Here is a 72,089-nt window from a genome sequence, read left to right as displayed (position 1 = left end):
AACTTGAGTGTAGGCTCAGGGATCGTTTGCTTTTGCCTGAAGTCTGTCGTGCTCTGATGACGCAGTGTTGTGATGCTAACTAAGCTAACTAAAGCACTTGTCAAAATGCACAGACAGTAGAACAATTTGTAGTGGGCTAACCAATTCCTCATGGTTTTGATATAGATCCAGGTGAATTCTGATAACAGCAAGACTGCAGGGCAGCCATTTCAGGCTGACCATGTCACTACTGGTGACAGACTTGCTGCACTGGAGGAGGTGAGGAGAATTTGGCAAACTTATAGTATAATATTTAAGGCAATAGAGGAAATAATGGTAGAAAATAAGAATTGGACTTTTACTGTAAAAGTCAATTTTACTAAAGTAAAACTAGTAGCTACTAAGCACTAACCCAATGCACTGACCGTAGAACAAATTGTAGTGGGCTAACTGCATTTTTAAAGATTATTTTCCCCATGGTTTATGTCCAGGTACAACAACAACAGCAAGACGGCAGCTGGGCAGGCACACCATGTCACTGCCACTGGTCACAGACTTGCTGCACTGGAGGAGGTGAGGAGAATTTGACACATTTATAGTATTTTAGGGGGGGAGGGAATCACTTTTGTCATGGACTGTTTTTTCCCCCATTAATGGCCCCCTTTATTTTTTTCATTAGTCATTAGTCCTACATCTACAACCTATCTCAAACCCTCACCCTAAACCTAACCTCCCACGGGGCAGCACACCTAAACCTAACCTTAACCCATGTCTAACCAATGACTAGTCTAAACTAAGTATGCATCCCGTGGCTAAACATTAACATGGATTTTAATTCCTCATCATTGTCAGACCATTTCTGGTGATGATGGCAACCAGCTGGCCATCATCCAGACGCTCACAGAGAGAAACACAGACTAACGGTACAAGAGGTGAGGAGAAATGTGTAGTTTTCGGTCACAATTCATTACTTTTTCAATTATTAATTAGATAATTCTTGTTGTTTATATTTACATTGCCCTCAATGCCCTGACTGGGTAGAGAAAGACATTTCCTTGAATTCCTTCTCATTTTCAGGAGATTTCTGATGATGCAGAGAGTGAAACGGCAGACAGTAGACACAGCCTTGTTGGAGTGGAGGTGAGGAAAAGCCTTATAAATCATAGAATGTTCTGATGGTCTCCTGCACCTAGATTGGCTAACAAAAAAACTGTTTGAATCTATTGCAGGATTAGTCTTTGGCACAGGGCATGAGTTAATTGTTTTTTTATATTTCCTTGTGTCGCGAACCACCATTTCCTTATGTTTTCAGGACATTTCTGATCATGACAGCGAGTCAGAGGATACTGGAGGCCCAAGCTGGGTGAATGAAGCCAGATGCCACAGACTTGGACTGCAGGTGAGAATCCTTTGTGAGTCATGAATTATTAGACACTTGCTGAGTACTGACTGATATTTGTCTGACCCGAAAACACATTTCTTACACTCTACAATCTGGGATCCGGAATACAACTACTCAAACAGTGCACAGAACAGACAGAACACATAACTCCCTGCTGTACACACTATTGGAGCAGAGCTGCTCTGTGAAACCCAGGGACTCCTATTGAAAATTAATTGCGAGTCTCCCCCCCCCCCCCCCCCCCCCCCCCCGGAACAGAGAGCACTGGTAACACTGGACAGTAGCTGGGCATAGGCTCGCACTTGTTTCCACTCATTACAATATATATGAGTGTGTGTGTGTCTGTCTATATATCTATCTACAAATGGAATTCAGTTCCCAGTGGATTACTTGCGACTAGCCTTTTAGACTTGCAATTTCCCAGAATGGCACCTTTCTAGTTATTGTAATTATTACCAGTAAGAAGCCTGAGGTCGCGTGCACGCATCCGCCTGGGTGACAGCAGACTACTGGGCGAGCGCTGGCGCTTTGGCATGGTTGGTCAGATCAACATATGGAATGAATTCTGTACTGGCCATATAATATGTCTTCAGTGTACAGGGTTTGATGAGGTCAGATCAATGTATGGAATGTCAGAACAAATCAGCTCCATATATGGAGATCTAAGGGTTTGATGAGGGCCTAGTTAAGGCCGGGCCTTAATTTTCGTGCCTGTTGAGAACTCTAGTTTTTGCCGGCTGCTGGGCGTGGCTGCACTAATAACTTTGGTGCTGGCCCGTCTAGAGTTTAAATGGACAGGTATCAGTCAAAAGGGAGACATCGAAGATTCCCATATGGGCTTAATATTGATGAGGGAATGGGATGTCCATCCCTGATGATGGCATGTGATGTCAAGAGGCATGACCATATATGGTCATGCCTGGGGGTGACTGACTGACTGACAGGAAATTCACGATTTCATAGTAAATGCGACTTGCAGTCGCAACAAAACAAAACCTTGGAAATGTCCTTATGGACCCTTTTCATATGGCAGCCATGTAACCGTAAACACAGCTGAAGCTAATAATATTAATTGTAGGTGTCTTTCATTTCAGTGTAAACTGTATAGTACAGGAGCTGCTGTCCATGATGACACGCTAAGTGCCTAAACGAGTCACACCCACAATTCATGTTCATTTCCTTCAGCTGTGTTTAGGCTATACCTGTCAAATGGTTGCTGTTAAAAAGGGTCTAATGGAAGCAGTCCCCTAGGATTCAGGAGAGCCGCCATGTTTCTGGCTGCCTTTCTGTTCTCATGATGCAGTGTGAACTAGGTTCCATAAGTACCCCCTGCCAGTGTGTGAAGTCTGGGGTTGAGAGATGGTGATTAGATAGTGTGTAGGACTGGGCTGGGAGGTTCCAGTGTTGTCATCGTGGCTGTCTTCCGCTGTCTTGTTGTTGCAGTCTACGGCATTGGTTCTCAAAGAATAGCAGATGTACATGCAAGCTCGCAGCTCGGCATGAAGTGACGTGCTCTGAGCTTTTGAACAGCCAACATATGCGTGGATGAAGTGGTTATAAGATGATGCTAGATCAACACATTTTGCTTGGGACCCCTTTGAACCACCCCAAGGACCCTTGGGTGTCCTCGGACCCCACTTTGAATACGGGCCAATACTGTAGCATTGAAGTACGTGCAGTGTGAGTTTGTCATGGCTCTTGTCAGAAAGGTGTTTTACTTCTGAAGTTATATGCTTGCTGGATTGGCATTTGGCACGATTAGCTTTTGTTTTCCCCTAGGTGTTTCTTCTCCTCTGGTCTAGTGATTCTTTCTCCTCATACACTGCCTTAGGATACCATGGTTACAGTTCATTACTGTAAAAGGACACTATCTGACATGGTTACTGCATGTGCATTGTTATTTCTTTTGTCCAGCATAATACAATCTTTGTTGACGGTGTATTATTGTATACGTAGGCCTACTGTCGTTGCTGTCGAGAGGAAACCACTAACTCAATTTTTTTCTCCATAAATCGGTGCTATTGAACTGTCTGACGTGTGTTGTTTCGAAAGTATTTAACCAATGAAAAGTAGTAAAAAGTGCTTGGGGAAAAACGCTAAACTCCATTGGACCCTCAAACTATCTGCTAAAGTAACTAACTAGCTTAGACTCATTTCCTGTAAAATGAACATTTTGGATTTTAGTGGTTTCTTCCCGACAACAGATATTTTGTATTTTGTTACAGCATCACACAAAAGGATCAAAAGTAGCAGATCTGAACGCTTGAAACGCTTGAATTTTGAGCTTGTCAATCTGCTACTTTTGATGTTTGAATTTGAATCCTGAAAAGTACGTTTTGGACTCGTGAAAATTCCACCCGACAGACTATTTCTGGTAGCCTAGGCCTACGTGGAAAACGGGGCATGACAACACCACTCGGATACTAAGATTGTAATTATGTGCTTGCTGTAACAGTCAGATAATACCTAAGCAATGTTAGTAATTACTTTCATTTAAAGGTTTTACATACAGATGTGCTTAATCTATAAAGAAACGTTGAAGCAATCAGAGCAAGCATAATTGGACCACAAAACCTCTTTAGCTTAAACCACAAGGTTCATATTTTAATGATTGAATGCCACCTTGCTCTGAAGTACAATTATTCATAGAACATGCGTCTTTGATTGTGATACCCTTATGCTTAACGAGAAAATACTGTACGTTTTACGTTTCATCGGGCGTCCCATAGTAGCCTAGAGGTCAGACCGTCTCAGACTGGCAGGAAGGAGTTCAAATCCCCAAAACAAGGACAGGGAAATGCTGAATGAGTAATGTTCTCCCTTCCCTAATGTAAAGAAATCCTTGACACTTAAAAAGCCACAACATTGCTCCAGCGGTTCATTTTCCACATGCAGGCAGAGGAGGAGACTGGAGTTGCTATGGTGAGCTGCAGCTCCCTGGAGTGAACGTGTGAAACTCTATGAGTGTGAAACCGTGAGCTGACGAGCAGAGAAATGCTGGGTTCAGCAAAACAAAAAAGAACCTTACCCGGGAAAAGAAAAAACACAGCTGTGCTGCCTCTGCTTTTCCCTGAGTAAAGGATCTGTGTTCTTCTCCCATGTCAACTGACCACTGATCAGAACCTCAAAAACAGCTATAGTCCTCCTGCACGCTTATGAGTGGTGGAAAAAGTACTCAATTGTTTTACTTAAAAGTATCAATACCGCAATGTAGAAATACTCTTACATGACTGTTACATGTAAACGTCCAGAATTGAAATTGTAGGCCTACTTGAGTAAGTACTAAAGTATTATTATCAAAAATGTACTTAAATTACCGAAAGCAGAATGTCCCATTTCACAAGTTTTCAAATGTAGCCTATAAAATGTGTAAACATCTTTTGAAAATAGCAGCTCTACAAGTTAACCCATTTAGGCCTGACATCGAAAAAAATAAATAAATAGCAGCTTATAGATCTGCTATTTTTCAATAGCTAAAGTGTAACATAATGCTTAAAACACCAAGGGGTTCCTGCCCAAAATGGGTTAATGTGTCGCGACGCATTGTGAGTTTGTAGATTGTCTATTTTCAAAAGGCCGAAATGAATAAAGGACTGAAGTGGTTAATGTACAGGTTTTTGATGTTTGGTAAGAAATAATCAAAATCTACAAAGTAACTAGTCTTAATAATTGTATTGGAGTAAAAGTACAATATTTGCCTCTGAGATGTACAGTAGTGGAGTAGAAGTAAAAAGTACTCCAGTAAAGTACCTCAAAATTGTACTTAGGTACATGACTTGCGTAAATGTACTTTACTTACTTTTCACCATTGGAAAGACACTCGGCCAACTTACTAACTGCTCCTCCTAAGCACTCCACTCATCACAACCATCTGAGCAGCCATCCGCTGGGATAAGCTGGACTAACATAATTCTCCCTTATAGTCTGCACACCGGTATTACACAGCCAAGAATGTATTCAGTCATGGGCAGCCCTATATACAGTGTTATATATATATAATAATATATATATATAAATATATATATATATATATATATATATAGTTTCTAATCGTATGAAACTGTATCGGGCTGTGCTGCTCAAGCTGCAGGCAGAGGACAAATTATTTCGTCTCATCTTTATATCTATTGTACAATAACGGAAATGTAAACTGAAAGTGCTGTAAGCCAAGGAATACAACTATAATCATATTCTAACAGTCTGTTGTAATGTGTAGAGTTCATGGAGACATTGAGCCTGCATGTGTTTGCAGTGGTGGTGGTGGTGGGTCACAGCCTATATTAATATAGGGATGTTGATTAAAACATGTCAAAATTGTCCTGCATCGCAGTAGCAAGGCTTTAGGTTTTCAATCTAACGGGAAGAAGGAAGTGGAGAACAACTTTCCTAATTCAAATAAAGGTATTGATGCTGTAGGCATAAATTATGGAAACTTAAAGACATTGCAAAAGAAGTAGCATTCAAATTCTGCCAGGATCTCCGCTTTGTCCTACATCTCGGCTATAGCAGTAAATCAACACCATATGTTACGTCCAGTCTAAGATGGTGAAACTGTATACAGAATTTCAACAAGCTCGCTGTGTAAAAAAAATGTTGCTGGAGTAATGGAAGTTGCGTGGAAAATGGCCCCCGTGGTTGAGGGAAAGTTTCAACTTTCGGGGGAGTCTGGTCTGGTCTGCCCCCGGGAGGCCTGTAGGTATCATATTGGAGGGTTTTTTAGGGGTCAAGTTGAATTTGGGGCCCGGAGGAGGATAAGACGGTAGACGAGCAAAGATTGGGTGAAAGGATGGGCAATAGGGGTGGAATCACACCTGTGTAAAGTGAGCGGTGCAACTGTACCGTGTCGGGGTCCCACAACATCCAGACCCCCAGGAATGCACTGAGGGGGCCGGCCTGGTTCCCGTGAGCCGTCCCGCATCCAGAACGGTCGATAAATGACAGTTACCGTGTGGGGGTCCCTGGGGGGTAACCGCAACATCCAGACTCCCAGGAACGCGCCCGGGGGGGCAGCCAGGTTCCGGCGGGCCTTCCCGCGTCCAAACCGGTCGAGAAATTACGGAAATTACGGAGTTATCGTGTTTCCGTGCTGGGATGGTTACGTACGGGGACATGTACACATATACATGCATAGGGACAGTGTTGTCAAAGTTAACTCTTAAACAGTAATTTATTACTTATTACTTTAAACAAAGTTATACGACTTATTACTCCCTGCCAAACGTAACTAGTTACTTATTACTTTACTTATTCTCTCTCCCCCGGTCATTGCATCTTTTGTCCCCAAAAGTCTTACTTTGCATAATTTTCAACATTAGCAGTTTATTAAAGCAAACGAATGCTATAGCTGCTTTTAAAAAAGATATAAGTTGGTCACAAATAATAAACGAAGTGTTATAGGGCAATAATGGCCCTGCAGTGCATGTCACACATGATTGATTTTTTTGCCGTGGAATATAACTTCTTCCCTATGCACAATTTGTAGCGGACAATAATGTTATGTTCATCTCGTCTTTATCGCGGACGTACTCAAAATACTTCCAAGTATTGAATGTAATGCTTTGTTGTGCCAGTGTCTCTGTCTCCTCCACCACCTCCATGTTTAGTTGGTTTACTTGTCTTGCAGTTTAACAGCACGAGTCACACGCTAGTTTGTTGTTCTCCCTTCCGGACGGTTTAAGGCCTGCCCTTCTGCATCCGATACTTCACACATGTACAGACAAGTGCTCATCGTTTCCGTATCCGCTCTAGAGTCTTATGTCTACTCAGAGTCGACATAAGACAGAGTCTACTCAGTCTTATGTGAACACCCCGACAGTTTTGAAGTTACTTGATTCAGTAATTACTTATTGGATATTCATTTTTCAAAAACACCTGTCCTTTTTTCTTGTGACTGATACGGTTCTCCTAATACGTGAGGAGGCCGTGGTTTTTCATTTACTGTTTTCATATATTTTTAAATATTGTTTGGATTCTTTAGTCTCTTCGGTCCTGCAACAGCTTCTCTCTCCTCATTATTTTCAAAACTATTTAAATTAAAATGGTAAATGAAAACAGTCAATGAAAAACCATGGCCCCTCACATATTAGGACAAAATCAATCACCAGAAAAAAGGATGGGTGTTTTTGATTAATCTATCATGTTTAAAATGAAGTTACAATGGGTTTATATAGGGAGGGGGCGGGGCAGCTAAAATTAATATCAAATATCTAATTACTGAATCAAGTAACTTAAAAACTGTCTGTGGTGTTCACATAAGACTGAGTAGACAATGAAATGACTTTTTTTAAAGTGAAATATCCCTTTAAATTACTTTACAACACTGCATAGGGACACACATAGCTCCGTAATGGAGCGAAGGCACCGCTCAATAAAATCAATGCCATAACATATGGTGATATAATGGTTTGAATGATACACATACCAAAAAAGAGAACTCAAATACGTAGGATAATGTGCAATAATGAACCCACAGAGAAGTTTAACTGTACATGAAGAGGAGCATGCTTAAGGGATGGATAATATATGCCACTATATATGTATTTTCACAAATGCAAGCATACTGTACGAGTGTACGCACACAAGTGATCCGAAGTAGGGGGAAATATTATGCAGATACCAGTGGTGTAAAGTAACTAAGAACATTTACTCAAGTACTGTACTTGAAATACGAGATTCCAGGGCAACCCGGAAGTGTAGCCCCCCTAATATTGTATTCATGGGACACCATTAGGCTGCGGTGGAACAACAGTGGAAAACACTGGATTTTTTTAGCAGAAAAAGGACAAATATGCGAGCGTGCATGTCTGATCCGAATGTCTAACGTGAGTAAAAATAAATAAATACAAATAAATAATAATAGGATAATAAGAAAGGCCGGGGGTGGATAATAAAATGGAATTCCATGTTCTTGGCATACATTCGCTTAAGTACATTTTGATGCCAATACTTTAGTACTTTTACACCACTCCACAGAACACAGACCACACCATCTGTTGCCAGGACCAAGGAGTGGCACAACCAGTGGAACAGCATGGGTAGCCAGACAACCCAACGGACAGAGAGAGGCATCACCCCAGATGAATGTCTTGCAACTGGCCATGACCAATCTTGGGCCGTTTGGAAAACCATGAACCATGAACAGGTCGTCGAAGGACGCTGCAAGGCATCCATGCAAAAATGGAAACTAACATTTTCTGATGCATGTGTGTCCGGCGAACCACAAACAATATGGACCACATCATGCGATCTATCTCTGCTCCACAATGTACTGGAGATGACCTGCCAAGCCAAATGCCTCTGCACTCGCCTGTGCCAACCACTGAAAAGACATGATATACATGTAGATAAGATAAGAAGTACTTTTACTTACAAGTACATGTTGAATTCTGAACTTTTACTTTCTACATTGTATTTTGTGGCAAAGCAGGGGAAACTGTCAGTCAAGCGCAGGCTGCGGTAGGTGATGGAGGGAGTATACTACCCTGTCTATAGGTTCTACTCTACAGTCACTTGGTAAGTGGCATTGGTCACACCTGGAGCCCATCCACAAATCAGCCAGCTGAATCCTATATAAGCAGCTCCAAACACTCAGCGTGGTCAGTTGATGCCAGGCAGCAAAGAGGCAAGACCTTTCTCTTCTAGAAAGAGGCTGGTAAGAAGGACCTTACAATTGAGTGGATGTTTTTAAACAGAGCTTGTAGATCTGCTATTTTCGGATGAACCCTGGATGTCCTCATGTTATTGTTTGTAGATCGGCTATTTTTGGATAAACCCTGGATGTCCATGTTATTGTTAAACAGCGCTTGTAGATCGGCTATTTTCGGATGAACCTTGGATGTCCTCATGTTGGATGAAATACCTTTACCTTATGTGACCTACAGAAGAGAGTACAAATACTTATATCAGAGACTGAGCAGTTCTAAATACTTACCAAGGAATTACCTATGCCTCGTTCCTCATGATCACAGAAACCGACAGCTAAAGATGATCCTTCAACCTCATTTAGACTTGCATCGGGGACACGGTTCTGCCAAAGTTCAACATCGGTGTTAAAACATGCAACAAAGGTTCTTAGAATAGTGGCCAAATACTAAACGAAGCTCTTCACCCATGCTCATTTCTTCCATTGCAGTAAGTTCTAATAGAGGCCACTGTGTAGTGTGTTATCGAATGGAACATAATACATAAATTCAAAGACGGTGCATCATCGCAAGCCTACTTGACAGATGAAAGAGAGCAACATAAATACTCCCTCACATCCATTAAAGCTCCTGATCACAGGTGCGACGCTTCTACGATTGCATGTCCACAACTCCGCACAGTGCACACCCATGTGCACGTATAACTCTCATAAATGGAACCAATCATTTGGACGGGGACGTACCCCACTTTTTGCTCTTATGTGCGATAGCGTTAACTTGAATAACCAATCATTTTTTAAATCAAATAGCTGATCTGCAAGCTCGCATTGCTTCGCAACGAGACACGCTGAGAGCTTTCGCAATCTTTTGCATGACACCGTTGTGCGATGAAAATATGTTTTAAGTAGTTAAGTTGTTCCTTATATAAACCTAAGCATATATATATATATATATGCTTAGGTTTATATATATATATATATATATATATATATATATATATATATATATATATATATAAGAAATCACACTCGTGTGAAGTGAGGGGTGTCCACTGTGGCTCCCAGATGATGTTAGGGGGCCTGAGGTTGGAGTGGCTAGCACCCCGTGTGAAGTGAGGGGCACTCTTAACATCGTACATAATCATCGACGACTTCTTACTGACAGTTGAGAGTTGAAAGCCTATATATTGTGACCAAGCTGGTCACAACCCAGGGCACGGAAGGCCTTGACACAGGCGGCAGTTCTCAAGTAGGCTGTTTATTCCTCTTAAGTCAGGGAATTGGTCATCAAACAAACTATCTCAGTCATCAACAGGAGCCAAAACAAAAATGTAACAAGTCACAGATGCTAGAAGGCTTTCTTACCTTTATTTGTAGCCAATAGGCCTAAGGAGGTTTTGCACAAAAAACACCTGGACCTCTTTGGTGGGGACGTAACTACTACAAAGAAAGCCTTCTAGCATGGAATTCTCCTTTAACGTGAATCCTATAACATGAACTAAACAGTCACTGTGTGACATTAAACATACAACCATAACAGGCAGGAATGTGGAGTTTTGTGTGGCTCTGTCTGGACCCAGCCTCTCACTGCAACAGAGAACACAAGCACATTAGCTTCCTTATATACACAGCAGCTGTCCTTCATTTAATTGACAGTGTGCTGTGCCTTTGAGCTGGCAAAGAGCCCTGTCACCCCACTCACAAACGTGTGTGTGTGTGTGTGTGTGTGTGTGTGTGTGTGTGTGTGTGTGTGTGTGTGTGTGTGTGTGTGTGTGTGTGTGTGTGTGTGTGTGTGTGTGTGTGTGTGTGTGTGTGTGTGTGTGTGTGTGTGTGTGTGTGTGTGTGTGTGTGTGTGTGTGTGTGTGTGTGTGTGTGTGTGTGTGATCTAAAAAGTAATCAATAGAGAATTGCATAATGGCTAAGAAAATAATTCTACCCAGAGTGGATTTCTGCGTTAAACGTAGACCTATATTTTGGCATATTGTCGCTGTCGGGTGGAAATCTTTTCAGGATTAATCTAAAAGTTTGAGTTTTGCTCCTTTTGTGTGAGACTGCAGCATGAAAGCAGATTACTTTGTGGAGATAAAACTTTATCTACATATTACGTTTTTCCGTAAATAAACACCCTAAGTTTATCAGTACTACAGCGTTACACAAAATAACCAAAAGTAGCAGATCAGTGCATTGCACGCATGGCACGTTGATCCGACTTGCCGCATTAGTAACCCTGTCCTAACCCTAAGTGCACATGAAGCCACGTCGGAATTTTGAGTCTTTTGAACTTGTTACGTGTAGGCTACTTTTTTTTTTGTTTTTTGTTTATTGTGAAAAGTATACCTGTTTTGGACATATGAGGTTTCCATCCGACAGAGACATGAGACATTGTAAGGCCGGTGGGTAGTGTGCACATGTCCTGGTTCTGGCCGTGCACTCATGCACTGCACTCCATCAGTGTGGGGCAGCTGCAAGCTGTGCAGCCTGGAACAGGCAGTGGTTTTTGCCCTGAAGGGAAAAATGGCAATGTTATGGATCTGGATGTTGGCATGTTCTGTCTCTATCTGTCTTCTGTATACAGACCTCCACTGATTGCTTTTGAGCATTTTCCGCCAGTTTAGCTCCAGCTGTAGTGTAGATAATCTGGTGGTCGCAGACAGCCTGGCTCAAAAGTGGACCATCACCCAGAAATGGTACCAGCTATAATTTTGCAGGTGTCTCATTTATGTTGGACAATTATTTTCTCTACTGTTGGCTCATATTTTGCTATTGTGCTTTAAATATTATTTAAACATTATTTATCTCCCAAATTTAGTCACTGCCAATTGATTCCTCCCCTCACACAATTTGTAGGTCTACCATCGTAAATGTATACAATGTGCAGTGGATGCATTTGCAACTTCTGTATGGGGTATGGAGGTGTGCCCAGTGTTCACCGGTGGAATCTACAGTAGTATAACTAACTACAGAGAGCACTTTAACACCAAGCAGACAACGTGGGGGAGAACATGCCACCAGCGCAAACTGCGTCCCCAGCGGGAATTGAACCCAATGAGTTCCAAAGTTTGACTGATGAAGTCAAGTAGAAGGTAGAATCTTTTCTGCTGTGCTGTTTTACTATTGCTGTCAGTGTGAACCCAATTACTGGGTGGCAATGAAACTGTAACCGTTTGTGGCTCTGGAATTGAATGCAGTAGTCAGTTGTGACAGGGTACAGGACTGCGTATATATCTCTGCTGTCAGCCAGAAACCTTTTATCTACACCTTATAACGTTTTTGAGGGGGGGGGGGGGGGGGGTTGCGTAAAACACCATACTTGATCATACTGCATACAGCGTCACACAAAGACAAGTAGCAGATCCACACATGCATGTTTTGAGCTTTTCGATTTTCTACTGTTGATGCTTTTGAATTTTGAATCCTGAAAAGTAAAGTTCAAGCTAGAGGTTTCGGGCTTTGACATGACACCCATCTATTCCAACTGATTCCAATGACTTGGTGGCTGTACTGGTTCATGACTGACTTGGTGGCTGTCCTGGTTCATGACTGACTTGGTGGCTGTACTGGTTCATGACTGACTTGGTGGCTGTACTGGTTCATGACTGACTTGGTGGCTGTACTGGTTCATGACTGGCTTGGTGGCTGTCCTGGTTCATGACTGACTTGGTGGCTGTCCTGGTTCATGAGTGACTTGGTGGCTGTACTGGTTCATGACTGGCTTGGTGGCTGTACTGGTTCATGACTGGCTTGGTGGCTGTACTGGTTCATGACTGACTTGGTGGCTGTCCTGGTTCATGACTGACTTGGTGGCTGTACTGGTTCATGACTGACTTGGTGGCAACACCTCCTCTGACCTATGTACTGTAAGTAGGTCTATAGACTACCGAAGTCCTGACTCACTCATCCCCTGGTTTGCGGAAGTAATGTCTCTATGGAGAATAACATTTGGTCATCTTAAAATCCTCTCATATAAGCATTGTTGTCCAAAAATAAAGAAACTGTCGACCGTCTGCAATATTGTCGAGGAGGTGTCTGTATCGTTTACGGCAGTCAGTCAGTGATATTTGATACAGTCTGCTTCATTTAATTCTAAACTAATTTGGCGGCAATAGTTTTGTTAGTGCTGGTTTTCTCTGCCGTCATCCTGGCAATTTTATATGAAGCATCAACTAATGGTGAAAAAGTAAACTTATCCAAAGAGTACTTTTATCTTCTTCTCCAGAAACATAGGCCTACATAAAATGTAACTCGATCATAAACGACAGTTATACCTGACAAAATCGCTGGTGTAGGTTTGTTTATTTTTGGGAACACAGTTCTTGTATGACGCCATCTAAGATTTCCCTGTGGGAAATCCAATACAAAACATAACTAACCAGGGGTAGTGGGAGTGATACCAGGATATCGGTACACTATAGACTTCACTTCTTTGTTAGCAATGAGTTTTCTTTTAATCACTGTCCTCGTGGGAGCTGAAACCACGGTGCCGTTTGCTAACAAGCCATTACTCTCCAAAGGAAAACATGGGGAAAAGTACACTGACACATTTCACCAACCTCGATCTGTCGCAGTGTTTACAGCAATTAGCAGGCAAAATCCATTTCAATTACACCTCGCAGACGTTGAAGGATTGTGCGTGTGCGTGCGTGTGCGTTAAATATGAGTAGTATAACTGTTTACAGTATATCGTATTGTCACTGTCGAGTGAAAACCTCATATCTCCAAAGCAGTTACTTTTCAGGATTCAAATTTCGAACACATCAAAAGTAGCAGAGCTGCAAGCTAATACACGTCTCTTTCATCGCGCCACATTTCGAGCTTATACACAGTATGATCATGTAGGGGGTTTATTTACGGGAAGAAAGGTTAAAATATGGAGATATGAGGTTTCTGCCCGACAGCAATGATATGCAGGTAAAGAGTTACAACAGACACAACGACGCAACAGTGAATGGCAAGAGGCCTCGGCACCCCGGAGCAACCGTCGATTGCTTCGATTGATCGTCCCTGACCCCCGAGTCATGCAGGACAAAGCCATGGGTCCAAGAGGTGAAAGTGGTGGTGAAAAATGCACTACTGTACTTATCCACTTAAACCATAGATGATAACCTGCCTCAGGGCTCTATAGTAGTGTGTTATCTGTTAATGTGGGGAACACTTTTGCTGAAAATGGCAGATCGAAGTCGCAAGTTAAGTACAATCTCAAGGGACTTCTACTCTACTACAATATTAGTTGACAGCGTTACGTTAGTAAGTCACTTTGCCAATTATGGTTATGAAAGTGGGGACCCAGAAGCAGTGGTGGAAAGGTGTTTTTGTATTTTCAATTGCCAATACTTTTTCTTCTACTCCACTACATTGCCATGTCATTCACTCCTCCGTTCACTGTAGAAAGTAACAATACAGTAAAGAAATTAGGGGTCCTTATTCATTGTGAATTGAATTTTAGCCCATCTGTCATTGGACGATGCAAAAACGCTGATCCACGCCTTCGTTTTGTCTCGGCTTGATTACGGCAATGCACTTTTTTCTGGACTGCCAAAGAAAAAAACAGCTGACAGATTACAGCTTGTCCAAAATGCGGCAGCCAGAATTTGAACTAAAACTAAGATGAGAGAAGATAATTACTCCAGTTTTAGCTTCACTGCATTATTTTGCAGGTTGTTTTTAGGATTGATTTAAAAATTATTTGACTTGTTTATAAAGCTCTCAATAGTCTTCTTGTTCTGCACTCACTCAGTTCCAACACCAGTGGTGGAAAGTAACTAAGTAGTACAGAAGTATTCAGTAAATTCTTTAGGTACTGTATTTCCAATTTTCTATACTTTTACTTCTACTCAACATCTCAGAGGCAAATATTGTACACTCCACTGTAATTATTTGAAAACCTTAGTTACTATAGTTAATTAGCGCGAAATATCCCTATGCTCCTCAACTAGGGTTCAGTGTCTTACTCTTGCCCAAGGACAAAGGCCTGCTTTCCAAAAACGTCACATCAAGTCAAATACGATATTTTGGCCCGGTCATTCACACTACCGTTTGCAAGTGACCAGTTCTGATCTGTGCATTCAGACTGATTTTAACAACTCAACCCGAAGCTGCCCTAGTGTCAACACATCTGCTTTGGTTACCGTGGTAACCAACAACAATCTGACATTGCAGATAGGACCGCGTGTAGCCATTCTCTACAATTCCATGAGAAATAAATGGCCTTGTTTCTGTACATTTGGAGCAGATTAGATAGTACGGAGGCATCCTCCAAACTCGCCAAAGTCTGACGTAATTTCACATCCTACCCGGTTTGCATTTAACCGCCTCCCCCCTTTGGAATTCCAATAACTTTATCATATCGTGTCCAAAGATTTACAAATTATCCCAGCGTTTTGACTCCTATGGATATGAAGAATCAACTGACTGACAGGAAACGCTAATGTTACTGCCACCGAATTATTAACATTTTCGCTAGAAACAGACGTATGACATATGACTGACTGACTGTTGTAACGATACAGAGAAACCTCCCCAACAATATCGCTGAGACAGTTTATTTATTTTTGGACCACAATGCTTATATGAGACTATTTAAAATTCACCTTTTTCGACCCTGGACCAAGGGATGAGCGAGTGACGTCAGGACTTTGGTACAGATTTCACCGTCTGTTCGGCGTCCGCTGTAATGCTGACATAATGAAGTGACATTATTCCTATAAAACAAAAGTATGTTGCACTATTGTTTTCTCTTTTCTGTCCTCCTTTCTGTCCGCTTGTTTTCTTTATTTTGCTCTTGTTTGGTTGTTTTTCTCTCTCTCTTGTTTGTTTACTTAAATGAAAATACTGGCGCTCTGTAATGACGTCACTTCAGTAGCACTCGGGTCGCGCTGCAAGTGACGTTTGGACAGTTGACTTGGGTCACTTCATGTGGTCGTTGCATTCAGACTGAGACAGATCTCCTCAGATCGGATTTGAAACCACCTCTGGATGTGACTCAAGTCACATTTGAAAAATGAAGTGACATAGATCTGATTCAGGCTACATTCAGGCTAGATTTGGCTGCCAATGTAAATCAGGCCTTAGACAGGACATGCCGAGATTTGAACCGCCGGCCCATGGATCATTGGACGACCTGCTGTACATCCTGAGCTACAGCTGCCAAAAATAAATATCAATGCATCTAATAACATTGATCAGAAAACTCAAAAAGAGTTGGGGATTTGTAGGCTACTGCTTGTTTATCTCGCATCCATTTTTTCTCTTTATTCATATAATCACCTTATTCTCACCAACAAGATGAGCCGTGTTTGTAAACAATGCTCCAGGCATTTCAATTTAATTAAGATATAATTTGGAATTGATTGGAAAAGCAAACGATAAACAATTTACTAGGAAAAGTGCTGTTGTTGTGTTGGTGGTAATCTGCCAGTTAGGAGAACACAGACTGAGTTTACTGCATGATTTATACTTTGTTGCGCTATCAATGGATCCAAGTTCTCAGTCGCCAATCGTCATGATTTCAGTCATTTGGATTCCATAGAAGTCAGCATGTCTTCTATGGAAGCATGCCATGCACCATTACTATTTTCAGAGGTTAAAATGATGATCGTTGTGTCAGCAATGGTCGTGGAATTATGAAGGACCCAAGTCATCCCAACCGCAGACTGTTTGAGATGCTGCCGAACGGAAAACGTTTTCGCAGTCTCAAAGCCACTAGAAATAGACTGCGAAAAAGCTTCTTTCCCCGAACAATCAGATACATGAACGATAAGAATCAGTGCGAAACAGGGCAAAGACAAACGCTAGCAAAACATACACGAACCACATCAGCCCTACGTACATTTCAGCCATTTGAAAATAGCAGAACTACAAGCTCACAATGTGTCGCAATGTGAGCATTGATTGTGAGCTTGTAGATCTGCTTTGAAAACGTGTGACACAGGACATTCTGCATGAGTACTTTTAGTACTTTAAGTATATTTTGAGGCCAATACTTTTGTTCTTTAACTCAAGTAAATTTTTAATTCCTGACTTTTTCTTGTAACGAGCAACTACATTGCAGGATTTATAGAGCGCCAAAGTCCTGACGTCACTCGCTCATCCCCTGATCATCTTAAAATCCCCTCCAAAAATAAACAAACTGTCTCTGGGGAGGTGTCTCTGTATCGCTTATGATCGTCAGTCAGTCATATTTCTGTCTGTTTCTAGTGAAAATGTAACTAATTCAGCAGCAGTAACCATAGCGTTTTCTCTCAGTCAGTTGATTCCACATATCCATATGAGTGAAACGGCCGGGAAGATTTGCTTATTTTTCAATCACTGTTCTTATGAGGCACTCTGAAATCCCCCTATGGGGATTACAATGCAAATAAAAAAAGTACATGAACCTGTGGACCACCACTGATAAAGCCCACAGACAGACTTAACCACTTTTCACTTACAGCAAAAATAGAAGATCTAAAGTAGCCTATAAGCTCACAAGGTGTCGCGATGTGACGCACTGAGTTTCTTTGTCTATTTTTGTGTGACACTGTAGTATGATGAGGAAGGGTATTCATTAATTTATGAAAAGAAAAGTGAAATACGGAGTATACGATGTTTCTTTACGACAACGACGTCGTGCAACTTGTTGAAAGCTAACAATGATGAGTTGGAGTGCGGATCCTCCGAGAGATTTTACTTCGCTTTTCCACAGCCGCATTATCTTAAAAGTGAAAAGACAACATTTTGCAGAGATTATTATTTTGGTACAATGGAAGCATAATTCTGACGGCCGGGGTGGAATGGACAAGTTGGAGTGTAAAAACGGACAGGGCACCCGGCAGACCCATTACTGTTGTGGATCAAGGTTATGTTATTTTGTCATCTGACACCCAAACCATACAGTGTTTATTTTTATTTTTACACAATGATGTATGTCTCCACAGTGAGTAGCTTAGCAGCCTACTAGCCTACTGGTAGGCAGGAAAATGGCAACCAGAATAACCCGTTCTGAGTGAAACTCCTCCCTATGCACTGGCCCTATAAACCAGAGCAAAGCGGCTGCTGTGCTATAGCAGAGCAGAGTCTTGTACGGTAGAAAGAAAACGAGCATCATAGAGCATTTTGTAAGAGTATATACAGTTTACTATAATATATACAACAACACAACATGTTGACAATGTGCTGTGGAAACAGCAAAACGATCCCCATCATCTCCGCATCACATTCACATGGACGTGGGCTAGCTGTCACCAGAGCCATAGAGTAATGCTGCATTCACATGGAATCAGGCAAACCAGATTTCATTTTAGTGGACGGGAGCAGGACGTAACGGCAGACGGCATCAATGTTAACATATTTTCCAGCAGGTTTTGCGGTTTGCTGCTGGCCTGATTCCATGTGAATGCAGCATAAGACAGAGTTACGACATTGAGGGGGCAGAAAACAGCCCGGTCACGTGGTTCACTGTCACTGTAAAGCCTATAGACTCCAATGCATTCCGTAAACTTCCGATTCAGGCCTTTGTCACTATTCGCCAATAGAAGTCTATGTAGAAGAGTCTATTGGACTGGCCCCATGAAGTGAACGCCTGAACGGAGTTGTTGTAACGTCACTAACGACAGAGGAGGCCACACTTATGAGGATAATTCAAATTATAACGTAACAAATGAAAGTGGGTTGGAATTAAGGTCCCTGCAGGCGGGAGCGTACCTATGTTCCCCAGGTACCCCCTGCAGGCCCCCTCCGATTCACCCCAAAGCCACTGATGGAGGGTTAAAATAAGTCTGCATGTAAATGTCGTCATCTGAGACGTTTTTTTCTTCTTCTTATACCGCATCTTATCACGTATAAGAACAACTCCTCCACATTCATATAGTGTCAGACAGGCTCGGCACTGCTCCTTAATGGCAACTATGAAGGTTAACCCAATAAGACCCGATTTTACAATGTCTCTGTTTTCTGATAAAAAAACACTTCCTAATTATCAGTGGTGCTCAAACCTATCCATGTCAAAATCATGTATTTTGCCACAGAGCCCCATCTGAAAATATTTAGTTCCAGGCACCCTCAGAAGCAAATATTTCAGTTAAAAAATGTTTGCTTGGTAAATATTATGTAGTCAAAGACTACACCACTGAGCAACTTCCATCGAAATTAATAGTAGGGGGCAGGGAAATCCAACCTCTTCCTTTATAACTCTATGGTTGCAGCACCAGAGATTGTGAGCATTGTGTCATCTTAAAATCGGGATCCGCATCTAATTCCGACGGAGCATTAATCTGACATGCGGGGAAGCTGCTCCCGTGCTTGCGGTTATGGTTAGGTTAGGGTTTGAGGTAGGTTGTCATTTGTCGGACCAATGACTAGTCTGAACTAAGTACTGCACCCCTTAAAATCATCTCATATAAGCATTGTGGTCCAAAAATACAGAAACGGTTTCTGCGATAATATTGTCAGGGAGTTGCAGGCTCTGTATAGTTTATGATAGTCAGTCACTCCTATCAGTTTCTCGCAAAATAAATTACTAATTTGGCTGCGTGCAGTAACATTAGTGCTGTCTCGCCGTCATTTGATGCTTCATATATGAGTCAAACCGCCGGGCCCATTTGTTTATTTTTGGATCACAGTTCTTAATACAAAAAAAGTATATGGGAATTCGGAATGGGGGAAAAAATGGGACCCAGGTAGGAGGATGTGTTAATTACATGAGACTTCGGTGCTCTTATTACCCCAAGGGGCTTTGACATGCATCCTCTGACTTGTCACATGTCTGAGTGTACAAATGGAACCAAATGGACCCTAATGTCTACAGCCTCTGTAGACATTTTTAAAGCTCGGCTCAAGACCCACTTCTACAACATTGCTTTTAATTGATCTTTAATTTTTTATTTTTGTTATTCATGTCCTCACTGTATTGCATTACTGCTTGTTTTTAATGTTGTTGCCTTGCTTTTCTTTTTTTCTCCATTTTTCTGTAAAGCACTTTGAGCTGCATTTCATGTCATGAAAGGTGCTATACAAATAAAGTTTTATTATTATTATTAATGGGTCAAATTGGTTCCATTTGTACACTCTCAGAGTTAAATTAACATTGATTTTACAACATAAATTGGGGGTCCCAGAGGTCGAAATGCCATTAAATGGGGGGCCGTAGACTAATACTGCATGTCAAACTGGGGGGTCCTTGAAATTTAACGGGTTTAGAATCACTGCTATAGCCGTAAAAATCTTCTCTTATAGGGGTCCATGGTATGCCTTTTTTCACATGGGGGTCCACGGGCTAGTGTCAGTTTAAGGGTCTTTGATATGAAAACGTTTGGGAACCACTGGTCTAGACTGCATTCTAGAAGCTTCTTCCAGTCTGTATTGGTCCAAGATGGCTGAGTGAGCCACAGTGCGCTCTCTCTATCACTCTCTCTCTCTCTCTCCACACTCCATTTCCAGTATTGATCAGCTCCAGTAATGGTCCTTCTCAGTCGGGGAGGGAGGGTATAGGGAGAGAGGGGGGTGGGGGGGCTCTCTCCCTACTGTATATTTCGCGAGGGGTTGCATTAAAAGTACAATATCCTCAAGGGGCTTTTCCAATCATTTTGAGCACAAAAGTACAAAATAGAGACAAAGTTCACTGCTTAATGCTCCCCCGACCTCTTTCTCCATACAAAAAAAGAAATAATAAAAAGAAAAAAATAGAAACCACACGTTTGCAATAAGAGCCCTCTGTTCAGATATCATAAATCTTTCAAAGATAACACACACACGCACACATTGTGTCTCTAGGTATACATTATCATTTTTTTACATTTGCATATTCACTGTCAAATTAGCGGGGTGCTTGGGTTTAGTCCACGTAATTCCACTCGACCCCGCGATAGCAAATGTACACGTGTACAGACTGACTCCAATCTGTCTTTGTCTCTCTGAGTCACATCACCGAGATGGGAATACTGGCAGGCGCAGTGACTGGACCACTGAAACACGAAGATGAAAAAAACAAACAAACAAACCGATAAGCTGTACATAATATTTAGATCGTGAATCCGCCCATCTGCTTGTTTCTGGCCAGGTCGCACGACACGGCACGACACTCTGGCCCGGCAGTCTTAGACTGTCTGTTACAGGGCACATAACGCGAGCAGCAGCAGAAGGCCGGTGGCGTGAGACTTCAGGTCAGGCGGAGACGAGGAGGAGCTCGGGAGGATGTTGGACGTCAGCGTGGAGCTGTCCCAGAGTCGCTCGTTTCCCATCGTCTAGGGAGGAGGCGAAAAAAGGATGTCACTTTGTGGTTCTCGACATGGGGGTCTGTCTGCCATAAATATTGACCGCCAGATTTATTTCGCCACCCTGTTACGAACTCTTTTTCAGAGCAGCTTTTATTTTTGAAGGAGACCAATTTATGACCCCTGAAATGGAAGTAAAGTTGGCTAGGCTATTTTAGCTGCGATCTTTTGATACAGCGTTATTCATAGTCTGGATTTTCGGTGGTGAGGTGACCACCGAACTACAATGACGTCACGAGCCGCGGTGAAGAGCAAACCACCTCCCCAGCCTCTCTCCGTTTTTACTCACCACCGCTCAACGTTATTTCAGCTCCGGTGGTCACCCCACCACCGAAAATCCAGACTATGAATGAGTCACCTGAGGCATCAGTTGTGTAACCACGCCCAACGACGCTTTAGTTATGAGCTGTGAACATCAGCATTTTGATAAAAAACTCAATCAGTGAAAAGTGACGCATCGCTATTTTCAAGTGGTTAATTTATGTTTTTTTTGGGGCGGGGAGGGGGGGGGGTTATGTAAAAACAACAAAGTAACTAAAGTTTTCAAATGAATGTACAGTAGTGGAGTAAAAATACAATATTTGCCTCCGAGATGAAGTAAAAAAGCATTGGAAATTGAAAATGCTCAATTAAAGCGCCTCAAATTGTACTTAAGTGCAGCACGTATAGTTAATGTGTTTAGTGACTTTACACCGTTGCACACCTGTGGGGGTATGGTGGTGTCCGGGCTGGTCTGCGACGTGGTTTCCATAGCATGAGCGTGGTCGCGCAGGGAGGAAGAAGTGGCACTCTCTTCCTCCTCTCCGAGCCCGCCCTGGGCCGGGCTAGGCACGCTGGAGTGGCCCAGAGTGGTGCTCGTCATCGTGGTGTGCTGCTGCTCTGATTCGCTGCCAAACGCCAGTAGGGAATTCCCTGCTCCGCGAGATGCGCACACACACACACACACACACACACACACACACACACACACACACACACAGAAATCACACAGTGACAAGCGTTATTGACGTTCTGATCACGCCTCATTCTCTGATTTGCTATTTGGAGCGTTGCAGTCCCGCCCCCGGTGAGCAGCCCGGAAGACAATTTCCCATACATTTTTCCCATAGACGTTATTGCCATGATTTGTCAGGAGCCGAGTTGGCTTTGTCCGAGGCTTAAAGGTCTTTAAATTAATACTTTTTGAAATGTCTATGGGAAAAATGAATGGGAAATTCTCTTCCGGCCACTCCTCGTTCTGAAATGGGGCGGGATCACGATGAGAATTGGAACCTAATGATACCCGTTGTCAACTTGTCATAGCACCCGTTTTAACTATCTGTCTGTATCCATTTTGTGAAAAGTGGACTGGTTAAGTAATCAATTGGGGTTGCCATGGCAATCAATTGGCTGAGGCAGAGGCTGGAAATTGCACAGGTGAGGGGACTTTGGCTCATTAGCTCCACTGGCAGAGCCTGACCAGAGTCTTTTGTGTTGTTTCTGGACAATGGTGTGTCCCACAGACTCGAGGCCGGGCACTGCACTCCCTGTGATTGTTTGGAACGCGTGTGTCGAATTTGAAGTCAGTGGGACAAACAGGCTTTTTGAAACGTCTATGGGAAAAATGAATGGCTAATTCTCTTCCAGCCACTCCTCGTTCTGAAAGGGGGCAGGAGTCGCGGGACTGATTCTTTATAGCCTGAAGCCCAGCCTGAATGTGCACTTAATTTCACTCCATATTGTTTAGTGTGAAGGTACTTCCCATTGCAGCCAATTTCTGACATGGCTGGGCTTTGCCAAAGAGGGAGTCTCGTGCCGATCTGTGCGCTAACATCTCAAAAAAAAAGTGACGCTGATCCATGCACTGGTCCGCTACTCTACTGTAGCTCTTGATGAGTTGAATACATAGGATTCTTAATAGGACTAGATGTTAGATATCCCTAAATATTCAGCACAACAATTGACTGGATTGGAGATGACTTCTTGGGTGGGGTGGAATTGTCAATGATCGCGTGGTGCCACCAGTACGACACATCTTCAGTTGTGTGCCCCGACCTCATTGGGTGTTTCGGCCTCTTATCACAAGACACCCTCTGCCGAGGTTGGCCCACCACAGGTTGATCAGACCTGGGTGTATGTCGCATGGTGGCACCACGTGGTCATCTGGAAGCCCATGTTGCGTCTCTACGTTTCAGCCACAACCAGTGACTGCTCCGTTCTGCCGCAGTGGAAAGTTCTTTGATTGCCTTCCGTTGGGCCTGACCTCTGATCCCTACTTCCTTCAGGAGCCTTGTGGTGGAACTGGCTACAAAGCCTCTGCAGCCCACCTCCACGGGCCACACCTTCACGTTCCAGCCCCGCCCCTCTGCTTCAGCTGCTAAGTTGGCATACCGCAGCTTCTTCCGCTCGAATGCCTCATCGATGTTATCCTCCCATGGGACTGTTGGCTCAACGATGAAGACACGCCGACAGGATTTGGACCAGAGGACCAGGTCTGGGCGCAGGTTGGTCGCTGCAATTTCGGCTGGGAAGGTGAGTCTCTGGGTGAGGTCTGTCCGCATTTCCCAATCCCGGGCTGCACTCAGTGGGCCTGAGTTTGGAGGAGCTGGCTTGGTCCGCCGTTTCTCCCCTTCCCGGATGAAGGTTTTCCGTGGGAAGGTAGACTGGGCATTTAGAGGCATGGCATTGGTGGTTGCCCTCTTGTTCTCAAGTTCGGCAGCCAAGCACTTTAGCACTTGGTTGTGGCGCCAGGTGTATCTTCCTTGAGTTAGACTGGTCTTACAACCCACCAAGATGTGTTTGAGGTTTGCTGGGGCTGCACCCCCAGCAGTACAGTAGGACCACAATGGTGTTAAACCTTATTGCATAACTGTAGCTAATAATAAAGTATTCTTGAAATCAATCCATCAAAGCTATGTTGCTAATCAGTTGCTAAGCATCTAACCTGACACTGTAAAAGTACATTGGCTGATATTTCTACAAGCTGTCACCACAAAGTTGTTGTGGTTATATAGCTGCGATTCTTGGCCTTAGTTTTAATCGCCACATCAATACAAATCTCATGACGCTACTGCAGCCATGATTATTGTTTTGAAATGTCGGTCACATTCATATTTGACGGCATCGCATTGAAAGGACGCTGATTAGATTGGCCCCGATTTTAGAATTTCAACCAGCAAAACCCTGCAAATGACAGCATCATCAGATCCTTCAGTATATTTGTTTACTGGACGTGGCTAGCAATTCAGGTTCAGACTAGGACGAACTCCTGCATCGTGAACTGGACCGTTTCGGTGTGGTCTGGCTTTTGGCTCGCGGTCTCGCGCCACATCATGCCCGCTTGAACTCTTGTCAACTGAGGAGATGAAGGGAGATGCTCAGTATTCTCTTCAGGTCTAACTACTGCACCTGCCTGCCCCCCCCCCCCCCCCTCTCTCTCTCTCTCTCTCTCTCTCTACACATCCATTGACTCATATACCAATGACACCGGCCAAACAACTCTGAGAACTCTCTCTGTGTCCTCTCTCTCTCTCTCTCTCTCTCTCTCTCTCTCTCTCTCTCTCTCTCTCTCTCTCTCTCGCGCTCTCTCTCAGGGCACATCGTCCCCGAGTAGTCTCAGCCAAAAGATTTACCTCCCGGCCTACGGGGAGAGAACATAGTCCTTATTTAAACAGGAGGTAGGAAAAGGACTGCCACAGAGAAAGTCAATAGTAAGAACCATTTATTATTCACTCGGCACAGACGGGGTCATGCGTAAAAATTGGAGGCGAGGCATGCAGATCATCAAGGGTGAGATTCGCAGGGAAGAAAAGTTAAAGGAGTTGTACAACACACAGTTGGTCCATCTATCTATCTTCAAACGAGCTGACATATTTGAATTTGGAACACTATGAAATTGAAGTTGATAAATGAATTACTAGGGCTGTCACGATTCGCCTAATCCACGATTCGATTCAACTTCCGATGTTAAGGTCACGATTCGATACGATTTTCGATTCAATGAATTTTCTTTTTCCTATTTCCAGCACAGAGTGCTGTATGATCATTCATTTAGGCTAATATTTTGATTTGTAGAGAAAAACACTTGTTAGATACCCTCACAAAAACATGCCGTAATCCTGGTCTCTAAAACTACCTCCCCCTGGTCAGCCGGGGCGCCTGATGGAGGGGAAAGGAACTGGTCGGAATAACGTGTCCCTTCCACGCGCTACGTCTGGCCGGGGAAATTCCCCTCTGTCAGGTGAAAAGAAGCAGCTTGGACTCCTCATGCATAGAAGGAGTCATGAGGTCAGTCCGCTGCCCCCCCAGGTTGGCAGAGGAAGTGTAGCGCCCAGGATTACATTAGATAATTTGCACTGGGTGAAAAGAAAACTGGGTTACAAAATCGTGGCATAAAAAAAAAAAAAACCCTTTTATTTGACTAATAAAAAATAGCATCAGCAATATAAACTTTTTTCTTTTTTTGAATCATCATTTTAGGATCATCAACATTAAGATGATGAGATAGATGACAACATTATTGTTAAAGGAGGAGTAAGTGATTGCATTTAATTCTCAGGGAGAGGTTCCATGGGCTGGACTGGCGTCAGCGTCCACGCTGGCTGCCTCATGTCTCGCACCGAACACAGCTTCGTGCTGCGGTCCTTGTCTCAATGCGATACATGTCAAAGTAGCCATAGCGTGGAGGCCAGCGCCAGTCCAGACTCCAGGCAGCCTCACCTTTCACTCCACTATTGTATACAACCATATACTATATAAACCGATACAACCATACTATATAAACCGATATAAACGGTGTCTGCACTGATGATGGCACCACAATAGACGCTCAATAGATTCAGGACTGGACATGGCCCCTGCTTGGCCAGCCTCCACAAATGGGGCAGTAGCCCAAGCCCACTGTGTGCGTGTGGTGAGGAGCAAACTATGAAGCACATCATAGATGTTTGTCCTCTCCAAAGACTGGAAGGAGGATTAATTACCCTCCATACAGCAGACCAGGAGGCAACCGTTTGGCTTAAGGACTTTGCATTCTCTAAATAAATAAAATGGCACCACAATGAGCTACAAGCCTGTAGTGCCCAGGCATATGAGGTCCGACAGGCTGAAACTCGTCCTGTGAGAAACGTTCCGGGGTGAATAAACGGGACGACCGTGCGCATGCAATACATTTTGCAAGTCGACTGGTGATTACGATACACTGTATCGAACGTCAATTTCGATACGAATCGTGACAGCCTTATAAATTACCTCTCTCTCCTAATGGGATGGAATTGGCAACCCACGTGAACATTTATTTTGTGTTTTATCATGAAAGAGTTGGACGAGACAGAGAGACCCCTGTTATCAAACAAACACTCTAGCAATGATTACTATCAGAATGTAACACTTTTAACTCAGAGTGCAGGCTTCAGATGTAACCGTATGAACCCTGCTGGATTACATTTGTGCACTCTCTGAGTTACTAATGGAAAAATGAACACTGAGGATTGTACCCATTTAGATCTTTAATGGACACTCTCAAGAGATAAAATATTGTCAAACATCTGCATTTCTTAATTTACAAGAAGTCTACACAATCAGAGAATGTAGAACATTTGCCTGTTGTCTCTCCTATATATGGTATACCACAGCCTGGAATTTTGCAGAATAAATAATGGGCCTTGATATGAAAATTTAAAATAGTTGAAAAGCACTCCTCTAAAGCTAGCACCACATCTATTCATGTTTTGCTTGGTCCCATCCAGCCGTATACCATACCCTATCTACGGCATGGATGAATATCTGTAACCAATTTGTGACTCACAATCCTTTCACATATTGTACAGTGACAACTCACAAATGGACTTGGCGAAGCCCAGCTCCTTCTCATCACCTCAAGCCATTATTCTTCCACAACCCTGACACTTTGGACTATCCCGTTTATAACCATGGCCATTCGTCAAAGATATCCACACTCTTGTTGTTCTTGTTGTTGTTTCCTGTTAAAAATGTAACGTTTATTTAATTTATTTATTTTTGCTCTACAGTAGGCCTATAGTATTGGTTCAGGAAAAATGAACGTTGACTACCTTATTTCACTGGACTCGTTACGTTCCTTATTGGTGCATAATTCCATCAATTCCATCTCCAGGTTGTAGCTTCTTTGTGTATAGGATATGCCTGCGTGTGTGTGTGTGTGTGTGTGTGTGCGTGCGTGTGTAATGATTGTGCGTGAAATGTGTGTAGCAGCAGCAGCAGCAGCAGCCAGGTAATTGTAGGCAACAACACTCAGAGTTGTTGTGAACAGCAACCGTTTTTGGTGAGGTTTTCAGCCAACACAGATGTTATCTTATTGGCCACAGAGTGGCAAATGCTTTGCTTTTCACATCAACGCTGAGCTTTGTTGCCGTTATGTCTACAATTACCTGGCTACTGCTACACACGTCTCACACAGTCATTACACACACACAGCAAAGTGACAGGTGACTCAGAACACTGATTTAACTAATTACAATTTCAAGCTACTTTATTAATAATTTATAGTCCAATCACATGATATAATTGATTCCAAAATGGGTGTTCTGCATAATGAATGCACTTTTGCTACTTTAAAATATGTCCGAAACTGTTACAATTTAAAATGTAGGCATTTAGCAAACACTCTTAATCCAGAGTGATTTATTGTACGTATGACAGTAGGACAAGCAGGACACTAGGACAGTAAGGCAAGTAAGCAAGCAGGATTCATATTCAGGGAAAAAAAAGGCAAAAGTAGCGGGTAATAAATAATACAAGCTTGAAACGTGGCACACACTGCCACACAGTTAATATGGAGACAGCAACAACAATACATGTGTGTGTGTTGATTAACAAAGCCCGCCAGAACCGTAGATTACGGAGATAAGCTTTAGTCTGGCCGCCCGCCAAAACCTTAGCCCACGTGAAAAAAGTCTTTATATTCTTTAATCCATGTTTTGATCGGATCGAGTCGATCTCCCGTTAGCATCACAGTGTAAAGTGTGACACTGGACGGCGCCATCTTAAGATGTGCACGCATCCACGTGCGCTCTGTGCTGCTTTCAATGGCCTTTATATCCAAATCGGCACAATGAATGTCGTTTCTGGTCAAAACAAGGTTTTTCAACGGCCGACAGCCGGTACTGTGATACTCGCGGTCAGGTTTTTTCTGCACACAGCGAGAGAACAACCGGTCAAGATGCCACACACATCATTGTAACATCCGGTTACGGATATTTGGCTCTTCAAAATAAGGGTTTAAAGGGGAAAACCTTGACAATGCATGATAAATAAATACATTCATCCTGGCGGGGATTAATTGGCGTTAATCGAGCGTTAAAAAAAACGTGTGGATTACACCTTTAAGTAAAAAATGGGATGGGGGGGTGGGGTTCACTCACGGAGGCAGATGTTGTCCGTGAAGAGTCCCAGGAAGTCACTGCACTCGTCCCTCTGGCTCCCCCCGGTGGCCGAGCACGAGCACCACGGTGCCACACTGGACGTGGAGTTGTCTACGTAGTTGGGCGTTATCGAACTCCCTGTGAACGAATTAATGAACCACGCCCACACAACCTGTCAATATTTAATTTTCATCGTCCCCCTTTTGAGACGCTGCAACAGCTCAGTGGGGTCTCTGCGTTAGCAGCGCCACCAGTATAACTTTGGCACCTGATTGGCCTACACGCATTTCACTTAGAAACACTGTCTGTCTGTCTGTTAGTATAATGATTAGGAATGAATCATTAATACATACAACAGTCAAAGTCAAAGAGTGCCCTGCACCTAGTACAATATTTTGGCATGCTGCGACCCTGCATATTGTTTCTTCAGGAACAATATTTCTAGTTTTTTCAAATGCATGTATCCTCCTGAAACATGCATGAAAATCATATCTGTCCACCGTCCATTCACACAAATAACACAGAGGAGAAACTAGAGTAGTGCGCTACTTGGAATGCGTCACTTGATTGTGCGACCTACGGTTCAAGAGTTATAAGCCAAAACGTGAATCGAGCTGTTATAGCACTGGAGATCAGGTATACAGGCTTTAGTTTAGACATAGTATTGGTCTGATATTAGACTGACAACCTACCTAACCCTAACTGCAAGCACGGGAGCAGCTCATGTTCGACCGTTGTTTCCGCATGTCTGTTCTATTGGTGTGTCTAATTTGCGTGTGCATCCCCTAGCTCCTCACAAACAGACAAACACAAATGGACCGGACAGGGGCGGAAAACATATCATAACCTGATGGAGATAATAGTTCCATGAGTTCCTGTTTGAACAGAGACACTTGCTTGATAGAAGGTATTTAGTTGTTGTGCTGTTGCACGTTTTCTTTTTCTAGGTCACAGAGGTGCTTGACATCTGGCTTAATTTTCTCTGCCAGGTTTTCTTTTTTTCTCCCCTCCTTTGTGAAGCCGAGAGAGGATTTGAAGTGCCTTCATAAATACAGGGCAGGAATGAAAATGCCAAGTGTTTGTTTGCGCTGAGGGGCACCATTTGCGGCTCTCCAAATGTATTATTTTAGACCTACCTGGTCTAAAAAAACAAAAAGCTGACTTTCATCAGACACTTCACACAGGTTCTGTTCCTCTGATGCCTGTAGCAATGTTGCTTATGTCATTTATTTTAGGCCTGGGGCAGTGGTTCAATACGAGTACATTCCCTTTCTCCTTCTGTTTCTTCTCAGCATTTTATCTTTATTCATTGATTCCTATTGCTGCCTTTCCAAAACCATCCCCTCTGTATTGATTGCAATTCTCAATCGCCTTTTCACATACAGTGAGGAAAGTAACGTACATAAAGTGCATTTACTCAAATACTGTACTTCAGTACAATTTGGATACATCTCAGAGGAAAATATTGACGTCATTAGTTGCATGTTCATTTGCCGATTTAGATTATTAAAGAGGGAGTGCCACAATCTTTGTATTTTTCCAGTTTTTCATGTGTCTATGATGTGACAGTACTTCATTAGACACCCTGGAGTCATTTTTATGTGCAATGGTGTATTAACTTTGTATTTAGGGTTTCTTCCTGGAGGCTAAACCCTTGACAGTCAAATGTGTCAATGCAATAAACAGTAATATAGTGACACACTATCAGCCCCTCCCCTAACCCCTCCTCCTTTATCATACAACTACAGCTGTGGATGCAGCTTCAGTTCAGGTGGATCACCACCCATCACCACCCACCAGGCATACTTAATGAACTGGTGGGCGTGTCCACATAAAAGCATGATTTTAACAAAATTGTACACTTTTTGGAAAAAGTTCTTCCTCCTTATATTATAATAATACCAGATGATCATGTTTTAGGGTGGAAAAAAATCGTGGCACTCCATCTTTAATACAAAACAGACCATTAGCCGTCTTTTACACGCTCCCACTTTGGTACTATACGTGAAAAAAGAAAGAAAAAATAGGCCTTTTACTTGTTTTAATCGAGTATTTTTCATATTGTGGTATTGCTACTTCTAATTCGATCGCTATAAATGCACCAAGCCTCTGTGTACGTGTGTATGTACGTCGTTACTCCGACCACGGAGTAATCCCGTGTCAGTGTCACCATTCACCAGACTATCCACCATCCACCATAGGGTATCCGGAGAACTCGCCAGTTTACCAACTCGCCACCATTTAGTGCATTTTAGTTTGCCACTGTCTAGATCCCAGACCTTATAGCCTTTGTAACATTACTGGCAAGACGCCTAATACTTATGAGATGGAAATCGCCCATCCCGCCCTCCCATACACAATGGCTGAGAGATATATTTTTTTTTAAATAATTTGCAGCTTGAAAGGATTAGATATATAATGAGGAGCTCTATCGCAAAATTCCACACAGTATGGGACCATTTCCTTGCCTATGCAGAGGGAATCACTTTCCCGGTCATCCCTGAATGACTCCCCCTCCTACCTTCTTGTACTATGGGCCCAAGTGCTAAAACTTTTGGTTTTGTGTGTGTGTGTGTGTGTGTGTGTGTGTGTGTGTTTTTTTTCCCGTTATCTGTTTTGTTTGTTGCCTGGCGTTCCCTCTTTTTCCCCTCTCCCACCGTGTTATGTTGAAGAAAACCTCCCCCCCCCAAAAAATAAAATAAATACTGAAACCAGATATAATCATTAAGGAAAGTTTATGCATGCGGCACGGCTGCAGCCTATACCGCTCCTTGGCTGCGGCTCACTGCTCCAAGAGATGGGTCAAGTGCGGAGAACAAATTTCACTGCGGTAACGTGTGTGACAAATCGTATGACTTTGACTTTAACTTTGACTTTATATGTAAATTCTTAATTTCCATATTAAGAATGAGAACCCCTATATAGCTGACCATTTAATTGCACAAAATAATTGGATCATTTGGAAATGAACTATAACATCTGTGAGTTTGACATACTATACTGATGAAGACATGCAGCATGTTAGCCTAATGATGAAGACATTGATGAAGAATTGTCGCTCTGGCAAGCTATCCACCTCTGAGGTCTGGTAAGACGGGCAGTGTCGGTAGGCCAATCAGAGGCAGGCAGGACGTTACCATGTCTATGCTCGGACGTATAGTTAAGAATCAGGCGTTCCAAGTATAGGCCAGTGCCCAACGGGCACCGCTCTAGTAAGTAATAAATGTGTGTGCTTCTTCCACCACTGGTATTGACTGCATTTGTCAGTCAATCGCCTTCTCACATACAGCATATCTTCCGTTCGTGACGCGTAGCTTGCAAGCTAATTCAGGCAGTTGCGCTAGAGCATGTTCAGCACTATGTGGGCAACGTTGTATGTGATGTGTCAAGTAGCTGACCAAATTGGCGGTCTTCTTAAGTTCACCTGATTCCTCTGTCAGTGCTGCAACTGAATGTTGAATGGTGCTTTGTTTGCTCCCACCACCACCCCAGCACCACCAGTAGGCGCTGCGTTCTCTACACACTGCAAGATCTTTGCCCCAGTTATGCTGTCGCTGACCTTGTTTGGCTCTTGTCGACAAATCCCCTGATCTGACGCAAGAGTTGTTATAGACAGTATATCTCCCTGCTTTTAAAGGACCACTTCACCACTCAATCTAAACATTTTAGTAAAATAATATTGTTTAATATTAATATTGTTACCTAACGATGATGTCACTGGTGGACGGGTTTCTGAACTGCCCAAAGCCCTCCTATGAGACACAGACTGAGTAGAAAAAATGGTGCCATTTTATCATGATTATTAGTGAGGACCTATTACTGTATATGAAGATAGGTTGAAAAGTGGTTCTCTTCTAATGAGCCTGAATGCCTAGGTCAAATATAATATTCACACTTGTACATAATTATAATTAAAATGTTCCCAAGCTATTTATGGTCTCAATCTATTAGTGAGTCATCTGACTGAAGTGATTTAAATCCCATCTCCCCTAATACAACCCCCACTCATGATCTTTCACTGTCTTTCTTCTATATGCATGCATTTTGTATTTTGGAATTTGTGGGCCCTTTGAAAACGGCATGATTCCTCTAAAGAATAACATCACTGCCACAAGACGGCGCCATTAACCCTTTTTGCGATTACTTCATGTGGCGGCCAAGTCTATGGACTTTTGTTTGTTTAGAGCACTTTCGCCGCGACCCGACTATGGATAAGCGGATGAAGATGGATGGATCGTTTGCCAGCCAGTTTGTTTAGGGCCCTAAATGACAACGTGTGACGTCATGTGGCCGATATAAATACACAGTGGGCGCCCCTCATTTCACACAAGTGAGTTTGTTTGTTTTTTAGGGGCACTAGCCCTTCCTATGCCCAGATTTGTGTGTTTGTGTGAATAATAGCAATAATTTAATTGGCTGAGCATGGAATTGCGATGCTTTGATTGACTGAGCAAAGTACGTATTGAGGATACAAAGTGAGGACAGAAAAGTGAGGACGCAAATTGTGATTGGCCAGAATTAGATGATATATGATGATGTATGATGATCAGAGTGCCCCTCACTTCACAGTTCACACTGTTTTTACCACAGATCCTATATGATACATTCTAAGATGTCTATTGTCTATGGGATTTTCAAGAGAAATACAAATAACAGTGACCCTTCGGGGAGTGACACCAGGATTTGGGTAGTCTATTCTCATCATCACCCCTTGCTTCCCTAGTGCTGTACTATCTATGTCTCTGGTGTGTGTGGTGCAGTGGTTCCCAAACTTTTCCATGTCAAGGACCCCCAAAATGATACCCATTAGCCTGCGGACCCCCATTTGAAAAGATATGCAAATGGTTCCATTTGTACACTCTGAGTTACAGACCCATAGGGTCCATTTGGTTCCTAACCATCATTTAGCTGGGGACCCCCTGGAACTCCCTCAAGGACCCCTGTGGTCCCCTGTCCCCACTTTGAGAACCACATGTGTAGTGTACAGCACTTACCTATGAGCCCCGTGTAGGCCAGCAGACAGGCTCCATAGTTGCCCTGTTTGCATCCGTTGGGAGATGACTTAGAGGGGTGACAGTCATACTGGAACTGTGCCAGACGAGACCTACAGTATTAGAATCACAATCAGGTGCTGTACGGTCTTATTTTCTATTGTATTTTTTTTTTCATCTTTTTGGTGTAGAAGAAGAAGGAATAGCTATCAGGTGTAAAAGCAAAGGGTGCAAATCATTCTTGTGCAAGCTCTTTTTGTTATTTCCATAAACAGAGAAAGGGAAGAAAAAAGGGTGCTGGGGGGGGGGGCTGGGGGGCGCAGGCAAAGCAAGGGGAAGAGAGAGAGATCGATATAACAAGCATGTATCTACATTATTTACGTACACATCATTGCATTGTCAGGCAGAAACATCTTATCTCCATATTCTAAATTTTGTTGACGTGTTGTGAGCTTGTAGATCTGCTATTTTCAGAATGCAACAAACATAAAACTGGGTCTCTACTCCACTACTTCCTCCCTAACATTTTAGTCTAGTTTTTATTTGTTGACTAAATTGTCAGTATATTTAGTCTAGTTTTAGTTATCATAGCTTAGTTTTAATTTAGTTTTCCTCAGTGAACATTTCTTGTCTTAGTTTTAGTTGACAAAATCAACACTGGCTTGTACACGTCCAACTCCTGTACAACTCCTAATTTTAGAGTACATGAGAATATGATAAGGGTTTAAGTGTTTAACACTAAATTAAAACCGTTGTATTAAAGTGGAACCTTATTATTATTATTTTGCTCTGTTTTGTTCGCCCATTCCCTTTGACTTCATCATGGGCTTCTTGATGAAGATTTATAGTTGTTTTCTCATCGCCTTTTTGTTAAAATTACGGCCTGGTCAACGCAGAGAGTGAAGGCAACGGACTATAAAGCGATGGTGATTGAAAGCACATTATGTTTCAACCCCCATATGCAGCTATAGGATCATTAGCAACGCCCTGGGAATGTAATGGGGCAGTGAGGAATAATGACCATGACCAGAGATAGCAGTGCGCAATAACTCTGATCCATCCAGCTCTTTATCTGTGCTAAATAGTTAATGTGTTATTCCAACGGGCTCTCTGCACTGTTCTAGTCCAGTGTTGGTGGAGGAGGACAAAAAAGAAGAAGAAAATCTGTATTTTTATAAGAAAAGTAGGTAAAAAGCCAAGGGTAAAAAAACAATCTTAATTACTTCTGGTGAACGAAAATGTGCTGCGTGATGATAGATCGACTTTCATGAATATAAATGAATCTTGATTTCGTTCACCTGCGTGGTTCCCATAGCTGCACGTTCCTTCAAACACAACCGTTTTTAATTACAGAACTGCCAGTATTCCGTCTGGGTGTCATCTTAACGGTTTACTCATTGTACACTTAATGAGCACACTAAAATATGTATCTGAAACTTGGTAACAAACATCTTTTACACTTCTCATGCCATAGCCTGAAGGGATGGAACTTTCTGATTGGTTGCAAACTGCGAGGCCGTTTCAGACTGAACCTTCAAAAAAAATCACACCCGTGTGAACTGAGTGATGCAAATCCCCTCTCTCTCTCCCCCCTCCTCTCTCTCTCTCTCTCTCTCTCTCTCTCTCTCTCTCTCTCTCTCTCTCTCTCTCTCTCTCTCGGCATGGCGGTGCCTCTCGTGACTCAAGTTTAGATTTAGATGGCACGGCTCCTTCGTTTTAACACTTTTCTTCTTTAACACAAAGTTTTGAGAACGGCACTTATGCATTCCTAAGAGCATCCGTAATTCAGACTTGTCAGGTTAGTCTGACAACGTGGTTTTGCGATTAGGATTATGGACAGTTAGTAATTGGGCGAGCCGTCGTGTAGTCGGAATAATTCGCCCTCGGAATACTGATGCTTTTACTGACGAATACTGACATTTTATATCATAAAAGAAAATACCCTAAGATGTCCCAACACATACTGGGCCCTCTACGGGTGTAATTATAAAGACGTGTGGAGACGTCTTGAGCACTTAAGCTGATTGTGACAGCCCTATACTTACTGAGTTGTAAAATAGAACATATTCTGCATACAAACCTGCACACATAGTCGTCCTTGCAGGTGCGCATCTGTGTCAGGCAGCTGGGCTTTGGGTCGGCCGCTTCGTACGAGCAACTGGGAACGACTGTCTGCCTCCGGCGCTCGGCACACGCCGTGTCCGTGCAGGGGCAGAACAGCAGCTCGTGGGTGTAATCGGCGGGCACTCGGTCAAAGAAGCGGCGCAGTGCCTTGTTGCATTTGGCTCGGTTGCACAGGCCCGACTTGGCGGTGGGTTTGATGCAGGCCGACACGTAATCCGTGCGCAGTTTCTGGCACACGTCGTCCACGTTGCACGCCTTGGCGGCGTCTAGGCAGCGGTTCACCGTCATGCCGACCTCAGAGTCTGTGGACCACGCAAGAAAGGTTCAAGGAGACAAGACATCAGCGTGCTTATATAGTGCTCTAATGATCCCCAGATTGATACAGTATGTATTTGGCCACGGACCCCCATCTGAAAATATTTTGTGCCAGAGAGTGACTACCAGAAGAGAAGATTTATGTTTAAAAAAAAAATATATACTGTGTGTATATATATATATATATATATATATATATATATATATATATATATATATATATATACGTGCCTTGTATCATTCTGCGTACACAATACACATGCTAATATATAAATACCTGTACTGTATGTCTTTCTGAAAGAATATGCTAGTAGGCTACTTGAGTAAATGTACTTAGCTACTTTGCAACACTGATCAAACAGCCAATGACTGACAGGCTAGAGTAGACAGATCAGCAGCTGCACTAATTGCTAGAGTGCAGAGGGACATGGGTTGACCTTAATGGTGTTAACAGACTGTGAGACATCAGAGTGGCGCGCTACGAGCTTGTAGGTCTGCTGTGGGATAGCTTTAAAAGTGATCAAAAAGTTAAACACAGCAATGGAAGTCATAACCTCAACCATTAAAAGTTTAAATGGAGTTTGTCAGTTAATGCATGGTTTAGTGGCATGATTACAAACACGCAAAAGAAAAAGGGCTTCTCAGTTGAAATATCATTGACTTTCCCATAGACTTTTTGGGGGGTGTGGGTTTTTTTTACAGTTTGAATGCAGTTTCTAAGGTGCCGAAGGAGATTATAGTAGATAGATAGTGAGGATATAGAATGGTGTACTAGAAGGTGAGTGAACTTACCAGCGGTGATGGAAGCCAGCCGGACATAGGCATAGTCTCTGTCTACTGCTTCATACGGATAGCTCTCCACCAGGTTCAGCCCTGAAACAATACGAGACAACAATATGCCTGGATTAAGTTTGTCACGCACCTAAAAACACCTATTGGCCTGTTGCGTGTCCCCCCACTGTAGTGCGTGCATGTGCACATGTTACCGGGGCAGACCAGGGTTTTTTCCAAATCACCCAAATCACTGAATGCTCCTTTAAGATTAGATTGAAGTGGAAACCGACGGTCCGACCAAATTGCCACCCTCGCCAGGGTCACGGCTGGCACACTCGCCACGTTTTGAGGTCAATCGTTTGAAAACCACTGGTAACAAAATTATGACTTTGCTGAAGGTGTAAAATGCACCAACCCAACGCAAAAAAACAAGTTTTATAATATTATACCCACAACTGACCATGGATGACGGACTGGTGCAGGCTCCAGTAGATGCTGAGACAGTTCTTCTCCTTCTTCATGCCCCGCTTGCACTGGCAGCCGTGCAGCGGGCTGGAGAGCAGTGCCGACACGGCGTTGGCACACTGGCTGCGAGCGCCGGGCCCCAGCTTCATGCTGCCGTTGCCCGCCACGCACTGGCGCAGGGTCCGCAGGCGTGGGCTGCACGCCTCGTCGCTGGAACACGAGTCTCCGGCCACCAGGCAGTCTCTACCGGCCAGGAGCACTTCCAACAGAGCTGTGTGTGTGGGCCATAGCAGAGAGCAGGGAGGAGAGGTCAGGATTGATGTTGTTTTTACATTTCTGTCTAATAAACTATTCCATCAGAGTACAGTCCAACACTTAGTCCAAAAGGGATGGCACCAAAACAAAGTCAACTTGCAGTCTTGTTGTATAATAGATTGCCCTGTTATAATGTGGATAAATTGGGAGAGAGCAGGTTATAACCACTTAAGTGGCTAATATACTAATATGCACACAGCATAATTTGTACTTTCGGGCCCCTTCCCTACTTCCTTCACTCATGTTATACCGATGATTCTAATTAAGGCTCTGTTCCATTTTGGCACAACAGAGTCAGGGTGCTGCTATTGGGGTGCATAGCGTATACGTTAGTCCGCTGTCCCAATAATCTGACATTACTAACCCTAGCCCTAACCGGCCACGTATATGTCGGACTATCAGTACGTCGGTCTCTGTATTCTCTCTGCACAGAGCCTATTGCCCAGCTTGCAAACCGTATAGAGTACAATTATGCAAGCAATGTTAAATGGTTAACAAACAAAAGCCTTGATGTTCTTGTTTCCATTGTGGTCTGTTATGGCTGAGTAGTCTACTATACTCAACTAAGGTCACATTCATACCAGAGAGCTTTGCTGCGATTAAAACGAATCCTGCTGCGCATTTTCAGAAAGTGCACTTCGTTTGGCAGGTGTGAAGGCTCATTCGAATCCTAATGCGTATCAAAGAACCGCATTTTACTCAGAGCAAAAACGGGGGTTTCGCTTCGCTTCCAATCGCACTTGATTACGATTCGGTGCAGGTGTGAATGCAATCCGCAGTAAATAAAGGAAATGAAGCAAACAATGTGGCGGGTGAGGAGCTGAACACAGTTGGAGACGGAGAAGGCATATTTTACGCAGCGCAAAGATGTCCCGTTACCGTGGATACTAGACGTGGTCGAATGAGGAGACTGAAGCCCTGATCGAAATGAGGACGAGTACATTAATCAATTGCTTAAGAAAACACATAAAAACACTGCAGTGTATTATAGCCTACAGAATATTCTGTCTGTCTGTCTGTGCCGTAAACATGGAGTGCTCACTGTGTGGGGACTGGGGAGCAGGGACTTTCATCTCGATAAACTTGTAAACATTTTGCGCTGCTGTCTGTTATATTATCAGTGTGCTCAGCGCTGTGCCTCCATGCCCAAAAGTGCGTGGCGTGGCTGCATGTGTATAGTGAGAGAGCGAGAGAGCTGGGGGGGGGGGGGGTCCAGTCCCATACGGCACGACACATGCACGTTATGAGTATAATTGTATCCCCATAGATTTCACTGTGTTGTAGGCTGTGTTGTAGGCTAGGTTTATGAATGGAACACATTGATAAAGGTCCCCCCTGCTGCATTTCCAATTGCTACGGATGACAGTGTGAAGGCAAACCGCAGCAAATTAAATATGCAAGAATCCCAAAATCTCCGCCCGTACGCATGAGTCTACCGAAGTATTAGGTGAGAATGTGACCTAAGTGTAATCAAGCCTTTCCTAGAGATGCGTTGTCCGGCAGCATAAATTATACAAGACAATTATTTGAACGTGAAAATGCTGCATTCAAGTTCATGCAGAAGAATTTGGAAAAGGAAATTCTCTTGAGTGCTGCATGCATGGTCTGGAGAGGGCACTTTACAGACAGGACAGCTACAGTAGAGGCTCAAGCCTCTTTTGATCTCTGCAGTGTGTACACTGAATTGTAGTGGTGGAGCTGGTACTGTATCTAACCATTTTCTTCAGGAGAGGAAATACATACAGTCACCACTGTGCTCAATCTGCTCATGTTTACCATGCAGCTTCAATTCATTATTAGTATGTCGGGATGCTACTGCCACCGGGCCACTTCCTGTATTCGCTCTGTTGCACATCAAAGATCTTAGATTTCTCTCCAGACAGTGATCCAATTTATTCCACGCACGGATGGAAGCATTTCCAGTTATTCTTTTTAATTTCAGCGACGAGACCAAACCGAATGGATTTGACTGATTTGATTTAACTGCAGGGGTTGGGAGCTCCTCGTGGACATATACTGTAAAAGTTGCGGGAAGTAATTTCAATGAGAAACGGTGTGGCGCCACGACTTGACTGGTATACAGCTTTACCCCTGTGGGTGCTGATAAGACGTAATTCCGTCTTTGCCTCCTGAATTGCAATGTAATTCACTTGCGCTCCGTGCATGTAAGCAAACGCCATGAGTAATTAAATGCCGTAGGTTTTGAGGGCACATTTATGTTTAATGAAGTAATAATACAGTGTATGACATACATGCAAGGCCATGGCTATAACAGTTCAGTTACTGGAAGTCGTTCATCTTGCTTGTCAAAGCTACATCCTTCAGTGGTGGGAAGAAGTATTCGCAGAAAATAGCAGTTCGACAGGCTCCCAATGTGATGTAAGGCAAATGTACAAAAGAATAGATCTGCTATTTTCACCATTGTACAGTACAACAAAGTATGATACAGGGTTAAGTAATTATTGAGAATTATCTATTTAGTCGATTATATTCTATATAAAAAAATATTCAATGAATTTACATGAGCATCTATATGTGGGTTATTGGCTCTAAATGTAGCCTCGGTCCCAGGCTTACTTATCTGCCAAAAGAAAAGCCTGGTCACAACGTAAGGCAGAGAAGCTATCGGCGGATGTATCCTCCGGAACATCCGTCAAATGTATTTCCCCCGGATACGATATTTTCCCGACCAATCACAACACTTGTTTAATTCGCGGAGAATGTAAACTGATTTGTAAAGCATCAACGTCATTTCCCTGGGCAATACTTCCGCTAAAATCCTGCAACTTCCGCTGATAGTCTTTTCAGTGTTGGTCTTGCCCAGGGTGCTCTAAATGTGGGTTTCCATACATTTCCGGGTTAATTGCCCAGGCCTATAGTTTCATAAATTTCCTGAATTTCGCTGCAGGGATCAATAATGTTTATCTTCTTATCTTATCTCATCTGTATCTCTGTAAAACTTCAGTCTTGAGTCTTCCCTATAAATACTGTATGTCTCACACAAATAAGAAGGTGCAGCTTTTAGTCCCACTTTTACAAGTTACTTTCGGAAGTCAGTCTCCACACTCCCCTTTTCAAATATTAACCAGCGAATGCCTCAATGTACTTACGTTTATTTATTTTGATTTTGTTCATGATAGCCTGTAATGACTGACATACATGGCCACGGTTGAAGATCAGCTATTGCATGTATGTTTTGTGGGGATACCACACACTTTACCGTATGTTTGGTTATTATATTGGACAACACATTATGTCATGGCTTTGTATACCCTCCACTGGTATAGGCTGGAACCAAACGACGTTAAAACACACCTACAGCACTAGCACAGACAACTGCAGAGAGAGACAGCCAACTAGCTTACAGCACATATGACATACTGTACATGACATATCCATTATGAAGTCAGGGTCATAAGAAGACACACAAAAAAAAAAAACTAAAATGATTTGATCGTACGTCAAATTGCAAAGACAGCCCATCCACAATGCACTGCAGCGTGACACTATTGCATACGTAGATTTGCTATAGCAGCTGTTTCCCAAACAGCGGGTCAGGACTCAGGACCCATTTGTGGGTCAAGGCCCACTTTTTTCAGGTCACGACCTTGAGTAAAGCTCCCATTTTCTTGTCCTGCATATACTGTGTGTGTGTACAAATTCAGGTTATTATAATGAATTATTTATTTAAAAATCTAAAACTTTTTTGGCCTATAATTATGTCCCAAAACAGGGTCATCAGGGTGGAGAGGTTAAAGAAGATGAAGTGTGATGGGTATTTACTAGCCAGAATGCTCTAGTGTATATAAAGTCACATATTCCAAGACGACTTCATTAAGTTCCATTTTAATTTTAATTTTAATCTCTCATGAAGTGGGCCATTAAGTCAGCGCGCCGCCAGGGTAACCGATCAGCTAATCTGCATGTGATTTATGTGGCAGGGGAACTAGAGGACTTCAAACCGTGGCTCGGAAGCCATTGATTACTGACATGGTTAATTGGCTAAACCCACTGGTACACTGAGACAAGCTTATTGGAAATGTCAAATCAAGCGGCTCATTTGCATTCATGATGTATGGCGGCCTATTCCTGCTTCTGCCCAGGCAGCACAAACTGACATATACGCATCATGCAGCCACGGAGTAGAGGGGCCTGGGATCACTGCCTCCAGTTTGCAGCTTGACCATCTGTCCTCCGAGACAAATTGGCTCGAGATATTTTCTCTCTCTCTCTCTCTCTCTCTCTCTCTCTCTCTCTCTCTCTCTCTCTCATGGAATAGGGGGAGAGACACATGAGCGAGACTCGGGTGGCTTTCACACCTATATAGTTGGCTACATTTCATCCGATCAAGAGTCAAAGATCGTACATTGCATTTTTCATGAGATCCCATTAGTGTTCACACAGTTTTGTGTTAAGTGAGCCAACATGCTGCGGTTTTGTGTCAATGAATGCCATACTTCATCGTACAAGGGGAGTGGGTGGGAGAGGATGAGCAAGCTAACTGTATCTGTACATGTATTGTTTATTGTGCACTGTCTATTTGTGTAACTGCACTGTACTGTATGTAATGTTTTTCCCTGTGTATGGGACCCCCTCTAAAATGAGATGCTGCATCTCAAGGGGCTATCCTTTCAATAAATTCTGACCAAGAGTCACACATATGTATAGCGGAAATAGAGCTTGTATTTTAGAAAAAACTTGAAAGTGAAAGTTGTTGTCTGGTTCTGTACATGCAAGGTTTCCATCTGAATCCGACAGCAACCGAGTTTTCTAAACACATGTCGAACAGGCCACTCATTATATTGGACAAAACGGGGAGAATCACTGTTGCAGAAACAATGGAGCAACAGCAGCGTATCATTCATTCAGTTGTCTTTTTTTTAATAATGAAATCACACTATTACTGTGTAATTTACACGATGCTTGTGACAGTCAGTAACCAGTAATGTTATACAACGTAGAACATGTTTGAGCGGCTATGTGTGTCTGTATGAGCACGGAATGTGCTCAGCTGATTGGCTGAGCACGGAATGTGATGTATGATGATAAGAGCACCGCTCACTTCACACAAGTGTGATTTCTAATCAACATTTGACATTGCATAGCAGAATTTTACTTGGCTGCACGTAAATATATGCTTCTGGATGTCCCTGGCACAAAATCATTTGAGGTGCATGGCCAAATGCCACCACTCGTATAGAAACAGTAGGAACATAGCAACAGTCGTAGGTCAAGTATACAACGCAACACAATTGCACCACATGAAAAATAATCCCACATGTCTCACAGCCATGTCGTAACAGCATAAAATATGACCTACTTAAACATGTTGTAATAACTGACTCCAGGGGTATAGGCTATAATTGTGATTACAGTTAAAGTGGCCTTGTTCAGGCAGACAGAAAGAATCTATAATGTTCTTGGCAACATGAAAATTACATTAATTCATTCCATTCATTCCCTGATGAAGGCTTAACCGCCGAAACGTTGGATATTCCTGTCTTACCTGCTGTCCTAATAAATATTGGTACTCTAGCTATTGGTGTGTGCGGCCACCTTCTTGTTTATTCAAGATCTCCTCAAAATGAAAATTACACACATATCTAATGGTATAGGTTTTTTAATATCAATTTCATCACTTTTTATCGTCTTTTAGGCTACTTAGGCTATTTTACAATGCAGTTTGAAGTTCGAAAACATTGGCGTCAATTGGGTATTCCAAGGGGGAAAATCTAATAAAATGCAGGTAAAGAAAATATGCCAAAAAAGAGGCAAGTAACCGCACATAACCACAAAAATTGTCGTGAACTTATAACGTGTGTCACGTCACATCACATGCAGATGGATGGATGTGATCTGAGATGATAACTTGGGAGTTTATCAATACAGGCATTCCAATAAAATAATGTATTGCTGCAGTCTAAGGGCCGATTCATACTCCTATTTTACCGCTGTTTCGGCGCTGTAGTGCCGAAATGATTTCGGCTCGTCAGAAAATTTCAGTAGCACCGAAGAGCCGACTTTAGGACGGTACCCGCCCCCCCGAACCTCAAATGACATCAAATTGTAGACTCTACAGCGCCTACAGCTTGTTTATTTTTTACTTCATGTCCAAGTATTTAAAAAAAAGCCTATACCTCTGGCTTTTCTTCATTTCTCATCATCCATTTATTCTGGATTTTAGACTGCAATAATCTTACGCATGTGTTCATCACCTTGCATTAACCTGGTTGGTTGGTTTTCGAATAGGTCTTAAGTAGTTCATGCATAGTTTCATAATAATAAACTAAATCTGCAGTAAGGTACTTTGGTGCAGCATGTACTGTAACTATAAAGTGAAGCGGTCAAATAATTCATATTGGGGAAGAAAAATAGTACAATATATGCCTAGATGTACAGGTATACTTCAGGGTTGTCTGTGCAGGTTTACTCTGGCTACAAACCTTGGTGTCTTTCGTTCTCCCTCCAATGGCTTGTTGGAGGATTATAAAGCTCTTATCATAATAAAATAGCAAAGCGAACTTAGCCAAGAGCCCACCTGCTACTTTCACCTACTGTATAAGCCCGTCTCAAGTTTAATCTTTCCGGTGCATTCAAACACATTTAAATCTCCATTTAATGAGCATCCCAGAGAACCTTCCTCTGTTCCGAGTTCATAAGACTGGAGGAATCGACCTGTACGAATAATAATGCTGGATATGCCCTGTTTATAGGTTTCTGTAAACCAAAACTGGGGATTATGCAATAGTAGTCAAATACAAAACAATTGTCTATCTTTAAAAGCTATACCACAGTCAAATACATTCGTTTTTTTCTGTAATGGGCCTACTTTGTTTTTTGTATCGGAACAATAGTTTTTATTTCTATATATTTTATTTCTTCAGATTCTCTCAGTAAATTCAACCTTTCTGCTCTGTGATTTAAATGGTGGGCTTAATCTAACAATATAATGAAGGAAAAGCATGTGTATGCATCTCTGTATGTGCTACCCCCCTGCTCCCCCTCACTTGCACAGTTCATCTGCATTTTGCACACAGACATCGACCTTCATGTTATTGTAATGCAGGGCACCACAAAGCCCTTTTCCCAAATTAACAAACTGAACACTGCGTTTATTTGCATTTTCCCACACTTACACCCTTACTGTGCATGCGTGGTTGCCACAGCTTCACCCTTACTGTGCATTCGTGGTTGCTTTAATGTGCATGCGTGGTTGTCCGTTTTTGTCCAACGGGAACGATATATTATTTTATTTAACGCTCTTTCATAATGACCAGATATGCTCCACAGTGTTTTGTCCCATACAGGCTGACGTAAAAAGGCAAACTAGCGCATGACCCAGACCCATGCATGCTCTGAGCTGTGGTGAGCTCTGGGTTGAGTTACTGTATGTCATTTTTCACCTGTAGAAAATCTGGAATTCTCCTTATTTAATACAATGTGATTCAAACCAGATTCATGCAGTGTGATGTTGTACCAGTCATTAGTTCTTCCAAACAGCTCCTTCATTATTCCCGAGGTGATTAATCAAGTTGTGATGTATAGTATAGGTTACTGTGTAACCTTGCAATATGATGATGATGATGATGATCATGATGGGAGGCTGCTTGATTTCTCCCATGTATTCGAGGAAGGGGAGCACAGCACAGGAAGCAGGCTGGAGCTAGGGCACCTGTCTCTGACAGCCGCAGTGGATTTATAACCGATCTGCTCCATGCAGGACAGAGAGCCACCATCAATGCTGGGCAAAGTACTCCAATCCCAGTACATGAGTCAACTTTGTACTTAGTTTAATATAGCAGATCTACTAGGCTGTTATCACTACTAATTTACGAAGACTTATATTGCACTGACGATCGGCAGTGGCTCAGGGGTAGAGTGGCCGGATGGATTCCTAGTTCGATCCAAGGAAGCTTAGAGAAGGAAATGTCATGGTCACGTGACTGACACTTTCATGGATGCTTTCATGGGAGCCAACTATACACCCGGAAGTTTGGCAGAATGCATTGGAGTCAATGAGAGCTCAGTGACCAGCTTATGAACATTATTTCTGAATGACTGAGACCTTTTGTAAAGTAATCGCTTCTGGAAAATAACTGAAGACATTATTGTCTGCTGTGTTGCTTTTCGATGTGTACACTGTAATTATATAGAGGTATAGTATCTAAAGAGCACAAGGTACTTTTCTGAACGTACCAAGTATCTCAATACTATACCACCGTTTCCTATCTGGCAGCCAAATCTCGTGATACCTCCAAGCTAGAAATGATACCTGCTGTTGTTTAGATCCTCAGATAAAATTACATACTGTGCACTATGTGCCCATCAATAAGCAAGTGATTAGAAAACAACCTATGATATGTCTTATTTTATATTCCTGATTATATGACAAAGGTCTCACTCTCAGTGAATTAACTCTTATTGTTCAGAAATAATGTTTGTTATGAGCTGGTCCAGCCGGCTCCATTCACTGCCATGTATTCATTGAACTTCCGGTGTGAGTTTGGCTCCCATGAAAGTGTCCATGAAAGTGTCATGGTGCAGCCCAGTCACGTGACCATTTCCTTTCCTTCTCTAAGTTTCCTTGGTTCGATCCCGGCCTCCCCCGGAGTTAGTGTTGAAGTGTCCTTTAGCAAGACGCTGAACCCCCAATGGCGCCTGTTGTGCAGGTTGATACCTTGGGCATGGTTTCCTCCCGCCATCACTGTATGAATGGGTTGCACAATCTATGTAAAGCGCCTTGGATAAATGCACTATATAAATGCACCATTTAATTTACTGATCAGAGCAATAGAGCACTGAAATCTGGTTTCACTGCCACCATAGAGCACTTGTCACTTCTTTTAGGTTATTTATTACATTGGGAACCCCATAGAATAATCTTAGATTGTATAAGAACTGTGTTCCAGAAATAAACAACTCAACCGTGAGATTTTACTCCAAACAGCCGTTATCAAACATAACTCATCAGCTGGGCTGATTTGTTTATTTATGGAACGCAGTTGTTATATGATGCGATCTGATATCTCATAATAGAAATAATACTTACGTGACCCTGGGCTAGAGGGAGTGAGGTCAGGACTTTGCTACTCTATGGCCACTGCATTATGGCCATTTGAACAGTTATATATACTGCTGTAACACTGCACCTGTGGCCCCTAGTAGGGCCCCTGGCCCCTGGCTATGACAATAGGGCTATGACAATAGGGCAGGGGCCCCTGCCCTATTGTCATAGCAGAGCCCTGACCATGTGTTAGTGGCCGGTTTTGAGCTCAAGATTCAAATCATGCTGCTGAACCAATCAAACAACCCAATCAGATGGGTGGGCCACGTGCATTTTCATTTTTATATAACTTGCAGTACCCTCGCAGCTCGCCAGTTGGGCTGCCGTAACCAACATGAAGAGGACGTCTACAGTAATTGACCCCTTCAATTCACCCAGCTCCAGCCGACCGAGAACACATAAAGTCAACATACGTATCAGAAGCCCTTACAGAGGCACACAACAGGAACTGACTTTTGCTGCTCATAAATAATATAGTTATATATAGCAGGACAGGGATCATGTTCAATGATATGAGCGAGTGGCTTAAAATAGCTGTTTTGGGTGTTTTGAAACTTCGAGAGAGGGTATAAATGGAATGTATTTGTACATTATTTACATATTTGTCTCTGTCACACTCTGTTCCCTGAGTGTGCCATGCCTGTGTAGCCTCCCTTATGTTTTCCTCCTTGTTCCCCGGTGATGTTTTCCCTTGCCCCTCCTTGCTGCGTATGAGACTAATTACTGAACGGTGCAGGTGTGCTGATTGCCACCGTCCTTATTTATTGAACTGACAAATGTTTGTGCATTGCTATGTCGTCTTATGTTGCGTTCCGGGTTGCTCTCCCTGTGTGTTCCCTGGGAGGGATAACTTATTTATTTCGTTGCCTTTCTGCCCTGCGAGGTGTGTATTGTTAGTGTATTGTTGTATTTTGTGAAGATATAAGTAAAGTTCCTGTGCCACTATTCCTGGGTCTCAATCCCTCTCTGTATTTCTTAGGTCCTAAAGAAACTTAGTCGGTTCGTGACAGTCTCTGAGTGAAATGAACAGTGGCGAATAGACGTTGGAGCGGCCCCTGTGCACTAAGCATTTGACAGGTTGGAGTGAAATGACATCAGTGCTATGCGCCTTGAGACTATTTAGAAATTCATCTCTCTTCTCTAGCAGTGAAGCCCTCAATTACTAATGCCCATCTGCTTATAAACTATACTGCACAATATATTACGATCAGCTCCTGTCATTGAGTAAGAAGACATGTCACAAAGTCGTGCAGTGCATGGTCCCATTTTAAAGCTTCAGATTTGAGAGAGTTATGGCTTAATGAAATGACGATTTCTTGTGAGTGAGACTGTGGTCGCGGAGTGGATGATAGATAGAGGAGCTACTGGACACACAATGTAATAAATCAACCCTCTGTATCAAATATACATCTTATCTATAAATGCACCAAGTCTCTGTGTAATCCATGTAACTCGAAAACCGTTTTCCTTAGTTGCTGGTGTAGATGGAAATGAGAGCCGGCCAAGTACAGTTGAAAATAATAGAGGGTTTAAGTGGTGGCGTGGAAACTATGAAAGGCCCCTGTTCAAAGTATGCAAAGTTTGCTGACAGAGATTTGATAACATTCAGAGCTGTGTCGCTGTGACCTCATGGGTGGAAATGTCCTTTGCAAAATGAACTTGCTTAGCTTCCGTGCAGCAAAAAGAAAAAAACAAAAGTAAAGTGCATAGCAGTGAGAAAAGCCTGCTTCGGTTCCAAGTTTTTGGCACCATTGTTATTTCTTTGAGGAGGTTGATCCATTGCCCCCACAGATTGCATGGTCTGTCTGCATTTTAATTAGACTGCGCTTGATGGCTCCGTTAGAAATACGTGTGCGCGGACGCACGCACGCATACACATGCACACACACACACACACACACACACACACACACACACACAGTTTACTATCACTATACTACAGCAACATCTTAGGTCAACGATATTTAAGTTTACACAAAAAAAATGACCTGAACCTTTAAGGCCCTTTTAGACGGGGAGCTAGTGGTGACACGTTGTCGCCTGGATGCACGTAGTGTGATTTTTAAGTGGTGGAACCACTTCTACATCCAGCTTTGTCCGTGTACCTGTGTACCTGTGTGTGTGTGTGTGTCTTTGAGCACGAGTATGTTACGTATTTATACCAGTAGGGGGAGCCAGAAACAGAGAGAGGGGTAGTGCTGTGTCTGTAATGAGAGAGAGAGAGAGAGAGAGAAGCTAAATTCCAATACCGCAACTTTCACACTCGCTCACTCTCCTCGCGTCCTCCACTCGCTCCTCGGCTCCGCCCCCAGCGAGGAGGAGAGGAGGAGGAGAGGATTCGATGCGAGGACAGAGTGGTGGTCGAATTTTCCTCTAGAATCGGAATGTACTACGCTGTCATTTCAAAGCGACGGCACATTCCGCGATCACTAATGACGTGTATCAATTCAATTCAATTCAAAGGGCTTTATTGGCATGGGAAAACATACGTTTACATTGCCAAAGCAAAATTGGTGGAACAATACAGTGCCACACAGCTGGATCACTGGAACTCCGAACAGAGCAGTAGGCTACAGTCTACAGAATAGACAATTCATCATGTTGTGCATGTAACCGAGGCCAATGTGTATGTATTGGTAACATGTGCAAGGCAAGGCTATTTATTCCTGGAATAAGCGCCAGGATGCGCACACGTATAAATCCCCCCCCCCCCCCCCCCCTGACAGACAGTCCTCCTCCAACGGTCTTTGCAAATAACGGACACTATAACAGGAATTAGGTTTAGTCTCTCTGACTTACATATTCAGTTCAGTCCACATATAAATAAATACATTTTTGTCACCGTCATTCATAGCACAGAGATAAATTAACTATAGCTTTTGAGGTGCGCACAATATAGCCGGCCTAATTTATATATCCTACTTTTATTATGCTTATATCACACAACGCAATAAAGCCAGTGGCTTGTTGTGGTCCTTTCACTTTCACATATGTAATGTAGGCACAGTGCGTGCATGTGTGTGTTGGGTCAGCGACTCAGCCGGCCGGTGGATGGGGGGGGGGGGTGCATGTATCGGGTTTCAAGCAGTGTTTTCTGTGCCACACGTGGAGGAGGCGGACTTATGTCACTGGAGAAGGAAAATAAACATGTACACGTGATGCGGAAATCCGCTGCGAGGAGACAAAATACCCCACCGAGCCTGCACCCGATGTACACTCGCTATATGCGGTCTCCTCGAGCTCACTCGGCTCCTCCACTCGACTCTCCTCTCCTCCTCGATGGAGCACTTTAACAATCGGAACGTTAACCATTTCCGGGTCACGCTGGAATGACCCCGAGTGACCGAGTGGGAGTGAGCGAGTGCCCGAGATTTTGGGTATTGGAATTTAGCTAGAGAGAGAGAGAGGGGGGGGGGGGGGGGGGAATTGCACCACTTGGTTCACACAGGTGTGATTTTTTTTTTTAAAGCTCCCCACAGTCCAGGCCTTTAGTCGCCCGCGAGCGTGTGCACAAACAACCATGCGTGGGACCATTTCATGGCACCCTGCACGCTCACTTGTGTCAACGCCCCTCAACTTCTCTGCGTGTCCAAAGAAATCGCCCGCCTCTCATTGAAAATGAATTACCAAGGCCAAGGTGCATCTGACGCTAAAATGGCCTTAATGCCGAAAACAGCCAATCTACAAGCTCACAAAGTGTTGCGCTGCAATGCATTGTGAGCTGATACAGTATATTGCCTATTTTCAGTGTGACACTTGTCTGACACTTAGCCCGCTAGCATTTATTGAAAAATTTTGATCTAATTCACGCCAGCATTTTTCACAGTCGAGCTCTTATTTTGAAAAGCCACATTTCAAGATTACCTATTATCCTAGGAAGTTGAACAGGTCCCGTTCAACTGTTGTTTACAATATACAGAAAGAGGTAAAAAAAAAAAATAGTACAGTCCTTAAGTAAATGTACTTAAGTTACTTTCCACCACTTGGGCTGGGAGATGTGAATACAGGCAGCGTGTGAGCGAGGTGGGGCCCGGAGCAGGCTGCCTGCTACCGGACATTACTTGGCTCAGTAGTTTCATACATGCCCTCTAACCCTACTAGGAACCACTGCTCATTTTGACAGCCAGTCAGTTTAGTCAGGCCCGGAATAACAATGGAACTTACTGGAGCTTAACCCATTCAGACCGGGCACCCATTTTGGTGTTGGCATCATGTTATGCTTTAGCTATTGAAAAATAGCAGATCTACAAGCTCATATCGCGCCACCGAGTGGCGCGATACGAGCTTGTAGGTCTGCTATTTTTGAAAAATTCGAAGAACGACTGACATTTTTAGAATCTGATCTCAGGTCAGAATGGGTTAATCAGACCAGTGTGTGTCCCGTGGAAACCTCGTATGAATCTGATCTCAGGTCAGAATGGGTTAAGCACCAGGGTCCGCAGCTTGCAGGGCTGTGTGTGCGAGAGACTATTTCAAATAGGTACAGCTGTTGCTTCCGTCAAAACCGTATAGGTCACTGATTTCAATGTAACGCAACACAGGAACCCCAGCTAGCTAACCACTCGATGGGAGGAGGCTCAAAAATAGCAGATCCAGCATCATGGTCAGCAGCCTTATAACTCTATGGGAGCATCGGCGATAGTGCTGGCTGAACGCACGTTGCGTTCATTAACTTCATGGGCGCGACAAAAAGTGTCGTTCTTGATTGTATCACGTGCACGCGAATCATATGCACGCGCGCAAAGCGCGTGTACATGTGGCCTTTTGATTTGGTGTAGTGCCGCCAACCCCTGCTACCTGCTTTCTTGCCTCAGTGCTCTCATGCTCTAACCCTGCTAGACACACCTGTTTGAGGTTACAGAGGGAACATATGGCCATGCTGCGCAGAACAAAGGCCAAAGGGTCATGTATGCACTGATGTACCACTCTGTAATTACTTCGCATCAAATAACACATCTTCCTGAATTCATCATATCTGCCCTGTGCAACAATTCTTTTGAGTGGTGCAACCACTCCTATCACCCAGAGTTTCAGAGTGAAACTACAAAATAAAATGCTCCAAATAGCCATTCAGTTTACATTTTCCCATGGACCACCTTCTAATTATGGCATGGACCTGGTGGTCTGTCTGTGGACCACTGGTGAACAGGGAAAGCATGCGATTATCGTGCTGTGCAATTGTGCTATGTGCAATTACTTAACCTGCTGTTTGAAGCCCAGCCGCCCAGCCGGCCCAGCCGGCCCGGGTACTAACGTATAATTAGTCTTCTCTTCAACCCGGACCCGGCAAAAAAAATCAATAAGCTGTATCGCATCACATGTAATAATATCCTTACCATGGCTGATCATATCATGCCGACCCTTCGTTACAATGGCAAGCTTTTCTTGAAGTCCTCGAAAAGGACTGACTGTAAGTCCACCACCACAGTTTGTTCTCCTAGTCCAGCCATTTTTGGTGTTTGTTTGTGAGTTAAATCTGTTAATTTAGCGAGCTCAATTAACCCACAGATGGGAACTCGCGCAGAAAGTTTCAAACACCCACTTCTCTTTTCTCATTGGACAATATTTTCCCCCAGCGATGGGATCCAAGCAAGATGTTAACGTCACCAAAGCGTGATTTCTTTCTACGTCCGTTAATAGACATGGTAATGCTCCGCCTGCCTCTGATTGGCCTACCGACACTGCCCGTCTTGCCTGTCCTCCGAGATGCAAGGCTACTCCGTGGTGGGAAATAAGTACAAGAGAATGGCAACACGAGACAGTAATTTGTAACTTCAATTTTTGTAGAAGAGGCAAACTAATATTGTTTGTGCCATTTGATTTGAATAATTGATTGAACACGTAAGCCTATGTACTATGATTTGATTTGGCTGTGTTCTAAATTAAAGTGTTAGTGTTGATTATCGTGTATTAATCTAAACTAACACTAAACTAATACTATTATACTAATAAAGATCAAGGGAAAATATACTTTTTTTTTTTTTACAGTTTTACAGTAATAATGTTTAAAGTTCACACATGTATACAAATAAACAGGCCAACGGCATAAACAATATTAGTTTACCTCTTCTACAAAAATAAAAGTTGCTGTCGCGTATGCCAAGCTGTCATTCTCTTGTAGCTATTACATATCGTACTTGACTTGTATTATTATTATTTTTCCCATCACGGAGTAACCTCGCACAGCAGACTATCCAGCATGTATCTTCCACCTCGGAGACACCGGCTGTGTCGGTAGGCCAAGGGAAGGGACCAAGACGCCTGGGGAATACCAGTCAACAAAGTATAGGGCTTAAGAGATGGTCTGGCTGATGACTGGCATTATAGATCATAAAGGCATAATGGATACAGAACAGAGTTGTATTATTTATTATTAAGTCATTAACATGTTTTGGCACCAGATTATATCTGCAACCAGTGCCTCAGCTCTCCAGTCCACCTCCTGGGCGGCATCTGAGTCCTGGGAGAACAGACATAGTCTAAAAGTAACAATACCACAATGTAGAAATGGCCTACTTTAAGTAAAATTAAATCAAGCTTTCAAAAGTACAAACGTATACAGTATTTTGACATTGACATTGACTGTGTATTTTTGTTTTTCGGTGATGGATCAGTGGATCTTGAAATAATAGGGGATTCATTTTCGAAAGAATATTGGAGATAAGAGGTTTCTGTCCGACAGCAACGACAACAATACTAATATAATTATTATTGTAAATGTGCGCCACAAATACCTTGACTTGACTTTCCCTGACAACATGTTTCTCCTCGCTTTGTCCTGCCTCTCTTTTTATTTTATTTTATTTTTTCTCCTCCAAACCTCCTCCGAGAGAGAAAAAGAGGAAAATAAATAAATTGATGAATAGATAAATAATAGATTAATAGATAAATAAAAAGAGAATAAGCCTTGGTGACATCAGGCCGGCTCTCATGGATCACTGAGACGCACGGCAGACAGAGATCGGCATACAGTATATACAGTTATCCCACTTGTTATGAAAGCTGACTCTGCTACCGTTTAATTATGGCACCGCTCAACATTTAAACTCGCCCTGGTTTCCACACGGTTCAACCATGATGCATGCTGTCACTCTGGAAATACCTACGTCGCTGTCTGGGGGAAAGCTTGTATGTCCAAAAATGGACAAAGATATGAAGCAGAGTTATTATTTAGTCACAAGCTCTTGTGAATGCTTTTCATTGGTTCAATATTTATAAAAACCCACAGACACACGTAACCACTTTACAACCATTTCCAAAGTAGCAATTTGATTGAATATTCAGTTTGCGCAAAAAAATAAAAGTACAGATCGGTAGCCTGGCTCCAGCCCTGAATCGCTAGCCACGCCCATTAAGAAAATATGTTCTGGCGATTCAATAATGAAGTGAAACTAAATGAGATTCAGACTCTGTCAGGCTAACAGATCGGTGCAGTTATGTAATAATGCTGAAAGGATAACACAAAAAGCCCTGAGAGATTGTTTACATTGTGGTCCTGTGTATTCAATTCACCAAGACAACTTTACAAAAGTTGTAATATGGAGATACCAGTTTTCTGCCCGTGGCGTGGGCCAACGATAATTGGTCTGCCAGTGTTTTCAGATGTCTTGTCACTTATCTAATTATTGTTCAGCTTTCACTTACAGTATGTCTGGCTGAGCGCTCCTTCTTTAGCTTTCAGTTATGTCTGGCTCTGAGCGCTGCTTTCTTTGTTTGGAGAGGATGCATGTTTGCGAGATTAATTATGCCATTGCCATGGTTTGCTGCCAGTGCAAGTAACAAAGACAACTCTGTTTAAACGTATACATAACACTGCTTTATGTATTCAGTGATTTCACTTAATTCAAATATCTTTTAAAATATATATATAATCCTCCCTATACTATATAGTGTGCTGACCATATAAGGAGTTCCCTGTCCCCAGTTAACCCCTGGGTCAAAAAACCTTAGGCTTCATTTTTGGCTAGGGTTAGCCAGCCTTCATCCAATCAGGATGAGAGGGGCCTTCCTCCAATCATGATCGAGTGGGGGCGGGCCTTGGTGCACGTGCTGTTGGCCTGTTGCGTGTCGCAAGTATGTACAAGTGCACATCTTGTTACCGGGGGGGGGGGGGGGGGTTCCAAATCACTGAATGCTCCGCTAAGGTTCTGAGTAACTGAGAAGAATACATTGGCTTGGCTTGCTTCAGGATCCATTGGTTTTGTTTACAACGGCAATTATTTAATATAATAATTTCTTTATGTATCTACACAAACAAGCCATTCAAAATGCACATCGTCTCTGTCGGGTGGAAACCTGCCTATTATGTCCAGAACTGTTACTTTTCAGGATTCAAATTCAAAAGCATCAAGAGCGTTACTGGCCCCTGGGCACAGGTTGAGAACAACTAATAGTCATGCATATGTCTGTATGCTGCTTATATTAATACTTTGTTTGAGGGTGCCTTTATTGTGGTGTTACTCTTCTGCAACTACAGCACTTTTATGTCCTGTCTTTGTAACGGTAACTTACTGCTGCATGTGCCTGTCTCTGGCCCCTGGATTTCCCCTGCGGGATCAATATAGGTTTCTAGGACCGAGACAGCAGCCCTGATGTGCGCCGGTCCGAAGACCTCATTTGGGGGAGAGAGAGAGAGAGAGAGAGAGAGAGCGTTATGAAATGCAATGGCCAATGCAATTTCAGACAGAGATATCCAACTCCAACTCCAACCTTCGATCTTGTTCCAAATAATCAATATAATGGAGAAGGCTCTTAAAGCCAGTGCTCATGTTAGTAGTTGTGTTAACATGCGATCGTTTTTTGTTACACACAGTAGTAACTCAAGGTTAGTCTGCCATAGCCCAGTGGCTCTCAAAGTCAGGGTCCATGGGGACTCTATAGGAGTAGAGGGGGTCCTAGTGGGTCCCCATCAAAACGAGGAACACTTTAACCACGCTATAATTCAGTTATTAAAAAATATATTTGGTCTGCAAGCTCACATTAGACAATGACTCCCGAAACAATTGTGGAAATCGCTGATCATTTGGGCTGGCATTTTTGTAATGGGGTCAGCAGCCGAATACATTATTGACATGTTTGAGATCCACTGAGTGCTATAGGTGTCATTTGTCTTGTGCTTTAATGAGAAGGGGGGAAAACGTGGAGGTTTTCCTCTGCTGTCTCTCTAATCACTGCTTGGCCGTTCCTGGGATGCTCTGATTCAGTGTCACTCGGGAGCTCAAAGACGGCATGTAGATGTCATGAATAAAACCTCTTATCTCCATTTTCTCAGCAAATACAATGCTTCCTACATAATTGCCATAGCGAAAGAAAGTCACACACTAGTTTGTGAAAATAGACCGTAAATAGAACATGGAAAGTATTAAAAAGAGATTGGGACTAAATAATGCTTGGATTCAATTTCTGATTTCAGTTATTTTCATTCCATAGAAGTCAGCATGTCTTCTATGGAAGCATGTTGCACAGCAAAAGTAGCCGATCTACAAGCTCTCAATGTGTCTGTGATGCATTGAGTGCTTGTAGATCCTGATGTAGGCTATTCGGTTCATATTTTAGGACAGTGGTTTTAAAGTGTTTTTATATAAAGGCCCATATTTATTCGGCATTTGATCCACGGACCTGGATGACATTTAGCCTCTCAGACCCAAAACTGAAGAATATTTTATTATCGTTTTTAAGATTTTGTCCACAATTTCAGGCTGTTGGCAAACGTTGATCAAAACAACAATTCTCCTCTACATTCTTTAACACACCAAAAGCCCTGGGGGTATTTGTAACCATTACATCAGGATGCCCAGCGATTTGTTTCTTCAAGACCTATTTCAAGGTGGCTCCGTGCCATTTTGGGAACTAGCTGTAATCCACGATAATAACATTGGATGGGGACCGCATGTAAATCCGACGGCGCATTAGTCCGACATGCGTCTGCATGTCGGACTAATGCGCCGTCGGATTTACATGCGCCTGCTCCTGTGCTTGCGGTTATGGTTAGGTTAGGGTATGAGGTGGGTTGTCGTTTTTCGGACCAATGACTAGTCGAACTAAAGTACTACACCCCCTCTTGTTCCTGATGAACAACGGTTTGGGACATATGAGGTTCCCAGCCAACACTGACAGCATGTAATTGATCCGCTGCAGATAAGCATGTCCTCCCTGTGTGGCAGCATGACTGACAGGCTCCTTTGTGGTGTGCGTGTGTGTGTGTGCGCGTGTGTGCATGAGTGTGTGTGACCTCCACATGGGCCCAGGGGACGGGAGCCACACTGACCTACCCACACTAGTCCAGTGGTTCTCAAATTGGGGGTCTGGGGTCCCCAAATGATTTTTGGGGGTTCCCCGGATGATTTGCTCAATTGTTTTCTCAACAGTAAACAAATGTATGTTACCATGGATTTCAATTTATCCTACTCCCCCAACTAAAACAATCTATATCGGCACACTGTCAACTACACTGCACTCAATTAAGTGTCAGAATGCTTCTGGAATCCATAAACCCCCCAAATCAACGCAACTGCCTTCCAGATGCTAAACTTTTTTTTTTACAGTACACCAGACCTACAAATTTTGTCACGCAAATCGGTACACAGTCTCTCTATAGCCATTAAACGAAAAGTGTCTACATTTTTTCATACTCATTCCTGATTGGCTTTTTGAACTACAAGTTCCAGCTACTGCAAGTCTTTTAACTGTTACATCTATGATCACCCGATAGCCTACCAAACAATGCACGCCCACAACAAACGCTCCTGACCTGGTGCAGACATAGTCTCTTATAGTTTATCAATTGTTTTTAGCACCACACACACAAACAGTATTATAACCAGTCACTATGTAACTATAACACACAGTAACTATAAGAACACATTTATAGTTCCACCGCTCAGTTTGCACAGGTGCAATTTTTATTATGTTTTGAGTTGTGTATACACTTGCTTTGGCAATGTAAACGTATGTTTTCTCGTGCCAATAGAGCTCCTTTGAATTGAATTGAGTTGGATTAGTACTTGTGTCCACTAGTCCACCACTGACTGAGTGTTAGTTAGTTAGTTAATTAGTACTTGTTCCAGTCCACCACTGACTGTGTGTCATCAGTGAAAGTGCCTATCAGTCATTGTGACAGAATGTCCGGGGCTCCGCCCAACACACTTTAATGGCCCTTGAGTGACTGACGGCCCCAGCTGGGAGACAATATGTCCTCAGTGTGACATGGGGACCCCTGTGGAAGGGTTAGCACTTCATCACTATGCTAATGAGAGAGAGACGCCCATTCCCTGTCACATTGCAAAGCCTGTTTCTTACAATTTTTTCATTTGACATTCAATAACAGCTCCCTTTTTTGTTTTTGTGACAGTGTGAGGACTCCTTTGTAGGCTAGTGTTTGTATTTGTTGATGTGTCACAATGGAAACAATCCCCAGGACTGTTTTGTGTTACTGTACCACATGCTGTTTTTCACACTGTCACTGTGATTGGGAGCTAGACCAGTGTGATTCTCTCGCTATAGGCTACCTTGCTACTCTCTTTCAATTTACAATTAACACAAGGTAATAAATACATCACATGCACCTGATGGGTTATGATTGCATCATAGGGCAGTTCTCAAACTATTCAGGTCACGACCCCCAAAAATAATCATATTTGAACTGTGGACAGTTTGATAGGTACTTTTGGTACATCGGTTCTTTGTGAAGGATGTTCATGTTCCGTTATTGTCCATTACATCATATTTTTCATGTCACGTTGACTTGAGCGTTTATCCCGTGAGCTCTTTGCCCAGAGAGATAACTCCTGTATTTTAATTTATCAACCTTCATTTTATCTCTCCTCTCTTGTTTATTTTTTATGATGATGATGATGATGACGGATCGGGCACACGGCAGATGAAACAATGCAAAGACGCATTGTCATTATTTATCCATACGTGTCTGTCACTGTATCGTTCCAACTCGGCTAGCCGAGTTCGCCGAGGGACGGTGGTGTTGCTGTGCCCCTCCAGTAACACAAGCGCGTATTCATCTGACCGACGATCATTATCATCAAGAAATAACCGTCGACCGTCCCTCTGCGAACTCTGAGGGACGGTGGACAATCCGTGAAGTTGAGATTCGTTTGTTAGTTTTCTTGTTTGTTCGTAGTATGCAGAAGGAAAGGAGACATGAATCTGACCGACTTTAGATCTGTTATGATAGTGTCCATGGGAGCCGCCATGTTCCGACAGACACGACACACAAGACCCCCAGTGTACTGTACTGGCACACCCGAAATCTTACAGTGAATATGTGCGTTTGTGTGTGTGTTAGGTTGCGTACAGTTGGTGAAAAACAACCATGCTGTTTTCTTGCTCAGACCCAGCCAGCCACCCACCCACACACATAGCTCTGTAAGGGAGCGGCACCACTCAAAAACCTCAGCATGAATTTAACACTGAGAGTGTACACATGGAAGCATTGGGGTCCATTTGGTCCCATTAGTACACTCCCAGAGTTACAGCCCCCGTAAGGGATCCATTTGGTGGTCTCCAGGACCTCCCAACGACATTTTGAAAGAGATTGGACTGACTTAATGTGCATTTTCCTCCCGACTGTGCGACTTTAATTAATGTTCTGAAACCTATGCGAGTGCATCATGTGTCACGTCAAAGAGGATTCACCGCGGCATGATGCCGTAAGGCATGGAAACCTTGTATGTCCAAACCTGTTATTTTTTTATTTTACAATCAATCAAAAAAAATATATATATTGAAAAAATAATCAGCAATCGGCTATTTTCACTACTTTTGTGCTACAAATATGGAGATACAAGGTTTCTGCCTGACATCCATTAACATGGTGTGATGAGCAATTCTATTTGCATTGTTTATTTAACATTGCTACAGTCAGACAGGCCCCCGTCATCGATGTGAGATCCAAATCAATGTTTTACGTCTGTTTTTTAATCAATTATTTCTGCCGTGCTTCACTTGGCATAGTAGAATGACAAGTAAGAAATGTATTATTATTATTTTTTGGTTAGCTGTCATTGAATTTCACCCTGGGGATGATACCATCCTGCGGCAATTAAATATCTTTGTTGCATTTTGTTGGGGGCCCCAGGTACTCATCTCATTCAGTAGTCATTCAGTTGTGAAAACAGACACTTGGAAAAGAGTACAGGCTATTTATTGATTATTGAATACTTTATTAACAGGCTTTGGGCCAAGCCCCTAGGGCCTAGGCTTGTTTCCATTGTGGTCCTCTGTATAATAACGGAATCGGTCTGAATCGGTATCGGCAGATATGACCCTGCAAATAATCAGAGATCGTATATCAGCCATAATTTCATAACCGTGCACCCCTATTATTTATTAACATTAATTTACCCCCCGTACACCACTTTGATTGCAACAATTGCAAACATTACAAAAGTTAAATTAATACTCCTAAATACTTGTTCCACAACATGATTCATTGCACACACCGCCCTACGGACCAGGGGAACAGCATCTGTCCTGTTGGCTGGACACAGTGGACAGGAGGACCCTTGTGGTCAGTAGCATTGTGCTCAGCCAGCACTTTTAGAGGTAGAAGAGAGGAAGTGGACCCCAGCAAGCCAAGGACGATGTGCCGATAAGTTAATTGCAACCATTACGAAGCGATCGTCAATGAACGGTGTTCTACTGTCACTGTTTCCATCCGGAAGATAACAGCCGCAATCTCTTTGTTGTGTGACATTGAGACTGAACTTCACAGGCCTCCGTCCTCTCACTCACACACACACACACACACACACACACACACACACACACACACACACACACACACTCGCCTCACAATATAATCGCTGTTCTACAGTATTTCATCCAAAATCTAGGGAAATGTATCTAATTAAAATTTCCCAAAGGCAGGCTTGGGAGGAAACAGTTTTTGCATACTGAAAGAAACGCTCCTACAAGTTACTTTTGTGCGCGTGCGTGCGTGTGTGCGTGTGTGTTTGTCCTGCTGCCACATCACATGTCCACAGCATTCATCATTAGAAGAATTTATGTTTTTCATAAATTAATGCTATTGACCACCCTTGATGTGTGTTGGTCTGTGTGTTGGTTAAAAAAAAAGAAAAGAAGAAGAACCAATCAAAAGTTTTAAAAAGTGATCTGACAAAACCAGCTAACTCCATTGGACCCTCAAACTGTCTGCTAAAGCAGCTAACCTCTCCCCATCTCATGCAAGTAATTTACAATATATAAAGTCACAACACCAACTTTGATGAGGCAGTATTGCTTTGTTTTCAAAATATAAGGTTTTCTTCATTTCCTGGAAAGAAAATAAATTTATATATATTTTCATTTCCTGAAAACATTTTGAAGATAGCTGGTTTCTGCCCGACAGCAGAAATATAATTATTATATTTAAATATAAACTGTACTATGTAACTTTCCTCTTCTACCCCGGATTTGAAGCCGCTAATAGAGCCTGCTTGTTTGCTCACATTTAATCTTGAGCATCAGGATTTGTGTCAGATCCTGTGTCAGATACTGTGTCATGACCTTGACACAATCTAAATGTCTCAATAGAAGAGCAGGTAGGCAAAATACAATCCCAATTGTTTCAATTATATTTGCACCTTAATTAATGCTGGTGCACAAAAACTGCAAAAAAAAGACCACCCCTGTCTCGTCTGAATGACCATATCCCAAGACATTTTGAGGACAAACCTGTCCACTTGTGATCAGATCACCCACGTCAATGGCATGTCTCAACTGCCACCTGCTGTGCGTCTCATCTTTGTCCTACCTTGTCCTCGTGTTTTATCGCGTCTTATCTGATGTTGGTGATCCATTTGTGATGTGACGTCAGCCTGTGTACCTATAGCTACCTATCCACTTTAGCAAACTGACAGAGTACGTACGTGATCGCCCTCCAAATTACACAGCTGTCTGTCACTAAAGGGCAATTTACCTAATACTGGTTAAATCGAATGCATAAAGAACCCACTATACTTACTCACTTATTCTGAGCCTGGTTTTCAGCCTCATTCGCTCTGCGTTCCACGATTTGTTTTGTCTGGCCAGCCTCCTTTTTGACTCGATTTCATAATGTCCCTAGCTGTTAAGTAGCCATGTTGCTGATACGTCAGTTGCCAGCGCCACTCTTTTCTCACTGTTGCGAAAATTGCGCCAGTTTGAGACTCGAGAGTAAAACCTATGGTAAAAATTAAACACTAGTTTGATTCAATTGTCCACTATGTCAGATTCAGTAGTACAAAAAAGACTGCCTGCTGTGTGGGGTTTAGTGAATGATAATGGGATGTTGCAGGGCAACAGCAGTAGCTGTGTGGGGTTTAGTGAATGATAAGGGGATGTTGCAGGACAACAGCAGTAGCTGTGTGGGGTTTAGTGAATGATAAGGGGGTGTTGCAGGACAACAGCAGTAGCTGTGTGGGGTTTAGTGAATGATAAGGGGATGTTGCAGGACAACGGCAGTAGCTGTGTGGGGTTTAGTGAATGATAAGGGGATGTTGCAGGACAACAGCAGTAGCTGTGTGGGGTTTAGTGAATGATAAGGGGGTGTTGCAGGACAACAGCAGTACTGTAGCTGTGCGGGGTTTAGTGAATGATAAGGGGGTGTTGCAGGACAACAGCAGTAGCTGTGTGGGGTTTAGTGAATGATAAGGGGGTGTTGCAGGACAACAGCAGTACTGTAGCTGTGCGGGGTTTAGTGAATGATAAGGGGGTGTTGCAGGACAAAAGCAGTAGCTGTGTGGGGTTTAGTGAATGATAAGGGGGTGTTGCAGGACAACAGCAGTACTGTAGCTGTGCGGGGTTTAGTGAATGATAAGGGGGTGTTGCAGGACAACAGCAGTAGCTGTGTGGGGTTTAGTGAATGATAAGGGGGTGTTGCAGGACAACAGCAGTACTGTAGCTGTGCGGGGTTTAGTGAATGATAAGGGGGTGTTTCAGGACAACAGCAGTAGCTGTGTGGGGTTTAGTGAATGATAAGGGGATGTTGCAGGGCAACAGCAGTAGCTGCGCTTTGATACAACATGTCAAACTGGTGCTTTTGTCCCAACCCACACCACACCAATCGGTAGCCTCGGGTCGATTCTCATGTTTGGTATGTCCCGCCTACCTTGGAGATAGGAGACTTTCCAGACGGAGTAGCCTGGTGGCACTATGAAAGCAGATGTGAAAAATGCTGGGCAAAGGTTTTTCCAACACACACAATGCACGACTTTTCATCATTCAAGTTTGAGCCAATAGAAAATAAATGTATCATGCAATTAAACGTGATAAATATGTGTTGGAAAGCACTAGAAAAAAATACAAAAAGTGTAGAGGTTTCCTTCCCAACAATTTTCATCATTTTCCCACAGTGCTGTACTTTGTAACAACAGAAAAGGTGCTGACTGGGGACTGGGGAGTCTCCAGCTGTCACTACAGTACTTAATGCTGTGTTTGGAGTTTTTATGTTTTAGTATTATAGGCAGATGATTACGTGGTGTATTGAATCATGTCAGAATGAAAGGTCAGAGGCATCAAACTGACTAACATTAGACGAATGGCAATCTGCCAGCTGAACAGCAAGCCTTAAACCTCAATAATTAAATACAACAGGCATTTTTACGGTAAGAGCAGTCAGACACTAGTGGAAAGTAACTAAGTACATTTACATGTACTGTAAGTGGTGTACTTACTGTAATTTAAAGACAACTGGTACTTTCACTTTACTCAAGTATTTCCATTTTTGGACTAGTACTATAGTGTATTTTCTATATACTGTATGATACGTAGCTTGGGGAGTTAGTTCAGTCAGGTATACTTGAGCGGCTTCATGCTGTGTTCAAGGGCGCAATACTCGAGGGGTTAATATGCTGCATTACTATGTGGGTGTATTCAGTGTGTGCAAGACCCACATGTCATTCGCTGATGTGGCAGTCAGCTGACCAATTGTGCAGGGTATTTAAGCTCACTTAGGCCGCCTCAATACATTTCCAATGGGAGTCACATGGCTGTCTTCGGCCCTATGTACACTATTCTCATTCTATAATAATAGAATAGTAAAATAAATATTGGTTAAATCTATTCGTGAGTTATCTGACTGAAATGTTATTGTGGGGAAACTTTTGCTGAAAATAATCGATCTGCAATTATTATTATTTGATTTATTTGAAAAGTGAACTTCCCTTACGTGAGTAATAAACTGTTGGAAAAATAATATACATTCTCTGTGAAAGCTTTCCCCACAATGTGGAAGCTGGGGTTTATATTAAGTGGTTAAGTAAGAAGCCCTGTTTGTAGAACAGACAGAGGCAGACCACAGGAAGGGAATATAGTAGCCATGTTGTCTGTCTGTAAAGCTTTTACCCCCCCAGACCTTCCTGGGAGGGAATAGTACGACTCCCATAATATTGATACGGTTACACACAGAAAAAATAATGCTACATAAATGATTCTTTAAAAGGCTTATATATGCTTCCACAAAGAAACTTCATCACCTGCTATACAAAGGAACCGTTTTATTTAGTGCATGGTTCACAAAGAATACAGTCTGAACTGCACTGGGTCATGCTCCAAAGCTTAAACATTTATTCTGGTTCCTTTTTCTACCATTGGACGTGACGTTTCTTCATCAGTCTGATGAGGCGCCGGTAGACGTGCAGACTTTGTGGATTCTGACCTCAGCCCAGCACCTGTTTTTTAGTGAATGGATGTGCATGCTTTATTGTTTGTTTGTTTCTGGTTCTTACCTAAGAAAGAGGCAGACATTGTGAAAATAGCCTCGTAATGCAAGGTCACAACGTGACTTGTAGATTTAGCTAATTTCACGACATGGAGTCTATCTGTCGAACTGAGTCAAACTAATATAAACGCTTGTCAGGATTTCATATGAAGAATGTAGGTAAAACAATTTTTTTAGGGGAAATATATATTGCATCGCGTACTTTGCGTATTCATTATACAACTGTGCTGGGGACTGGGGCTTTGAACACCCTCGCTGTGATTGGCTAAAACCCCGCCACTAACCCCTCCTCCCCTCACACCCGACGTCCCAAACTCAAAACACCTAGAACTCAAAACACCCCAGAGGCAGCCAACGGTAGTGCAGGAAAACACAGCAGCATCATCACACAGGGGATGCTAGAGGGGAAAAGGGCCAAAACTATAGATATATACAGTATATATATTTTAAATTTTGGCTTAAAACTTGTCTATATCACCTTTAATAGGCTGTTCCCAGAAAACAGACGATCTGCTATTTTCGACAAAGAGATATGTACCGGGTCTGTTTGGGTCCCGGGGAGACATAACATTAATTTTTTTGGGTCACAGGCTAAACAGTTTGGGAACCATGGTTTAGAGGACATGTCAGGCGGAATCCTCCTTCCACTTTATCATTAATCTATCTTCTATCTATGCACCATGTCTCTGTCTGTACGTCTGTACGCGTGTAGTCCACGTAACTCGAGAACCGTTCGCCCTACGACTTCATATTCGACGTTCGACACCCCCACAGGGGGACTGTGTGGTCCTTTAATTATAATAATTGTTATTGTTATTAGTATTGCTATGATCTCTTTGACATTGTGACATTCTCAGTGTTAATTTAACTCTCAGTTAAACAGTGATTTAAAAGCCATTCAATGAAATCGCACCATGCTGCAGTTGGGGACTCGTTGGGGACTAATTTTGTCTTCTAATTCAATCCGGGAGAGTGTGTGTGTGTGTGTGTGTGTGTGTGTGTGTGTGTGTGTGTGTGTGTGTGTGTGTGTGTGTGTGTGTGTGTGTGTGTGTGTGTGTGTGTGTGTGTGTGTGTGTGTGTGTGTGTGTGTGTGTGTGTGTGTGTGTGTGTGTGTGTGTGTGTGTGTGTGTGTGTGTGTGTACACTTTCCCGGATTGAATGGCTGAATAAATAATTAACTCAAAACTTTCTTCTGGAAGTCCCTGGAACAAAATGTTTTGTGATGGGGGTCAAAACATTGGGGCCAAACATTTATAATTTTGGGGGTCCTTGGCATGAAACAGTTGAGTTTGAGAACCATGAGAAAACTGTTGGGATTTACTGTAGAAGACATTTGTTTGGAATCGGCCTCAGGTCTTAATGGTTAAAATAATAAAAGGGGCACATGTGACTTGTATGCAACGCTACAGTACCTTCTGAAACTTAAATTCACACCCGCCAAGATTATCAAACCAGGGGTTGCACAATCACATTTAATTCCATATATCGTAGTGTTGTTGCCCCCATGTGGACGTGTCAACTTGAGCCCCTGTGCACATTTATCATGTAGATAAGATCAATGCTTGGGGTCTGTCTACCCTTGCCTCGGATTCGTTTTGCTTTCTCATAAAGGTGGGACATCATATGAAATGTATTCAGTCTGTGACTCCGACTCCCCCTCCTCCCTCGTCTGACTGAATGCATAATCTAGCATGCCGTTAGATTAATGTCTTCCTTAAGACCCCCAGGCCTTAGATTGCGGATCACCATAGCTCATTGTCTCAAACCAACATGCCGTGGAAATGACCTAAGACAGTGGGTCTCCAACTTTTACATGTTAACGATCCCCACATTGATGTGTATTTGGCCACAAAGCTCCCATGTGAAAATGTTTTAGTGCCACTGACCCCCCGGAAGAGAAGATTTGTATTCAAAATCCACACCCGTGTGACAACAAAAACGGTGACTAAACAAACATTAAATTCTCTTTATTGTTAATGGCATTTAATGTTTGTGTTAGGGGCATTGTCAATGCCGTTTTTAAAACAAACATTGAACTAAAAACAAACATTAAACCATAGGCGCCCCTCAAAAATAGATGATATAATGTGGTTAAATTGATCGTCATGCTGTATTCAATACATTTTACTGGGGAGTCCCTGGGGGTCCCCAGACCCGCAGACCCTTTATCCCAGAATAGGGATGCCCGGTTGAAAGCATTTATATTTTCCATGCAGTCTCTCTTTGTCACGATCAAAACATTTTACAGTCATGAGTCATGACACTCATATGTCACTAGCATGATCATTATGTTCACATGGAACTGCCAAAGAAGGAAGGCAAGATAATGGACACATGAACACTTGCACAGTAACGATGCAATTACTTCCAGCGTGGGTGACCACGTTTCTGAAATGTCATTGTGTACACCCCTTGTTGTTTTCAAGGTCAGAGTTGACGACATATTAATCTCTAGCAAAGAAGAGGTTACATATCTGGGCTGTATCCTGGACAATAAACTGACAGGTGAGGGCATGGCAACAAGAGCGATCAAAAGAGTAAATCAAAGGACAAGATTCTTGGGCAGAATCTCCTCCTTTGTTAACAGCTGGAGCTCTTTTTCAGCCCTTGTTTAACTATGCTTGAACCTCCTGGTTCTCTAACATCTCAATGGCACAAAAAATTAAGCTCCAGACCTCCCAAAACAAACACATCCGACTTCTTCTAGTCCTAGGGCCCATGACCCACCTTTTTGTAACACATTTTGATTTGAGCAGGGATAAATCCAGCAGAGCCGAACGCCAAGTCAAATATCATATGCACACTTGTTACTCATTCTGTAATAAATATTGGTAAATCTATTCGTGAGTTGTCTGACTGAACTTATTATACCTAAAAAAGGTGAGCAAAAAGGTGAGCAACTCCCACAGCCACAACACTAGCCACCCACTTTTAGAACAAATATGGGTAAATTCACCTTCCACAGCACTGCCACTCAGGTTTGGAATGCCTTGCCCCCTTCCCTCAAAACTAGCAAATCACTGGTTTCCTTTAAAGAAGGACTGTAAATTCACCTGTCACTACCATCCGGTCAATAGAAGAGAAGATGATTGCCCCACAACTCTTATTAACTACTTATTTTACAGTTGCTCTAGACTTTAGACGTAAATTATGTAGAATAATGCAGGTGTTTCACAATAATGGAACTCTTGAGAGCGTAAAATGAAACTCAAATCTCCATCATTTAGCTGGGGACCACCTGGAACTCCCTCAATGACCACTGGTTGAAAACCACTGCTATAATGTGGATAACAGGATGTTGGCCCTTTTGGTCCACCCTCAGCCCTCCACTTCCTGTGGTGCGTCTATGTTTTCAATGGCCCTGCTGACAGATTCGATAGCGCAAACTCAGAATCTTTTCTATTAGGATTAGGTGGGGCTAAACACCTCACCAGATGAGACTCTCTGGTGAGTTTCAGAGATGTCATCAGTCACTGATGGCGTACCTCCTATACTCACCCTGAAGAAGGCATTTTATTGCCGAAACGTTGTTTTTATAAAAGTTTCTTGCATCGTGACTACGAGCTGTGCGACCTCTTTCTTTGTTCAAGTACTTCCTAACGACACCAGTCTTCACGGTATACACCACAATGCTGATGCGATATACCCAGGCCAGACCATCACTGTCTTTTGGAAAGTTTTGGCTAAAATAATTTTCTTTCACTGCCTTGATTGCATTAAACAACGTTAAACTCACTTTACCACTCACGTTGCCACTCGATTTGTCACTCACTTTGTATGCACATACCCTCTATTGTGCATCCAACACATCCATTATTTTAAACCTAAAATGAGTGCATTAACAGCGAAGGTCAAGAGAGAGAGACACGACGTGGCAGTGATTGTCGGCAAAGCAAAAGCTCCATTCATTTCAATCCATTCAGTGTGTTCCACGCGCATCGTCTTTCATTGCTCTGACGAGGGAGGGCAGCGACTGAAAGGAAGGTTACGTGTTGTACTCTCCGACTGCACACGCAGCCTGTTGCTGCCTGCGTGCTTTGGTTGAGCAGGTAGCCTGTGTGTGGCCAGCTGTCACCACCCACATCAGCAACCATGAGGACTTTATAGGCCTACCACACTACAAACTGGGCCATATGGTTAGGGCTGGGGGCCATGACGTGATTTCAAATCAATATTGGCTCATTTTTCAACAATGTACTGATGCCATCGTTTCCCTTCCATTCCCCGTTCCAACTGACAAGCTCACAACGCGTACGCCTCGATGATCTGCTATTATCACTATTAGAGACTATATAATCATTCATCGTAAACGAGGCAAAAGTTTTAAATAATCACGATATTGATTAAAAAACATATCCCCCCCCCCCCCCCTGCCCTATAGAGCCGGTGTGAGGAAAGATACAAATGAGAGAGCTCAAGACTCTGGACTGCCTTTTCCTCTCCATGTTCCTGAACTGGAGACATTAAATCAATACCTAACTTCATTCAGTAGCACAGTGAGTGTCTGCATGCCATTAACCCATTACAGGAGACATCCACACCAAAACACATGTACCCTGAATCAGCCTATACTCCTGTCCCAAGACAGGTGTAGGAAGGAGTACATGTTGGTGTTGGCCTTACATTGTTTCATAGATGCCCCCTGTTGTTCTCCATTTTCCTCATCCCTCCCAGTGGCTCCCACGTAAAATGCAGCTAGAATGGTAGAAAACTAGTTGTCTTCATTCTAATACTGGTATGTTAGTAAAACTTATTTAGTTTTTCACGAATCGTCTATTAATAGTGTCCTGGTATACTTTACCGTTATACATTCACCGTTTGTCACCATTGAGCTGCCGTTCATATACAGAAGCCAGCGATAGAGTTCTCAACGGGCCTGAAAATGAAGGCCCGGCCCTGCGTTCTGTATGAAGGGTGATAAACGGTGCATGTGTGAGTATTAGCACACTATTACCAGCAAGACGCCCTGAGGGCGAGAAGTGACCTCGCTCTAAAGGGCCTAAAGTGCACGCTTCCGCCTGGGTGACGGTAGACGGCAGACTGCTGGGAGTAGAGCGCTGGCGCTTCGGCATGGGGGGGGGGGGGGGTCAGGTCAACATATGGAAAGAATTCTGTACTGGCCATATATGGAGCGTGTCTTGTGTGTACAGGGTTTGATGAGGTCAGATCAACATTTGGAATGTCAGAACAGGAAGGACGGGTGGGGGTGGATCAACATGTGGAATGTCAGAACCTGGCCTGCTCCATATATGCAGATCTAGGTGATGGTCCAGTCTTCTCCATGGGGTTATCGAGGGTTAGAGGAGGTCAGTGTCATCATCTTCATATAATTTTTTGGCGTGACATGTCACGAGGCATGATGTCACGAGGCGTGACCATATATGGAGGTGTGATGTCACGAGGCGTGACCGGGAGTTGTGACTAACTGACGGGAGATGCAGGATGTCATAGTAAATGGGACCTAAGTTTGCAAAAATAAACAATTCATGAACAAATGAAAGAAATTAAAATAAAACTACTAAAAAATACCTGCATTACAATAAATGTACTATACCATTCCAGCTGTATTTTACTGTGGATGGGGTGGGGGAATGGAGAACAGGGGGCATCTTATGAAACAATTCAAGGCCAGCATGTATGTTGGGACAGGATATAGACTGATTCAGGGTAGCGTTTTGGTGTGGATTTCTCCTTTAAGAACTGAGGCCGATTCTACAATTGCCTTCTAAAAAAGGTGTGTCGCTATAGTTGCTCAAACTGTTCCATGTCAAGGATATACAGTATGTAATTATGTGTAGCCTATTTCGCAGTTGGCCACTGACCGCCATCTCAAAATATTCTGTTCCAGGGACCCCCATGAAGCAAAGATTTGACTTGCTAAAATGACAGTTGAGGAGAAAACAATAAGCGAATTTAGCGAAAAGAATGGCAAATTAATTATTAGAACAATCTGCAAGTAAAACATTGAGTAGGCTACTGGGTGCGTGTGCCAGGTAAACGCGCATGGCGCGAATGTCTCAACGGCGCACTCAAACATGAAAGGCACACAGCCACACGCGGTGACGCACGCGTGTGCCACTGTCATAGTAGTGCCAACTGCCAATGATGGGCTTACTATAATTATGTGCCCGTGGTCGTGCGTGCATGTGAGTAATATAGGCTGCTACATACACGTGTGACGCATAGAATTAAATTGCTGATCGGAAATATAGGATAAGAAATTATGTCTGTATGGCTATACAGAGAGAATTTCTATACAGTAGGCTATAGCTATTGATGGGGAAATAAATTAATTAGGCTATACTCGATCTTATATATGATATAGAAACTATATTATTTCACGTGAATCTGTCTGACACAAAGTGTAAAGATTGAAGATGGGCTAATATGGGACTAAAAGAAGGACATTTTCTTGGGAATTTAATTAAAATGGGCAGATATAGCGAGATTTGTTGTTGCGAGTTGGTCTGTCAAGACGGCTGCCTACTGTGATAGTGGTGGATATCATATAATTACATAATAATTACATACAGTAGGGCTGGAATTGGATCAAGACTATATAGGGCGGCTTAGGCTATCATACGTGTATTTTAGTATCGATTTTGACATAGGCTCCTATACGAAAGTAAAAGTCAGACTCGATCAAACAAATACATCTCGAAATTCTCGAATTCGTCCATGGCTATAATGATAACACACTTTATACTTGTGGAAACCAAGTGGTTAGGATATAGCAGGCTTACTTACCCGAAGTTATTAGATGAAACAAATACACTCCCCACAGATCCATTTCTCGTGTCGATAAACGAACGAACTGGTAAATTATTGCGGCAACAACTCCACGCGACGTAACGGTTCTGGCACCTATAATAGTTTTGTAATTATACAACAACGGACTATCCTGTCTTGAATATGAACACCATCACTTTCGGACACTGAATGAACGACCTCTGGAAATCCTTTCTTTTCCATTCACAATTCCATTAGACTTTCTTCAAGGAGAGAGGACAGTGTCGTTTCGGGTTTTTTTGCGCGCGGTCGGTTTGCGCATCAGAAGAGGAGATCCATGCGTCCTCCCAAATGTCCAGTGAAAGTTCTCTGTGTGTGTGTGTGTGTGTGTGTGTGTGTGTGTGTGTGTGTGTGTGTGCCGTAGACTCGTAGCTTCCCATGTTGCCAGATTTAGTTGCCAGCCAGGTCTATGAAAACAAGCCAAAAAGAAGCAGGCTACATGAGCACATCATATCTGACTTAATAATTATATCCTTAAATGTATTGTTTATGCCCCAAAATGACTGGATACGGTTTTACAGCAGTTTTTATCAATTGTAGAAATATTAGACCTAAATTGTCACCTAGCTGTTTAGGCATGTTCAAATCATATATATATATATACTCTTCCTTTGTGCCCGTCACTCTTCCTTGGTGCCCCTCACTCTTCCTTGGTGCCCGTCACTCTTCCTTGGTGCCCCTCACTCTTCCTTGGTGCCCGTCACTCTTCCTTGGTGCCCCTCACTCTTCCTTGGTGCCCGTCACTCTTCCTTGGTGCCCCTCACTCTTCCTTGGTGCCCGTCACTCTTCCTTGGTGCCCCTCACTCTTCCTTGGTGCCCCTCACTCTTCCCATGGTGCCCCTCACTCTTCCTTGGTGCCCGTCACTCTTCCTTAATTGGTGCCCGTCACTCTTCCT

At 42.9% G+C, this 72,089-nt stretch overlaps 1 protein-coding gene across 1 annotated transcript; it reads right to left on the bottom strand.

Moving 5' to 3' along the window:
* Positions 1 to 21,100: 21,100 nt before the first annotated feature.
* gfra4b (GDNF family receptor alpha 4b) lies at positions 21,101 to 71,194 on the bottom strand (the record flags this gene model as incomplete). The annotated part of the gene is made up of 9 exons (XM_080773447.1): positions 21,101 to 21,235; positions 21,624 to 21,671; positions 21,969 to 22,177; positions 28,645 to 28,782; positions 33,639 to 33,748; positions 35,716 to 36,061; positions 36,867 to 36,947; positions 37,309 to 37,584; positions 71,152 to 71,194. The coding sequence occupies 9 exons, from the start codon at positions 71,192 to 71,194 to the stop codon at positions 21,101 to 21,103; spliced, it is 1,386 nt and encodes a 461-aa protein (XP_080629573.1).
* Between the last annotated feature and the right edge of the window lie 895 nt (positions 71,195 to 72,089).

Source organism: Protomyctophum bolini (genome assembly GCF_963924005.1).
Source record: "Protomyctophum bolini genome assembly, chromosome: 10".
In the NCBI taxonomy this organism is placed as follows: Eukaryota; Metazoa; Chordata; class Actinopteri; order Myctophiformes; family Myctophidae; genus Protomyctophum; species Protomyctophum bolini.
Note: the sequence above shows the minus strand (reverse complement) of the source record. Positions and strands in the feature narration are given on the sequence as shown.